A 72,089-nucleotide genomic window follows, 5' to 3' on the forward strand; every position below is an offset into this window, starting at 1 on the left:
TTTAATGTAATCCGATCCCTAGAGATCGCCCAAATGATGTAATCCAATCTTTTGGAAATAAAATTTTATTCTGTCAATTATTATCTCATTATTGATGCATTGGTTATTTTTCGATCTCTGAAGCATTTACCCGATCCGATTCTTAACTGAACAACCCTTAATCGATCTGCCTTAATTCACCGATCTGTAACTAGCCGATCTCTTTTACTATGGGATTTCTGGAATATTCGTGAAACGTGTCAGAAAAGCTGGCGAGTCCCGCTAACCGTCTTGCGCAGGGCTCCGTGAGCATTAAATGCTCGGACGGGTATAAATAGGGGAAGGGTTAGCCAGTTGCTCCCTTATGTCATTTTCAGCCTCTCGCGAACAACTTCAAAATTCTCTCGTTTTCTCAAGTTCTTCCGACACCGATCAAGCTCCGGTAAGGGTTTTGATCCTTCTTTTAGTTTAAATTCTCTATTTCCTTTGGAAATGAGCGGTGCCGAGGGTCAGAGAGCGGCAAGCCCCCCTTCCGTTCAGGTCTCATGGTCATCCGACGAGGTAGAGGTGGTCGGGCCAAGCGAGCGACCTGAACCTCCTAGGATCTCCGTTTCAGTCCGTGGTCAAGCTGCATCCTCGAGGCAACCCCGTTCTTCGGGGAGAGAAAGCCTTCCCATAGATGAGCTTCCGTCCATTCTTCAAGAAACCGACCTACAGTCGTTCAGCCAAGAATACAACATTCATCCTGATTCGTTCGAACTCATTAAGTGTCACGGCGATCTTCGAGCCGATCACTTCTTTGAGGAGAACGATATGATCATGGTATACGAGGAACAATTAAAAGCCGAGCTGCGGTTCCCTCTCGATGACTTCTTCAAAGAAGTCCTAAAATATCACCAAGTGTGCATAGCCCAGGTTCACCCGAACTCCTGGCGGATCCTGGTAGCCTTCAGAGGCCTTTGCCGAGCCAAAGGGATTAGACCTACGGCTAAGGTATTCGCCAAACTACATCGGCTGACTCGTCGAAAGGACGACGAGTATTTGTTCTTCTAGGATGAGTTCTCTGCCAGGTTGGATACTGAAACAGGTGAGGAAAGGGTTGTCAGGGATAAAGACAGTCGAGGAGGGGAGTAATCCCCTTAGGGTGTTTCTTGCACTCAGGTAGTGAAACAGATGACCCCTTGCGAACTTAGCCATTTTTGTGATGGGTTGGTTTGGTGAGCATCCAGGAGGATTGGATATGTTAGGCCAGGTAAGTGGTGGATCCATTTATTAAATAGAATAATTGACTTTTTTTATTAAAATGCTTCATATAAATATATGTGTTTTAAATTAATCCCACATAAATATAATTATTGAACTCTTTTTTTGATAAACATTAAAATAAATAGCTTATTAATACGATTTGCTTGAATATTCTTTTTTTTTTATTATTAAAATATGAGTTAGATTATATTCTATCTAATTAAATTTTTAAATATTAAACTTTAATACTTAAAATTAATTTTAAAATTTTATTTTTAATATGCATAATTTTTTTAATATATTAACTTAATTTTTTTTAATTCGCTGCTATATTTATTCTCATATATATATATATATATAATTTATTTTTGTAAAAAAGAAAAAAGAAAACTAAGCAATAGGAATATTAATTAACATGGATGGTCGCACGCTAAAGCAATACAAAATCGTTACATTGAGCAACACATGGCCCATCACTGTCAACATTCCTACACACACAGCCTCAAACAGGAAATTGAAGAAATATAAAAGTGGACAAGGTGGTACCTATACTATTCTTAAGAATAGTAATATATTATTTGGTTCATTTTTAAAATTATAAAGTTTTAAATTTTAATATTAATTAAAATCTAACAAATAAAAAAAAATTATACGCTATTTATTTGGTTATATTATTTTTGAGACTTTGACATGTTATATAATTAATAACATTATAGTTTATTTATATTCTTGGCAAGGTGTGAATAACTTTTATTAGTTTATATAACTATAATTATTTATTTCAATTATAATCAAATATTTAATTTAATTCTTAAAAGAACAAATTGATCCTTTCTCATTCTGTCGTGGCATTAGAGGACAAGAGCTTATCTTTTGTTTACTATTCTTTTAATCAATTAAGTCCAGGTCTAAGACAGGCGGAAGTTTCTTACTTTTTGAACGACTAATCTAAATAAATAATTATCTATTTATTTATAATATTTTTTATTTATAAATTAAGTTTACAAATTAAAAAAAATTAAATTAGGAGGGATTATTTTAAAATTAATAATTTTTGTTTTGAAAAAATATATATCAATGTAAATTGTATCAGCATTTACATTTATTTTGAATATGTTATTTAAATAAATTAAACATTATATATTTAATGAAAATTATAAATAATTAGTCTAATATAATATGCTTTTTATTATTTTAAACATACTCAATATAATACTTTTTTTATATATATAATTCTTGCAAAAATAAATAATTTATTTTATATCAATTCTTATTTTACTATTGGTGGCACTTTTTGAGAGGAAAGTTACACATAGATATTAGCATGTCCTTTGGGTCTCTGCACAAATAAACAAGTTTACAACCTGATTCTGATATGGAAGTTGGCAAAGAATTATAAGGAATGTGCGTAGCTACTAGTGGGATTTCTTGGTCACGATTGCATATGTTTCTCGCAGCATCAATCTCTAAAAAGGGAACACAATCATGTGGTGCTTTTGTGAGCAATGGGTTTTCGAAATCGCTAAATCTAGAGCGGGTAACAATGGCATAAGCAAGAGCCTTAAGCCAAGTCGTGCCAGATTTGGGACAAGTACAAAGAATAATATCATAAGGTTGAGGCCTAAAGTTTTCTTGAGCAGCCAACAAGCCGATTAGGCAGACTTGGAAGTACCAAAAGCCTTGGTATTGGTAAAGAGGCTGGACAACCCAATCATCCCTTCGGGGAAAGCTTGACATGATCTCTTTGTACCTGTCCTGTTGGGTAAGTGGAGCATCTTTTTCTCCTTCTTCCCTAGCTTCATGGACAAGGGGAAGTGCATTATAGCCTCGTGCTTGTCGCAACGGCAAAATCTTAGAAACCCGTGGAGTTGGACTCCATCGGGAGATCAACATAGGACTCATCACTTTAGTATTCTTTGAAAATTGTGGAGTCTCGACAGACGTGGGAGCTGCATTTAGCATTTTTCCATAAACAAGATCCATTTGGGAAGAGGAAAGAAAGGATGCACGAAAGGGAATGTAGGAAGGAAGCTAGTATGGTGAGCACTTGAGGAGTAATATGCTTCTCTATTTTGTGCTTATGGAGCTGTGGGAGGAAGAGAACCCGAATCATCCTATATTTATAGTAGAAGGCAAGCCTTGTAGGCATAAGAAAATTCTTACGAGGGCAACTTGGGTTTGTTTGTTGCCACCTATAATAATGCATAGGAAAATTCTTAGAAAGCATCTTTAAAAGATCATTAGGAATTTTTGATGTTCAAAAAGCAAGAAACTTCCGCCCGCCTTGATTGGGACTTAATTAATGAAAAGAATAGTAAACAAAAAATAAGCTCTTGTCCTCCAATGCCAAGACAGAATGAGAAAGGTTCTATATGTGCTTGTGAGATAATATTGAAATCCTCTCAATTAATTAAATTAAATAATTAAATTAAATATTTGTTTATAATTGAAATAAATAATTATAGTTATATAAACTTATAAAAGTTATTCACACCTTGCCAAGAATATATATAAACTATAATGTTATTAATTATATAACATGTCAAAGTCTAAAAAATAATATAACCAAATAAATAGCATAAAATGTTTTTTTTATTTATTATATTTTAATTAAAATTAAAATTTAAAATTTTACAATTTTAAAAATGATATCAATGTACCATAAAAAAAATATGGAAAATTCTTTTTTAAACCTAATCTATAATGAATTTAAGACACAATATACAGGATCAACGTATTTAATTAATGGATCCAATTATATATGTAAGTTAAAAAGAATTTAAAAAATGTTTTCTTCTTAAACCATTTAATAAAATATATGTGTTATGTAGGAAATTATATATATTTGTGTCCCATGAGTAAAAGAAAGTAAAAAGGTAATTTTATTCTTTTTAATATGTAAACCTATTGCAAGTGAGAAATTTTTTCTATAATAAAACTAAAATTAAAGAATTTTATTTTAATAAATTAAAATTAAATAACTAAATTGAAATAATTATATAAATTGAACAACGATTGGTGTAATTTACTCAAAGATTACAATAGATTAAATTTTCTCTCTATGTATATATATATATATATTAATGTTCCATAAATTTAATTTAGCATTAATTAGAGTTAGTTAAGGATCTAAAAATAACAAGGTTATAGTTTTTAGGTCAAAGTCTACTTTGTGTTTTTTGGTTTCATACTGACTCGATATGTCGAAATTTGTGGTAGAGGAACATTCAATTTTCTTGAAAATTTAGATTCCAGGCAATTGAATGGTAGAAGTCCAAGTCATCCTTTTGCGAAGACTTGAGATTTTTTTTTTTTTTTATTCCATTGTGTAGAGAATTAAAAAAAGCATCAACTCGAATTTAGATTTATTATATGAGTGATATTAAAAATATTTAAATATTAATTGAAAATAATATTTTATTACTTATAAAAAAATATTTTTTTAATATCTTTATATTTTTTTTAAAGTGTTATTTCCTTTTTAAATTTTATAAAGTGTAATTGTTTTTTTTATTAATATGATATATTTTTTTTAAAATAACTAATTTACAAAAAATGTGTATTCCTAAATTATGAGATAAAATACATCAATTTCATAAAGTTTAAATATGTCAAAGGCAAGCATTTTCATTGAATTATATACCTTCAACTAAACTACAGCAAACAAGTGGACTACTAACTTAACAAGTGGGTAAAGATAGACGAAATCACTTGCCTTTAAGGTCACCATTATATATATATATATATATATATATATATATATAAACAACTGACATTTTTTTAATTTAATAATGGACTGAATACCGTAAACTTGTTTGGTATTGCTGTTAAAAATATTATTAAAAAAATTATTTTTTAAACTATACTAGTTAGATAATATTAAAATATAATTTAAAATTAAATTTAATAAATTTTAATGATAAGAATATTAAAATAATAAAATAATTTTTTTCAAATTATTTTTTAATAATATTAAAATAATACTTTTATTAAAAAAATAATTTTGACCATTTAAATATAATATCAAATAGGCACTATATGTTCTCACAAAGGTATTTTTAATTAAATATAAAATACATAATATATAAGAAAAATACATTATAAAAAAAAAAATTACTGCAAACATTTAACTTGAAAAGTTTAAAAAATAGACCTATTGATAGAGAGGAAAGCAAAACGTTTTTGTAAATTATAAAATTATTAAAATTTTAATTTACAATTTTATAATTAGCTTTGAAACAGTGCCGTATTTATTGTTCAATTAAATTAAAAATAATAAAAAAAAACCCTAAAAAAATAGAAGGTTGGGAGAGATAGGGTGCATGGTTAATCGTGAATGAGAGGATTTATACTCTTGTGATAAAGAGTAAATAATTTTAAAAAATATTATAAAAAAAATTAAAAAGCCAAAAGGATTAAAAGAGTTAATAAATTTTAAGAAATTTATAAAAATAGAAAAATAAAAAAAAAATCTTGGCTAAATGATAAAAAAAAAATTAAAACTTTTATAAACTTTTTAATTTTAACCAAATTTTTTAATTTTATCAATTTAATCTCAAACTTTTATATTAATTTTAATTTCAGTTATTAATTTCACCAGATTATTTAATTAATAAAAGTAATTTAAATATTTATTTACGTTATTAATATTAACCAATCCTTTTATTTTTTATATCAATTTTAAAAATTATTCTTAAAATGATAAATATATTATTTTTAATTAATTTTTCTATCATTTTAAAAATTATAATTATATTTATTTTGATTTTATTATTTGTATATTTATATTTTTTTCCTTAAATTTGGAAAAAAAATAATGAAAACAGTTGGATTAAAAATATAAGTAAAAGGATAGAGAAAAAATTAAAAATTAAATTAAAGATATATTATTCATTTATTATATTTTTTTATTAATATGAAATTTATTAAAAAATTATCAAATAAATTAATAAAATTAAAAAGAGCAGCTAAAGTTGACAAGGGATACAAAAATTGAATTAACTTTTATCAATTGTGAGTTCAGTTGTTTTTAATTAAATTTATTGTTCAAATTGAAAACAATGAAAATGTTTATGATTAAATTAATAAATTAAAATTTTTTATTAAAATTACTAATTTATATAAAGATTTTAACTTTTTTTATTTAATAAAAAATATTTTATAAATTCTGTAATAAAATTATACTTTGTAATGAGCATTGCTCAATAATTTGTCAGGTTGGGTCAAATTTTACATCTTTTAAGTCTTTTATATAACATTTGTCAATAAATTGAGTTAATTAAGAGTTAATTGCTCGGAAATAAAATGAATATTTTACTCGAGATTTGTCACCAATAGTAAAATAAGAATTGATATAAAATAAATTATTTATTTTTGCAAGAATTATATATAAAAAAAAGTATTATATTGAGTATGTTTAAAATAATAAAAAGCATATTATATTAGACTAATTATTTATAATTTTCATTAAATATATAATGTTTAATTTATTTAAATAACATATTCAAAATAAATGTAAATGCTGATACAATTTACATTGATATATATTTTTTCAAAACAAAAATTATTAATTTTAAAATAATCCCTCCTAATTTAATTTTTTTTTAATTTATAAGTTTAATTTTATAAATAAAAAATATTATAAATAAATAGATAATTATTTATTTAGATTAGCCATCCCTTAGAAAGTATCGTTAAAAGATATTTTGACGTTCAAAAAGCAAGAAACTTCCGCCTGCCTTAGACCTGAACTTAATTGATTAAAAGAATAGTAAACAAAAGATAAGCTCTTGTCCTCTAATGCCACGACAGAATGAGAAAGGGTCAATTTGTGCTTTTAAGAATTAAATTAAATATTTGATTATAATTGAAATAAATAATTATAGTTATATAAACTAATAAAAGTTATTCACACCTTGCAAAGAATATAAATAAACTATAATGTTATTAATTATATAACATGTCAAAGTCTCAAAAATAATATAACCATAAAATATTTTTTTTTATTTATTATATTTTAATTAAAATTAAAATATAAAACTTTATAATTTTAAAAATAATATCTATAAATTTTAGAAAAAATTAGGGTTTAGTGGGTGAAAAACTATGAAATGTTGAGAAATATTCATGAATGTACTTCAAGTGACGGTGTGAACAGAAAAATTCTGAAAATAGTATTGAGATTTTGAGATTGAGTTATAATAGAGTTCTGGATTTGAAAATTATATTGGAAGTGTCTTTTAAACAGGTTCAGGCCGGATTTTCTATAAAAATTGTGAAAATTTTTAGATTTATCAAAAATTATAAATAAATGAATTAAAATTGATAAATTATAATGGAAATATGAATTGGTACTTCGACACACTAAGTGGCATATCTTGCTCGGTTACACTGTAGATGGATAAGGGATGTCACAATTTTTTCATAAACAAGATCCATTTGGGAAGAGGAAATAAAGGATGCATGAAAGGGAATGGAGGAAGGAAGCTAGTATGGTGAGCACTCAAGCGACTAATATGTTTCTCTGTTTTATGCTTATGGAGCTGTGAGGGGAAGGGGACTAGAATCATCCTACATCTATAGAAGAAGGTAAGCCTTGCAGGGATTTTTACCAAGAGGGTGTAATAAAAAAAATATATTAAAAAATGGTGAATTTGAGTTTAATTATAAAAAATGGGTGAATTATATTATAAAAGCGTTTTGAGGGTTCGAACGCTATTTATGATAGTATACACCGTTTAAACAAAATAAGATAATTAAAAATTTTAAATAAAAGTTGAACGTTATTTATAACAGTATCCAACTTTTCTCTAAACTTTTTAATTATTTTATTTTATATTTTAAATAAAATATAAATATTATTTTAATAAATAAAGTTCTAATAATTAATATTATATATTATAATATTTTTATTATAAAAAATTATTATTTTTATTTAAAATTAAATTAAAATTTGATAAAATAAAAAATTAAAATAATTAAAAAATTTTAATAAAAATTGGACACTAACTATACACTACTAAGCAGGGTTCAACTTTTTTTTAAATTTTGTAATTATTTTATTTTATATTTTAAATAAAATATAAATATTATTTTAATAAATAAAATTATAATAATTAATATTATATATCATAATATTTTAATTATTTTATTATAAAAAATATTTTTTATTAAAAATTAATTAAATAAAAATTAAATTTTAAATTTTTATTTAATATAATTTTAATTTATTGTTTAATTAAATTTTAAATTTTAATTATTTTAAGTTTTATAATAAAAATATCATTTTAATAAATAATATTATAATAAATTAGCGTCCAACTTTAATAAAATAATATAATAAATAATATTAATTATTATAACTTTATTTATTAAAATAATATTTATATTTTATTTAAAATATAAAATAAAATAATTAAAAATTTTAAAGAAAAGTTAGATGCTGCTTATAGTAATGTTCAATTTTTTTTAAATTTTTTATTATTTTATTTTTTAATTTTAATTTAATTTTAAATAAAAAATAATTTTTTATAATAAAAATATTATAATATTTAATATTAATTATTATAATTTTATTTATTAAAATAGTATTTATATTTTATTTAAAATATAAAATAAAATATTAAAAATTTTAAAAGGAAAGCTGGACGCTACTATAGAAACTTCTAGCTTTCTTTTTAAATTTTTTAATTATTTTATTTTGTTTAAATGGTACATGCTATTATAAATAGCGTTCGGACATTTAAAACGCTATTATAAATAGCGTTCGGATAAATAGCATTCGGACATTTAAAACGCTATTATAATTAGCGTCCCGCCCTCAGCCCATCCACCTCGGCATGATTCACCCATTTTTGATAATTAAACTTAAATCCATCCTTTTTTTATATAATTTTTTTTTTTACACCTTTTGGTAAAAATCCGGCCTTGCAGGCATAAGAAAATTCTTATGAGGGCAACTTGGGTTTGTTTGTCGCCACCTATAGTAATGCAATTTATTAGTTTTATGATATAAAAGAGATAGAGGTCTATTTATTGTGCAATTTATCATTTTTATAATAAAAAAATATTTTTTTTTATTTTATGTCATGCTAATTATTATTAAACTATTAAATTTTCATTGAATAAAAAAACTAATCCATCAACATAATGAATTAAAAAAAAAAAAATTAATATCAATAGAGCTGTTTTCAAAACTATCGTGTAAATTTCTAATATTGACAATGTTTTTTCAAAGCCAGACTTTGTTGTTCAATATTTTAGACTACTCATCCCTAGCCATCCTTTAGAAAGTATTGTTAAAAGATAATTTGGAATTTTGACGTTCAAAAAGCAAGAATTATAGGTTTACAATGAATTAAAGGCATAACATATGGAATCAATTTGTCCACGTGAGTTAAAAAGAATTCTAAAAATGTTTTCTTTTTAAGACATTTAACGAAGCATATGTGTCGTGTAAATTTTTTTTTTCTATAATAAAACTAAAATTAAATAATTTAATTAAAATAATCATATAAATCGAGTGTCATTACTCAAAAATTACGGTAGATTAAATTATATATATCAGTGTTTCATAAGTTTAATTTAGCATTAGAGTTGATTAAGAATCTAAAAATAACAAGGTCATAGTTTTAAGTCAAAGTCTACTTAATGTTACTTCATCCTAGCCCGTCAATTGGGATTGGCTCGATATGTCTAAACATGACTTGTGGTAGAATCTTGGCAATTTAGATTCCAGACAATTGCAGAGTAATGCTTTAATATCATCATTAAGGTACAAGTCTTAGTCATTCTAGATAAAATTCGTATTGAGAGTATTAGAGAAAAGTTAGGAGTGGTGTAATTGAAGATAAGTTGAGAGAAGGGAGATTGAGAAGGTTTGGTCATGTGAAGCGTAGACATACGGAGGCTCCAGTTAAACAAGTAGAGCACATTAGGTTAGAGGATAGAAAGAAAAAAAGGGGTAGACTTAAATTGACTTTGAGGAAAGTAGTACAACATAACCTAGAAGCATTACACATTTCTAAGGATTTAACCCAAAATCTTTAGAGTGAAGAAAGCGAATCCAAATCTTTGGGACAAAGGTTTAGTTGAGTTGAGTTAAGTTTTAGGGAATTAGAAGTGTATGGAATCGAATTTGGACTTGTGATATTAAAAATATTTAAATATTAATTAAAAATGATATTTTATTACTTATAAAAAATATATTTTTAATATCTTTATATTTTTTTAAAGTGTTATTTCCTTTTTAAATTTTATAAAGTGTAATTGTTTTTTTTATTAATATGATATTTTTTTTTAAAATAACTAATTTACAAAAAATGTGTATCGCTAAATTATGAGATAAAATACATCAATTTCATAAAGTTTAAATATGTCAAAGGCAAGAATTTTCATTGAATTATATACCTTTAACTAAACTACAGCAAACAAGTAGATTACCAACTTAACAAGCAGGTAAAGATAGACAAAATCACTTGACTTTGAAGTCAACCATTATATATATAAATATATATATATATATATATATATATATATATATATATATATATATATATATATATATATATATATATATATAACTGACATTTTTTTAATTTAATAATGAGCTGAATAGTATAGATCAGGACTATTAAAATTACAGTTGAGAAAATTATTTTTTAAATATATGAGTTAGAAAATGTTAAAAAATAATTTAAAATTAAATTTGATAAATTAACTTTGAAACAGTGCCGTATTTATTGTTTAATTAAATTAAAAATAATTAAAAAAAAAACCCTAAAAGAAATAGAAGGTTGGGAGAGATAGGGTGCATGTTTAATCGAGAATGAGAGGATTTACACTCTTGCGACAAAGAAATTGATAAAAATAGAAAAATAAAAAAATCATGGCTAAATGATAAAAAAAACAAAATCTTTATAAACTTTTTTAATCTTAGTTAAATTTTTAAATTTTATCAATTTAATCTTAAACTTTCATATTAGTTTTAATTTTAACAATTGATTTAATTAAATTATAATTAAATGTTTGATTATAATTGAAATAAATAATTATAGTTATATAAACTAATAAAAGTTATTCACAACTTGCCGAGAATATAAATAAACTGTAATGTTATTAATTATATGACATGTCAAATTTTCAAAAATAATATAACTAAATAAATAGCATAAATTTTTTTTTTCATTTATTAGATTTTAATTAAAATTAAAATATAAAACTTTATAATTTTCAAAATAATATCAATAAATTATAGAAAAAATTATAAAAAAATTTTATCTAAATTTAGTTTGCAATAAATTTAAGGCGCAACACATGAAATCAACGTATTTAATTAATAAATTTTATCATATATCATATATTTTGAATTTATAATAAATTAAATTTAAAAAATAAAAATTTAAGAATTACAATGTGGAAAGACTTATAAATATAAAATCAACTCTTGGAATTCTAGTATTCCACAGTCGTCGAAATTGTGAAAATGAGTGCACCAAAATGAAAATCAATTCCTAGAATTCTAGTCTTTCATTTGTAATGGTGGAAAATGGGTGTATTTGTATGACATAAGCAAAATCAATGAATCCAAGAATAATAATAGTAGTATTAAATAATCACATATGAGTTAAAAAGAATTTCAAAAATATTTTCTTCCTGGTCTATTTAACAAAGCATATGTGTTGTGTACGGATATTATAATGGATTAAATTATATATATTTGTGTTTCTAAGTAAAAGAAAGCAAAAAAGTAATTTTATTCTTTTTAATATATGCGAACTTATTATTACGTATAATGAATTTTGTTTATAATTAAATTAAAATTTAGAAAAAAAATATTTTAATAAATTAAATAATTAAATTAAAATAATCATATAAATTGAGCGATAATTAATATAATTTGTTCAAAGATTACAATAGATTAAATTCTATATATTAGTGTTCCAAAAGTTTAATTTAGCATTAGAGCTGGTTAAGGATATGAAAATAACATGGTTATAGTTTTATATTAAAATCTATTTAGTGTTACTTTACTTCATCCCAGCCCGTTAATTGAGACCGACTCGATATGTCTAAAATTGTGGAAGGGGAATATTCAATTTTCTTGAAAATTTAGATTCCAAGCAATTGAATAGTGATGCATTTGGATCATCATCAACTATATAAGTCAAAGTCATCCTATTGCCAAGACTCAGACTTTTCTTTTATTCCCTTTATGTAGAGAATTAGCAGGGCATGTACTCTAATTTGGACATGTCAATTAAAAATAATATTTTATTACTTATAAAAAAATGTGTTTTTAATATCTTTATATTTTTGTAAAGTGTTATTTCTTTTTTAAATTTTATAAAGTGTATTTTTTTTTTATTAATATGATATATTTTTTCTAAATAATTACTTTTACAACAAATGTGTATCGTTATTATTATTATTATTATTATTATTATTTTTACATCAATTTCATAAAAGTTTAAATATATTAAACTCGTTAAGGCAAGAATTTTCATTGAATTATATACCTTCGACTAAACTACGGTAAACAGGTGGACTACTAGCTTAGCGAGTGGGTAAAGATAGACTAAATCCCTTGACTTAGCAGTCAACCATTATTTATATATATATATATATATATATATATATATATATATAAACTTTTCATATTAGCTTTAATTTTAACTATTAATTCAACTGGATTATATAATTGATAAAAATAATTTAAATATTTACTCATATATATATATAAATTTTAAACAAATCTTTTAATTTTATTAATTTAATTTTAAACTTTTTCATATTAGCTTTAATTTTAACTATTAATTCAACTGGATTATATAATTGATAAAAATAATTTAAATATTTACATATATTATTAATATTAATTAATTTATTTATTTTCATATTATTTTAAATAATTATTCTTAAATTAATAAAAATATTATTTTAATTAATTTTTCTATCGTTTTAAAAGTTATAATCACATTTATTTTGATTATATTATTTATATATATTTTTTTATGTTTAAATATTTATTTTTTTTAGCTTAAATTTAAAAAAAAATAATGATGAGAATGATGTGATTAAAAATATAAGCAAAAAGAGAGAGAAAACATTCAAAATTAAGTTAATTATTTGATATATTATTTATTTATTATATTTTTTATTAATATAAAATTTGTTAAAATTATTAAAAATAGAACAATTATTAAATAAATTAGTAAAATTAATAGAATAACTAAAATTGATATGAATGAAATTTTGTATTATTTTTTATCAATTAAAGAGTTCAATTTTTTTAATTGAATTTATTGCTAAAATTAAAAATAAAATTAAAAGTTTTGATTTAATTGATAATTGGCATAAAGATTTTAATTTATTCAATATATTATAATAAGTAAATAATAAATATTATATTATTAATATATATATTTTAAATATTTAGGGTGTCTACCACTGCCCATTATTAAATTAAAAGGGAAGGTATATGAAAAGTGCAATTGTACCTTGACTTTTTTTTTTTTCTTTTGCTTATTTTATTTCACTCTTTTCTCGTTTTCAATTTTTCATATAATTAAATTTATTCAATATTTGCATAAATAAATATTATCTAAATATTTTCATGTAATTTAAATAAATTTAATTAAATTATAAATTAAATAGTAAAAATGTTATCGTACTCTTTAGCCTTTTATTTTGCTTTTTTTTTTATTTATTTCTTTTTAAATAATAATGAAAGTGTCATTATGCTCTTATTATAAATGCAAGTCTATCTTCTAAATCTAGCAAGTCTCATAAGTGAATAACTATATTATTAATGTTATAATAAATATAACTAATTACATGATAAAAAATTCACAATACAAGATAAATTACAAGTTTTCAAAAATTATTATAATTCAATTAAATAAACTAAATGATTTTAATAATTATATAAAATATAAATATAATATGTAAATTATTATAAAATAAAATTAAATATAATTTTAATATAAATATTTTTTTATTTATTAATCATATTAATATAATAAATAAAAATATCGCAGCACAGTACGAGCTTTAAAGCTTGTATTAACTAAATAATTTTAATAATTATTCATAGATAAATTTTTCATACTTTTATTTATAAGATATAAGTATAGTATTTTATATTATTATAAAATAGAATTAAATATATTAAATATTCATTATTTATTAATTTTATTAAGATGCATGATAGATATAAAAAAAATTTATACTTGCGACGTCGCACGGTTCTTTGAAGCTGGTTATACCATGTACTAAAAGAGGATTGAACAGTAAGATGTAGCACTGTGTTTTCTTTTCCTCTTAGGCCTTAGCTGGTGGAGCATAAATTTAGTTTGTCTAAGAAATTTGGGCGGCAATTGTCAAAGCTCAGTTTAAAGCCCGACCCAAAAATATACTCCTGCAATTCCAGGGACTTCAAACCATGATTAAACAAACCATCATTGGATGTACTTCACAGCTTCCCTCCAGCTCTTCCTTCTGATTCAAATACTGTGACCTTCGAGTCATGTGTAAAAGAAAAATTTACAAAATCGAAAGAGAAAAAAATTTCAGAAAACCAATCAACGCCCCTACAACGGCTACTCTTTTAGCAGAACCTGGGATGGAAAGAAAAAAAATAGACCATTATCGTTCTGCGTCAAAGACTGTCAATTAATCTGAAATGTTTGGACGAAAAGAGAGTAACTCACTTGTGTTTCTATCTTCTTTGAGAGCTGAAGCCATTTTCTGGTAATCGGAACAGTGGGTTTCGCCTAGTCTATATATGTGTTGACATCCTGAAATATCAAGAAGTTCAGTTGGATATATGATTTACTGGAAGATCTTTCCAGTAGTCCTGGAATTTATGGAGTGAAAATTGAACAACCACACAGCATTTCATCTCAAAACTTCAGTAGAGAAATTCCATCACAGAAATGCCAGGATTTCCATAAAAAACTTCAGTAGTCAAATTCAAAGATTTCAAAGTTCGTACTCTGCAGATAACACCTTCAAGTTGTTCCAAGACTCCCCAGCAAAGATCAAGAGATCCATGCTATGAGAGAAGAATCCAATGAGGTATTAAGACATTTCAACTCAACTCAACTCAATTAAGCTTTTATTTCAAAAATTTGAGGTCGGCTATATGGATTCGCTTTCTCCACTCTAAACGATTTTGAGTAAATCCTCAGAAATGTGTAATGCTTATACGTCATGTTGTACTATTCCCCTCCAAGTCAATTTAGGTCTACCCCTTTTTTTCTTTCTATCCTCTAACCTAACGTGCTCTACTTGTCTAACTGGAGCCTCCGTATTTCTACGCTTCACATGACCAAACCACCTCAATCTCCCTTCTCTCAACTTATATTCAATTGGCACCACTCCTACCTTTTCTCTAATACTCTCATTACGGACTTTATCTAGTCTAGTATGGCCACTCATCCACCTTAACGTTCTCATCTCTGCAACTCTTATCTTAGACATATACGACTCTTTCAGTGCCCAATACTCACTACCATATAACATAGCTGGTCGTATGGCTGTACAGTAAAATTTTCCTTTCAACTTATTGGGAATTTTACGATCACATAAAACTCCCGTGGCATGTCTCCATTTCAACCATCCGGCTTTAATCCTATGACTAACATCCTCCTCACATCCCCCATCTACTTGAAGGACTGAGCCTAGATATTTAAAGTGATTACTTTGGGATAGTACCACTCCATTCAAACTAACTCCTTCCCTATCACCAGTTTGGCCTTCACTGAACTTGCAATGCAAGTATTCTGTCTTCGTTCTACTTAACTTAAAACTCTTTGACTCTAGAGCACTTCTCCAAAACTCTAGCTTTCTATTGACTCCTTCTCGTGTCTCATCTATTAGAACAATATCATCCGCAAACATCATGCACCAAGGAATACTCTCTTGTATATGTTTCGTCAATTCATCTAAAACTAATGTAAAAAGGTAAGGGCTTATGGCTGATCCTTGGTGTAATCCAATTGAAATCGGAAAATCTCTTGTGTCCCCTCCCACCGTACGGACAATAGTAGTTGCTCCTTCATACATATCTTTCAACACTTGTATGTACCTAATAGATACCCTCTTTTGTTCTAACACATTCCATAAGACATTTCTTGGAACACTATCATAAGCCTTCTCCAAATCAATAAAAACCATGTGTAGATCTTTCTTCACATCTCTATATTTCTCCATAAAGCTTCTAATGAGAAAAATTGCTTCCATAGTTGAACGACCGGGCATGAAACCAAATTGATTGAGAGAGATAGAAGTATCATGACGTAGTCGATGTTCCACAACTCTCTCCCACAACTTCATAGTATGGCTCATGAGTTTAATTTCCCTATAGTTTGAGCAACTCTGTATGTCTCCCTTATTTTTAAAAATGGGTACTAAGATACTCCTCTTCCATTCATCAGGCATTTTCTTTGAGTTTAGAATCTTATTAAATAATTTAGTTAACCATGCCACTCCCATATCTCCCAAACACTTCCACACTTCAATTGGTATTTCATCGGGTCCACAGGCTTTACCCACTTTCATTCTCTTAAGTGCTTCCTTTACTTCTAAAGATCTAATCCTTCTAGTGTAATTCACATTCTTTTCTATTATTCTATAATCTATATTCACGCTATTACCATTTTGACTATTATTAAAGAGATCATTAAAATAATTTCTCCATCTTTCTTTAATGTCCTCATCTTTCACCAACACTTTTCCTTCTTTATCCTTAATGCACCTAACTTGATTGAGATCTTGACATTTCCTTTCTCTCCTCCTTGCTAATCTATAAATATCTTTCTTCCCTTCTTTAGTTCCAAATTTCTCATATAACTTTTCAAAGGCCTGTGCTCTTGCTTGACTAACTGCCTTTTTTGCCTCTTTCTTTGCTATCTTGTACTGTTCATATGCCTCATTATTATCACATTTAGGTAATTTCTTGTACCATTCTCTTTTTCTCTTCACTGCCTTTTGTACTTCCTCATTCCACCACCATCTCTCTTTTGAGGGTGGTCCATGTCCTTTAGACTCTCCAAGTACTTTTCTAGCTACTTCTCTAATCTTTGATGCCATCTGTATCCACATATCATTGGCCTCCATATCCAGCTTCCATACTTCGGACTCGAGAAGCTCATTTTTGAACTTCACTTGCTTTACTCCTCTGAACTCCCACCACTTTGTTCGAGCTACACTATTTCTTCTGACCTTACTTGACTTGTTCCTAAACTTGACATCCAAGACTACCAACCGATGTTGACTTATTAAAGCCTCTCCTGGAATGACCTTGCAATCCTTGCATAGAGCTCTATTTGTCTTTCTGGTTAAGAGGAAGTCGATTTGGCTTCTATGTTCCCACTTTTGAAAGTCACTAAATGTGACTCTCTTTTTATAAAGTAGGTATTTGCTAGTATTAGGTCGTATGCCATAGCAAAATCCAGGATGCTTTTTCCCTCCTCATTTCGACTTCCAAAACCAAAACCTCCATGAACATTCTCATAATCTTGTCTATCTTTTCTTACATATCCATTCAAATCTCCACCAATGAAAACATTCTCTTCATTTGGTATGCTTTGCATTAAATCATCCATATCTTCCCAAAACATTTGTTTACTCTCACTGTCTAGTCCTATTTGTGGGGCATAAGTACTAACTATATTTATTGTTTCTCCTTCTAGTACTAGCTTTACTAGTATAATTCTATCTCCTACTCTTTTCATAGCTATTACTGCGTCTTTTAATGTCTTGTCTATGATTACGCCCATTCCGTTCTTATTTCTCTCTTTTTCGGTAAACCACAGTTTGTACCCTGAATTACCCACTTCCTTACTTTTCTCTCCTACCCATTTAGTCTCCTGAATGCAAGCAATATTCACCCTTCTCCTTTCCAAGATATCCACAAGCTCCATTAATTTTCCTGTAAGTGATCCAACATTCCAAGTACCAACCCTGATCCTCCTCCTAACCTGCTCCTTCCTAATTGGTCTCTTTCTATGATATCTTCTATTGTTTTCTATGTCTATCTTGTATTATGTTCCACTGTCTGTTCTACTATCTGTCCTATGGACTAACTTCTTTACCCACACCCGTCCATGATGTGGGAACCCTTGCTCACTTAACACCACACCCGGGGCTGGCATGTCGCGTCGCTTTCGGTGAACGCCCTACACCCTTGCATAGTTCTCACTACACTCGGGCTCCGATGTAGCGCGTAGTTAGTAGAGGATGCCCCAACGTTTATATCATTTGAATCCATATCATAAGGTGTGACGAAATTTTTACGCTGGTTGTCACCTACCGCAATCCTTCTCCTTTATCCGGGCTTGGGACCGGCTAAGCGCAAACTACTTAAGCGGAGTTGGTTTTAAGACATTTCAATAGAGTAATAAGGTGGTATGTTCTCTAGAGTTGTTAACTTTGCTTGCTTCTTCAGGTAGTTCATCCTTTTGAATAATGATTCTGCTTCCAAGTTATAAACTTCGTAAAGCATGATTGCCACGTGTATCTATACCTTGCTGCTTCCTGGGATGGAGCTGCTACTGGTAAAGAAATAACAATTCCATTTGTTCTTTTGGGCCATTTACTTAATATCTTGAATTAGGGAAAGAGCTAGAAAATCAAACCACTATAAAATGAAAATTAAATGATGTCAGGGGAAGAGAGGGGAAAAAAAGTTTAAGGAGTCCATATATACTAATTATTTTTTCCTATAATAATCCTTAAATATCAATATAACGCAGATTGATCTTAAGAAATTGAATTGAATTTTAACATGCTCTTCTGAAATGGCTAGGCCTGCAGTTGACAGAAATACAAATAATAAACCTGACAAGTCATTTGGGCAGGGTAGAGATGAGTATGCAAAAGATGCCTGAATAGAACAAGGCAACAAGTCTTGGCCCAGGCCACTTGTTTCGCACTATTTTCTCTTTGAATATGGTCCCCATTCTCCTATCATTGTCCTTTGATTTTGTGTCTCTAGTTCTCATCCTTTGCACTTTGTGCTTCTTTCATTTGATTTTTCCCTATAAATGTTGTCTCTTTAAGCAGAGTAGATGAACAGCATTTTCACTGAAACTAAGTAATCAATAGTTTACCTGAAAGTAAGATTCTTCTTTCATCATTGTCCTTGTCTTCCATGGAATCGAATCCAAGTTGCTTTTTGCTCTGCTCATTAACTAATTATTATAATTGCCATTAACTGTTCCTATGATTTGCTAATAAATATGCTAATCAAGCCAAAAACTTTATGCATCAAAATCTAATATTATGCAGGTAATTAATTAATTAATTCCTGCTAAACAAGCACAACAGAACACAGCATACAAGGACAAAAATTGTTTCCACTTATTTCATTTGAGATTTTCTAAATATATATATTAAGGTTAAAAATACACAATTTATATTTGAATTAATTTAATAATGTAAAATTTTTAGATCTGCTATTGATTATTCTGATATAAAGAATTATAGTAATTAAATGGCTGGTAAGAAATTAAATAACAAAAAAACTAATGTTATTTATCTTATCATTGTCATCATGAGTATTACCAAACCAATGAATTAATAACCTGCATATCTCCTGTTCCTGTTAAAATATTTCAAAGCATATGCATAAAAAATAGTTATATGATGTTACCTGCACAAAATCAAGTTAAATGGTCTAGCATTTGGTCGAAAATTTTAATATAGCAATTAAAGTGTCATCGCTACGTCAAAAAATCAGAGCAAAAAAGAAGTCATTGTCAGATTGAACATCATATGTCTCAGGTTAACTGCATCGAGCAAGTAAGGTTCGAACTATCCAAATGAGTAAAAGAAGGTTTGATTAACCCAGACCAAGTAAAAAAAATACTTGAACTAGTGAGGCTGAATGAACGATGATAAAACAAGTAGAAACGCTTGTTCGAACAAACTGAGTATCAACCATACCGAATATCATCTATACCAATCAATGATCAGGTTGGATTTTTAAGAGAAAATCTCGGGAGATTAGCTAAATATTCAAGATTTTGCAGATAGCTATAACGACTACTTAACTTTTAGTATATAAATATAAAAAAACAACTATTAATCAAGTATATTTATTTTTTCAAATTGATTATAGAACTATCTATTATTCACTCTATAAATTCTCTATTAGCATTTCTAGCATGAGCATTGGAGTGGTTAGTTAATAAGTTACCTACCTCTTTATTTTTTTTACTTGATAGGCTGATTTAACATATTGGAATAATAATCAGAGACTCCAAACATCATTATACCAAAAGCCATAAACATATATATAAAATTTATAATAGAGTTAAATCAATATAAAAGAAATGTCCAAAAGATATGGTATTTTAACCAAATTTGGTAATTTTGCTCTAAACTTTTGTATAAGAAATTCCATCTTAGGCATGAGCATGACAATCTTAAACTGACATTTTTCCTAGAAATCAAAATTGCTAGTCCCAAAAGTAAATACAGATTTGGCATCATTCACCCTTTACAAAATTTAGTGACAACCTTATCAAAATTAGTGGGTCCAATATATCTAATCATATACAGAATCCAAAGCTGGTTCATCTTTACACGAAACATATGCAAATAGGGATCGAGTGACTGAGTGAGTCAGATGCCAAATCCCAAATATAAAAGAAGATTTTCAATATCCAGGATGCATTGGACAACCAACAAACATGCTTACTTGTCTAGACAAAGACAAAAAGAAACATGCAATTCTTGGTTTAATCTTTATGGCCATGGGGATCCAATTTATTAGTATTTTTAGCTTGGAACTCTCATGGGATTCTAATTTTAAGGCAATCCTTCTCTTTAAGAACGTGCTTTTGCATTCAAACACAGGCTGTCTTGTGGGTAATGGGTCCGCTTTCAAGAGCTTTTTTAGCCTAAAGCCAAGTTCCAATCAGTACTTGAGCACACTGAATATATAATGGATTAAATTATTTTTAACAAAATCTCCTTTAAGAAAATATTGGCTGTGAAAATAAAATGTTCCAAGGGAATTTTAGGAATTGAAGAAGAAAAAATCCAGGGTTACATTAATCAAACCCAATCAATTCAAATAAAGAGGGAAACCAACCGTCCCATGTGATGGCAAATGCAGCCAATGCCACAAGAATCCCGATGAAAACCCAAAAAAACCAAACAAAACCTGCATTTTTGTTAAAGAGTGACAGAACAATGACAAAACAAACTTGACAAAATCCTCCGTTCTCCACTTTCTCTCTGCTTCTAGCGCCTCTGCACAAAAGCCCTCAGTCGCACTCGTCTTTTCTTCTTCTTTCTCCTTAAAAGTCAGACTCCATTAACGCCTCACTTGGTGTAGCAGCAAATGCTTCTCTGATCAGTGTCTGTTTGTACTGTCATTTCTTCAACTACCTCCTCCATTATGTACGCCACTTCCATTTGCTAATATCAAGCACACTCATTGTTGGCATTCATAGCAGAAATTCTTAGCCTTAAAATCTCTCGGTCCCCCTTCTTAAGGTTTTATCTTGTCTCTTCCTTTTCTTAATTGCTTCCTCTACTCTTAAGTTTTTTGCTTTCTGGGTTTGTTTGTTCTTTGCTTTTCTGAACAGAATCTTAGCTACATTCTTTGGTTCATTAATTTCACTTGTTTGTTCGTTTTCTGTTGTTCTGTCTCATGTTTCTTGACAAGTTTGCTCAACAGTTTGGCGGTTTTCCTGGAAAAGTGCTCTTTTATATATATATATATATATATATATATATGTCGATAGAACTATTGTTTCTTGTGTTTCCCTTGTCATTTAGCTAAGATTTCAGATTCTTTCCTCAAATTTGGTTTATTAAAAGAGAAGTCAGTAACGGTTTGATGGGTGTTTAGGTACGGCCATAGCATATTTGAAGCCTAAATTTTCCTGAAGTCTCTTCTTGGGCTTGTTTGGATTCAAGGAAAACTTCACTTTTTAGGTGTGGCAGAGTTCTCTTCTAATGGTTCTGCGTCTTTGTCTCTTGCATTCATTTGTCTTCTTGGGGTTTTCTTCACCTCAGTGAAAGTTACGTTCTGGTGCTTGGAATTAGTCCTCATTCCTCAATGTGGCGGTCAAACTGGTTTCTCATACTATATCTTTCATGGTTTTTATGTATCCCTAGCACCCAGGAGTTACAAACCCATCCGCCTCAACTTCTACTACAGCTGAGGAAGCATTTGGAGTACCCTTCACAATTGGATATTTGGGGAAGTTACAACGGAGACATCTGCAACCTGTCTTCAACTTTACATATGAGCGTCGTTTGCGAGGACAATTTCATTATTGAGCTAAAAATTAAGGGAGATAAGGTTGTTACGGTCAGTGAGTTCAATGGGTTTGCAATTCCTAATCAGACTTTATCTGAGAGTTTCTCAATCGATTCTTTTGTTACCACACTGACAAGATTAACCAGCTTGAGGGTTGTTAGCTTAGTGTCTTTGGGGATATGGGGGCCACTTCCTGATAAGATTCATAGGCTATATTCGCTTGAAGTTTTGGACTTGAGCTCAAATTTTATGTTTGGTTCAGTTCCTCCTCAGTTATCAAGAATGGTTAAGCTTAATTCTATAACATTAGATGGGAATTATTTCAATGGATCTCTCCCCGATTGGTTGGATTCGTTGTCTAATCTCACTGTTCTGAGCTTGAGGAATAACCGGTTTAAGAGTCAGTTACCTTCATCAATATGCAGAATCACAACATTGACTGATATTGCCTTGTCTCACAATCAGCTTACTGGTAAATTGCCTGATTTGAGTACCTTAACCAGCCTGCAAATGTTGGATTTAAGAGAGAACAAGCTAGATTCTGACTTACCTGCGATGCCTGAAGGGTTAATTACAATTCTCCTAAGCAATAACTCCTTCTCAGGAAACATTCCTGCTCAATTTGGTCATTTGAGTAAGCTTCAACATCTTGATTTGTCCTTAAATCATCTCAGTGGAACACCTCCATCTTCCTTATTCTCATTGCCAAATATCAGGTATTTGAACTTAGCTTCCAACGTTCTCATTGGATCCATTCCAAACAGTCTTAGTTGTGGTAGCAACCTGGGGTTTGTCGATATCTCTTCAAACAAGTTAATCGGTGGGCTTCCCTCTTGCTTGGACGGTATGTCAAATAAGAGAGCGGTAAAATTTGGTGGGAATTGTTTGTCCGTTGGTTCCCAAAATCAGCTTCAAGAGTCCTACTGTGAGACAGCCAATATAGAGTCAAAGCAATCAAGAGGTAGAATGGTAGGAATATTAGTCGCAGTCGTTACAGGAACAGTTCTTGTTTTGGTGCTTTTGGCGTTAGGGGTTCTGTTGTTGTGCAGAAGAAATCGTTCCGGAAGAACATTTGAACAAAATATTTTTTCCAAGGTTGTGCAAGATAATTCTACTACTGGAGTTTCCTCTGAAGTTCTTGCAAATGCCAGTAAGTTTTACAATGCTTATTTCTTCTTCAGGAATGTTCAAACATTTACGTGTAACCTGTTTCTTTCTTTTCCTTTTAGGATTCATTGCTCAAGCAGCCAAGCTAGGCACACAAGGTGCCCCTGCATGCCGTGTTTTTGCCTTGGAAGAGTTGATGGAAGCCACAAACAACTTTGATTCATTAACATTTATGGGTGAAGGCTCTAATGGAAAGGTACTTCTCAAGAACTCAAACATGGTTGGAAAATTTGGTGGTCAGGTATTTATTATTGCACTTGTTATCATGAGTTGCACATAGCACCTAGTTTTGGACTTTCATCCGGTTCTGAAGTTCAACTTCTTTTTCTCTGCCTTGTAGTTTTGTAAATTAAAATAAATAACGCCTTATGTTACTGCAAGTGTCAATATGCTAGAACTAACATCTCTAAAATAAGTTTTCTTGTCAGGCACCTTTTGCTTTATTCAATTATCAGTTGGAATAATAGTTGAGGCAATTTTTTTATCAACACAAATTTTAGTGTCCATCTCCCATGGCATCCTCATTTCAATCTATTCCTTTTTATGTCAGATGTACAGAGGCAGGTTGGAGAATGGAACCTATGTTGCTATACGGTCTCTGACTTTGTTGAAGAAACACTCCATTCAAAATCTTAAACTTCGTCTGGATTTACTTTCAAAGCTTCATCATCCACACTTGGTTGGTCTGGTGGGTTACTGCATTGACAACAGTGGACAAGATGATTCTGTTGGAATCAAAGTCTTCCTTATCTATGAATATGTGTCTAATGGAAATTATCATGCCTATCTGTCAGGTCAGTTTCTGAGGAGCACAGAATCAAAATATGTTGATAGTTGCAAACATCCTTTGTTGCTATAAATGTGCATGTATTTGTGCGTTTGAGGGAGAGAGATGGTTCTTAAGGATTCACAACCTTTAATTCTGCTCTGATCTGTCTGTCTGTCTCTCTTTTTGATTTGTTGGTTTGGTTGCATGGTCTACATGCAGAAACTTGCCCAGAGAAATTCCTTAAGTGGTCAGACAGACTGGTGATTGTTATTGGTGTTGCCAAGGCAGTGCATTTTCTACATACTGGGGTGATTCCTGGTACTTTTAACAATCGACTGAAGACAAATAACATATTGCTTGATGAGCATCGAATTGGAAAACTGAGTGACTATGGCCTGGCTGTAATCACAGATGAAATTGAAAAAATTGAGGTATTCTGACAGCTAATGATATTAACCATTAAAATTCGCACTAGTGCTTCCAAGTGACTATTCTAATGGCTTTAATATGTGCTGTAGGTAAAGGGAGAGGCCCCAAAATCACGGTATGGATTTTTCTTTGGTTAATTTTTATAGAAGTTTTTAGTAGAATGCACAAAAAAAGTGGTTTTCACATTATTTTTTAAGATTAGAAAGTTTGTTTGCTGGGTCCTTAGAACTAATTGTCATTATTCTACATAAGCCATAGGTAGAAATTCTAAAAAGAGTGAATTACAAGCGGACAGCAAATGGATAAGTTCTGCTCCGTTTGACATTGAGTTTCAAGATCAAAAAAGCCTTTTTAAAAAAAAGCATAATTTTAGATGTTGTTTAGTTATTTTAGTATTGTTATTGTTAAAACATATCAAATTTTATTTTTAATTAATTTTTAATATTCTCTAACTAACATATTTAAGAAATTGCTTTTCTCAACAGTGGTTTTAACGGTAATGCCAAACAGACCACGTCTATAAGCAGAGAAAACAAACGCTTAATGAAATTTCTATGGTTGATAGGCATTCTTAAATTTATCACCATGGCAACAAGTGATTCATTCTAATATTGCCACCATCATTGTTGATGTTGTTGGTTCCCTCACTCCTTCCATTCATCATATCTAGGATTTGTGCCACTGATGCTGTTACCTAGTTCAGTACTTCTGACGACCTCCAAATGACACCATTGGTGCCTTGCCACTGCCAGCAACCTAGTATCATTATCACAATACTCACTCTAGCTGAACTGTTTATTGTTCCACCATTGCTTCCTTTGAATTATTTCTCATAATTCATAGTTGTTATATTCGCTGCTATGTACCCAGTAGGGTAGCTTTATCTTCTCAGAGACAAGAACAACCAGGATAATAGCTAAAGATGATCAAGCTAGCAAAACTTGTAAATGCTTAGGTCAAATAAGAAATAATAATTACAAAGTGTTTTAAGATTCCTTAACTGTTATCATGCTGTTATAACCTGTTTAATAGTTTTTTGCATCCTTTTCTGCTGATATAGGACAAACTTAGAGGATGATGTTTACAACTTTGGGTTTATACTACTCGAATCGCTTGTTGGTCCTATAGTAACAGGGAAAGGAGAAGCATTTCTACTGAATGAAATGGTATGCTAAAAAGCTCTTACACATTTGAATATCCAATTTGTGAACATTGTCAATCTGTGGCATTTCTGGTTCTTAAACTATTTCTCTTATAACTTTTATAATCCAGCTTAGTGTTAAGTTCCAGACTACTCTCTATTTTCCATTTCTCTGAAGTTTCTTACATCCAAAACAGCCCCTTAAACAAATTTCCTGGCCAATTCAGTTTTCTTTCTCATTAAAAATGCACATTGAGATTTTTTTTTTTAAAAAAAAATTTCTCTCTCAAATTCAACTTTATTGTTACAGATATCTCAAATTGGATCATTGTTATCCTCTCTTCCATATTAACTGGGATTCATGAAAATGCTACAAACTCTCTCTAAAATGAATATAAAAGATCACATAACTTGTTTTATTACATATTTATTTAGCTTGGGATAGTATACCTCTGACTCCTGGTGCCATGAATTGCAGGCATCCTTTGGCAGCCAGGATGGTCGAAGACGTATTGTGGACCCAATTGTTTTAACCACATGCTCACAGGAGTCATTATCAATTGTGGTTTCTATCACAAGCAAATGCCTATCTCCGGAGCCTTCAACTCGTCCTTCTTTTGAGGATGTTCTCTGGAACTTACAGTATGCATCTCAAGTCCAGGCTGCAGCTGATTCCGATCAAAAATCAGATTCCACATCATAGTCATAATTTTACAAGCAGATTATAAAACTCCAGCAAAAATCTTGATTAGGAAATTAATCCTGCGTGAGAGGGCATTATAAGCACCTGAGGTAGGCATAAGTTTGGGTAGCTTTATCAGATTGAATTTGACATTATATTAAAATTTGATAAATTTTCATTTGAAATACAAGCCTAGGAAAAAAGAAATGTCAAAAATTTCCATTATGTAATTTGTAAATCATCCTTCAGAACTTGTACACAAGCTCAGCCATACTGTTATGTCATATGGAGTATACAGGTCATCAGAAACAACCAGTTTACTTGTGTCTTAAGTGAAAAGCTTTTGATGTAACCTAGCAGAAGCCTTCATTGTTTCATCATTGGAGGTGAATTGTTCTTGAACTTGCTTTCAGATGCATACAAAGATCTCAAACCTTGGTGGTTTCTGACACGAGATTTCTTTACCTTTCCCTGCAAAGTAATGGGTCGCCATTAGAGAACTGTGTCTCACATGCTTCATTTTGCCCTATCAATTTGCTCTACCTAACCAAAGCCCATCATCCCACTCATTTACTGGGGCCTAAATGAGTGGAAAATGAATGAAATCCTAAATGGGACCTCTCTGTGTTTTAGGAGCAAACAATACATATAAAGCACAGGTGGGCTAGTGGTTGAAACTGAAGTTTAAGGTTCCCCCTTCAAGTACAAGTCTTTCTGGAAGATGGGATCAAGCATGTAGGATTTTAGAAACATTATGTATGATGGCTGTTGTTGATAGGTGTCAGAAAGAAGACCTCTCTGAAGCTTTAAAAATATTAAAGTATAAAATTTTAAAAGTACATTCTTTAAATTGTATAATATTGTTATAAATGCTCGCACATAATAAATAATAATTCAATTTCTTATAATACCTAAATTTATTAATTGTTATAAAAAAATAAATTATTCATAATTATAATAAGAATAAAATTATTATTACATGTAAATTAATTTAATTGAAGATAATCAATTTTGTTTACCATTTTTTTTTCTCATGTAACTTAAATTTTGTTTACCATCTTATTTTGTACATTATATTATGTGAATATTAAAGCAACAAATTTTATTTAATTTCTTATTTTTTTGGTATAGTACTAATATTTTGTGAAAATATAATTTCAAAATTTTATTTTTTTTACGTGTACAAATTAATATAAATTTTTATGTGAGCATATATGGGTGTTGTCTCAGAATGCTAATTAAGCTAACATCCTGCATGCATGACGCTTCCCATTAATTGATATCCAACCCTCTTCCGTAATTTAGTTTATTAGCACCATTTTCTAGTAATTTAAATTGCACAATACCTATGTACGTTTAAAATTTAATACTTTTAAAAATATAGAATTAATATCTTTTTAAAATAATTACAATATAAATTTTCATTAATAAATACGGCTAAAATTTCAAATTTTATTTTTTTTTAATTTATAAAACTAACATATTTTTTAAAAAATTATATTATATATTTTCATTAGCATTTTTATGAGAGTTACCCTACACACCATTTTAATTAGCGTTTTGTTTTAATATACTATTTTGACTTGTATTAATTCACACCATTTTTTGGTAAATTCAATTATACAATACACTTATATGAAAAAAAAATCTCTTGAAACCCTACCTGAAAATAAAAATACATTAAAATATACAGTTACCAAATCTGGAGTTGTCCCAGAATATTAATAAAATTTGCAACCTCTGATCATCTCATGGATGGAGACATTTCAACTCTCTCTTTCTCTATTATTGAAAAACCATCTTTTGGTTTCGATTTCCCATTAACAACGTTATCAAGAACAATGAAAATCATATGTAAGCCCTAAGAATATCTAAAGATGTAAGCGTACTGTATCTTTTCATGGCGGATGGTGCAATTTGGTGACGGGATAAGCCACTCACAACCTCCTCCTCCTCCTTTCTTAGCTGATATGAAACCAATTGATTACAATAAAATCAATTAATTTAACTCTTCAAGAGAATAATAAAAACCTATTAAAAATATTTGAATATATTGTTTGAGCTTTCTGATCTGAGCCCAAATTTTCAGTCCAAATCCTAGACCCAGAAAAAAACGGCTCTTTCTCACCCCGGTCTGTGCTGATGGTGCAGCGTGGGCTCCACTTTCGACCTATAAGGCGATGACAAAGCGAGAGCAAATTGGTGACGCACAGCACAATAGCGTCGACGAATATAGCCAACCGAGCCGGAAAAGGACGCAACAATTGTAAAATCCACGCGCGCTAAAAACAAGTGATGGGGGGTCTGTTCGAGACGAGTTAGGAACTCTACTTAACTCAGCCATAACCCATAAGTGCCCAAACGGTAACCACGTGGGCCCCGAGTTCAACTGGCAGCGAAGCTGTCCCACACCCAGCCATTTTATGATTGGAAGGTGCATTCACGTTCTAAGAATGCGAGTAGTATTTTCACCTCTGACGGATTAAATAATGTTGTTAATTTAAATGATCGTGTGGGGAACCGATTCCGTCGAGGCATGGCTCTTCGTTCTCAAAACAACCACAGAAACGACAAAATTCCTGCCAAAACGAAACCGTATTGTCAGCGAATTTTTTTCCTTGGAAACACGCACTTTTTGACGTAAATCTGCTTTTGCCTTTATTTATTTTATTTTTTCTATTTTTATTATTACAAGACATTCACTCTTGCTTGCTCGCTCACTCACTCACTCACTTACTCACTTACTCACGGGGCTCTTTCTGACGCCCACAGACTTTCTCTGTCTCACAGATACTAAAAATCTCGTTTATTTTCTTCACTGAAAACAGAAAATCCGAAACGGAACATCTCATTTCTTGCATTTCTCCGATTTCTCGGCCTCTAGTTTCGGAGGTAAAAAAACAGAGAAGAATGGTCTCGTTTGATGTTTGCTATGTGAAGTGGAGGTTTTGTATTAATGTGTTGGTTTTTGTTAATTTTTGATGGGCTGCATTATATTATCTCTGCTAGTTCAAGATCCAAGTTTTGCCTTTTATGCATAAAATTTCGTTAGCTTAATCAAGATCTAGTGAAATCCGATTCCAAGTAACTGAGAAACTTGCTGCCGGCACTTCTCTTTTTGGGATGAATTCTACTCAGATTGTTAAGATGAGCTTTGGAAAGACTGTTTCTTTTAGCTATTAGAGCTCTTTTTTCAGTAGATTTTCTGTTCTATTGTTCTTTACATTTGTGTTTAAGGAGCTTAAAGTCATGTACTTGCTTTAGCTCTTTTTCTTTCATGTATTGTTTGAAGAGCTTACGCGGTAGCTATCTTCTTGGTTACTGTGTACTATGCTATGATGTTTGCTGCTTTCTAGAATGTGAAGGCATTTATTACTCTGCTTGCCTTTTCCCTTTTTCGCAACAAAATTCTGCTGTCTAGATTAGTTACTTTTAGGTGTGGATTTTATCTTTAATGAGTCCATAGTGTTGGCTTAACCTCATGTTTCAGCTGTTTGGTTGCTGAGAAATGCAGGGAAAGGGAAGATGAACGAAGTTTCAGTGTTATTTTATTTTTGGGTTTTGAATGAAATAAGGCAAGTAGTTGTGCAGAGCTCAGTTTGAAGTGGGATTTGTCATTTTCTCTGTTATAATTTATTGTCATTTGAAGTTCTGGAGACTTTTCTTTCACATTTTTCAGTAATCAAATGAAGAAACCTATTTTACTTTACACCTTGAAACATTGCGGCGTTTGATTCTGATTTTGCCATCTATTTGTTAGATTTTTAGTTCTGATTCAAGTTTTCTATAGTGAATTTACGTGCATGTGGATTTTGCTTGTGGACTGCAGGAATTTATATGCCTAGTAATTCAGTATCCACACACACGTTGATACGGTTTACTTTTGGTGGAATACAAGTACTACTCCAAAATGGTTCTAGGTGTAAACGCAAAGAACAGGAAAGGTGCCTCAGTTCATGTGGATTATCTAATCCACATCCTGGAGATTAAGCCTTGGCCCCCATCTCAGTCTCTGAGATCCCTTCGTTCAGTCCTGATTCAGTGGGAAAATGGTGATCGCAACTCTGGCTCTACTGACACTGTTGTTCCCTTGCTTGGCTCAATCGTTGGTGAGGGGAAAATTGAATTCAACGAGTCTTTTAGATTACCTGTGACTTTGATAAGGGAAATGTCTAGCAGAGGCAAGGATGCTGATTCATTCCAGAAGAATTGCTTAGAATTCAACTTGTGTGAACCTCGAAGGGATAAGATCCAGTTGCTGGCAACTGCTGTAATAGACTTGGCAGATTATGGTGTTGTCAAGGATACCCTAAGTGTAAATGCTCCAATGAGCAGTAATAGGAGCTTTAGGAACACATCTCAGCCGGTTTTGTATATCAAAATCCAGCCAATTGATAAGGATCACACCAGCTCCTCATCAAAGGACAGCCTATTGAAAGGAGTTTCACCGGACAAGAATGGTGGTAAATCAGTTTCAGCATTTATGAATGGAGAATATGCTGAGGAAGCTGAGGTTGCCTCCTTCACTGATGATGACGTCTCCTCACATTCATCTCTAACCAATGGGGGTTTGCGTCCTCAAAATGAAGAGGTATTTGTTCTCTTGTTTCCTTCTAATCCTCTGTCCAAAGCAATTTTCCACTTTGATTCCACTGTTACTACCAACTTGGTCTTTATCAACTTTCTATTAAAGTGGCTATTGTCTCATTGGATTCATAGTCATCAGAGTGGTGTTGTCTGGAAGATTGCCAGATGAACCACACTAGAATTGCCAGATGAATTATTGGATGATGTCCAGACAAAATCCTATGATATTGCTTTTTTACAATATTTAATGCAATCGAGTCTTTGCCATACGATTTACCTGTCAGAAACAAAATGCGGAACAATCTCTTGCAGACAACCATCCTTATAAATTAGTTTGATTGGTAATAGGTCAGCTAATCCTTACAATTTGAATTGCAGAATGGACTGGACAGACAAACAAGTGGAGGAGGGGTTAACAAGGAGAAGGATATTGCTCCAAAATTGGGCATTGAAAAACATATTGCACCGCAAGAAAATCCAAAGGAGAGTTCATCTTGCTCGTCTTCTGTAGATTTATCTTCTGATTCTGGGAGCCCAGTAAATGCTCATGCTTCTTTGTTGAGCTCTCCTGACTATAGTTTACAGTCAATGCCAGAAACTGAAGTTGTCCATAGTGTTCATTCTTCTTCTTCTTCTTCTTCTTCTTCTTCGTCTTCTTCAGCCTTCAATTATGCAAGTAAAGAGGAAGAGGCCAACATCAACATGACAAGCAATGGCCAGTATGATTTTGTTCAGGAGGTTGATGAAAAGGACCCTAACAGCTCAATAGAAACTAGAGGTGATGCTCATCAGATAAGAATTGGAAAAAATACCCTGGAAAGGACTGTAACCAATGATGAGGTTTATAGTTCTATGGAGGACATGAATGGTCAAGATCTAGAAGAAAAGGGTCATTTCTCAGAAGATGAACTGATTGATACATTTTCACAAAATGGTACTAGAAATGAAGGCTCACTTGGGACTGATACTCCTTCTTCAAGTGGAGATATTGAAATGAAAGGAAATATCCTCAAAATTGAAAGATTAAAGCATGTGAAATCTGTTCGATCATCATCAGACTCATCTGGGAGTAATGGATTAATTAGCAGAAACCAAGACAGTGAAGTGAAGGAAGTCGGTGCCTCAGGAGATCTGCAGAACACTGCAGGATGCTTCAAAGTCGATGAAAGAAAAAATGCTAAGGTTTACCAACAAGATACGAGAACAACCATTTTAAATGCCAAAATCCAGCAATTGGAACAAAAAATGAAAATGCTCGAGGGAGAGCTGAGAGAAGCTGCTGGAATTGAGGCTGCTCTTTATTCAGTTGTTGCTGAGCATGGAAGTTCTATGAGTAAGGTGCATGCTCCAGCACGGCGCCTTTCTAGGCTATATCTTCATGCTTGTAAGGAAAGTTCTCAACAAAGGAGAGCCAGTGCAGCTAGAAGTGCTGTTTCAGGACTAGTTCTGGTTGCAAAGGCATGTGGGAATGATGTCCCTAGGTATACTAAAACACCTGCATTTCTGGACATTTTTCATTATGTTGTTGTCATCCATTTCAATTTGAGTTCAAAGGTATGTGAAATGGAGTTTCTGTACAATGAAAGAATCTGCATTGCAAACACTAAATTTCTTCCTCTTGTGCAACACCACCACACACCCCCAACCCCCACCGCAAACCCCCCCCCCCCCCCCTCTTTCTTTTTCTCCTCTTACAACCTTATACCTTTCTCCTGCCCTTCCAAATAAAATTCAGCACAATTAGATTGATACATTATGCAATTTGAAAATTGTATTGTTTGAAATTGTCTCTGCATTTGTCCAATGGTGCAAAAAATTTGGTCTGTTTGTTAGAACAAATTTTTTTTTTGGTGGATTCATGTTTCTGTAGCTCCACCATCATGAGGTATAACATGTAATTATGTCTTCATTTCCATTTAAGGGTAAAAATTTTCTTGTTAAATCATGTATTTTTCCTTTATAAATAACTACAGGTTGACATTTTGGCTATCAAACTCTGTTGTGTTGAGAGCAATTATAAGCCAGGTAATAGGTGACAGAGAGCTATCACTTTCTGGTAAAAGGAATATAGAGATGAATGACGGTGGAAAGGGGAACAAGATGATGCCATCTTCGCTAAAATGGATGCAGTCATCTTCTGGCAGGAAGGAAAATAAGAGTGTTATTTGTGGAGATTTAGGTGACTTGGAGGATCCACATGAATTTGTATCTGCGCTGGAAAAAGTTGAAGCTTGGATCTTTTCCCGAATTGTTGAGTCTATATGGTGGCAGGTCTCACTTTGATTCTTTTTCTCTAGTTATCTTTTTTGCTGTTTTCTAAGTTACTAAATATGTTAAAATTGAATCACTGTATTGAATATTTTTTAAAATAATTTTTCTTCGTGTTTCTGTTCCAGAGTCTTACCCCACACATGCAATCTGCTGCTACAAAAGCGATTGATAGATACATTTGTTATGGCTCAAAGAAAAACCTTGGAAGAACATCAAGTTCAGGTGATCAAGATCAAGAAAACCTTTCATTAGAACTTTGGAAGAAGGTGTTCAACGATGCCTGTGAGAGACTTTGTCCTCTTAGAGGTGGTGGGCATGAGTGTGGCTGTTTGCCTGGGTTGGCCAGACTGGTAAATCTATAAACTCTTCAAGTTTTCTACCTCCTTTCCAACTCTGTGTAATGATGGGATTGTGATGTTGGAAATTGTGTCATCTCTCTATGTACATATCAATGTGCCTCAGATTTGAAAAAATGATAGCATAGAAATCTGTACTACAAAATTTAAGTCAACACATTGCTTTTGTCTTGTAAGTGCTAGCAGTAGGAAAAATAGTCTTATTTGAAAACCAAGAATGTTCAACTGTCAAACTTGGTGATTTTTCTTTGCATATTGGTGACTGCATTTATTCAGATTGATTGACGTAGTTTAACAATGTTCTGTCTAATTATGTTTGCTTTGCTTTAAACAATATGCCATTATTATTTTTTTTTAATCTAGATAATGGAGCAATGCGTGGCTAGATTAGATGTGGCAATGTTTAATGCCATTCTTCGTGAATCTGCTGATGACATCCCAACTGATCCATTGTCTGACCCTATCAATGATTCAAAGGTTCTTCCTATTCCAGCTGGCAAATCAAGCTTTGGGGCTGGAGCACAATTGAAAAATGCGGTGAGAAATGCAATTCCTATATAACCCAATACCTGTAGTCTATATATATATATATATATATATTTTTTTTTTTTCCTTTTTCCACTTATGGTCAGGACTATACTCAGGCCAGTTTAATTGCACCAAGACAGTTAATGATCATGTGTTACATATGTCAGCTGATGTTTATTTTCCCCTAGATTTAAAGTTCTCTTTTCTTTTAAAGTTCCCCTCGACTTGAAAACCTGCATTTCAGTCTTTTGCGCCTTGCTGGCTTTTATTTTTATGATTGAATGTTCTCTATTTTGTTTATTTGAGGAAAAAAAAGAGGAAATGAGTATGAAATACTACTTGTAAGATTCACAAATGCTATATTGGACTGGACTTGTCTGTTTGGTAACCATTTATCTTTTCAAGTAGTTGTCAATTACATCATTTGGAAGGAGACATTTTCTATTCATGGGAGTTCAATTTATTTGACAGACAGTTTTAAGATTCATTACCTGTATCCTATTATTATTTATATTTTCTGGCATTTCTTAAAAACTCCTAAAAGCAAGCTAGTGAATGTGCTGATATTAAAGTAACAGTGATCGCATTTACTAAATCTAAAAGTAGTTTTCCTTGTGTTTTCATATCAGATTGGCAACTGGTCTAGATGGCTGACTGACTTATTTGGCATGGATGATGACTCACTTGAAGAGGACAATGACAGGGATGAGAATGATGAGAGACAGGACATATCCTTCAAATCTTTCCATCTCCTTAATGCCTTGAGCGATCTCATGATGCTTCCCAAGGACATGCTCTTGAGCAGGTCCATAAGAAAAGAGGTTTGACACTCATTTTGACCCTTCCCAAAAAAAAAAAAAAAAAAAAAAAAAAAAAAAAAGAACTTCGCTCGATTAATACAGCAGGCCTTTCAACGACAATAATGGTAATAACGTAAATATATGTTATATAAAATTCAGTAAACCATATAAAAAATGATAGAAAATGCAAACCTAATTTCCTTGTGATATTATGATAATATATAATACCCACCAATTGAAGTCAAACAGGTATAAAACTATTGTTTTTCAATTGCTTGATCATTGGTCCAGATTAGGAGTACCTTTTATGCCCTAGCTTAGCGTGTTAATTTTCTTTGTGGCCTCAGCGGAAAAGTCATGTATGTGGCATGTGCTGTATCTTTTGTATGGATATACGGTACACCTTTAGCTGAAAAGTTATTTTAATATTTCATTTGTTCTTAGATGTTGTGAATTCATATCTAATATCATGAGGTTACCATTGTAAAAATAATGCAAGTAATGAAATATACATATAAAAAAAAAAAAACCTTTATGAGGGGGGACTAGAACTTTGCAATCCTTATTTACTGAGTGTATTTTTCATTTTTTTGAAGGTATGCCCTACATTTGGAGCTCCATTAATCAAAAGGGTTCTTGACAATTTTGTCACAGATGAGTTTTGCCCCGAACCTATTCCTGACATTGTGCTTGAAGCCCTAGAGTCTGAGGTTGGTGATTTTCTAAATTCATCTGCATTATTTTGCTTCTGTACTTTCTTGTAGTTATCAATTTGGATTTATTCCTGGAGTTAAACAAAAACCATTTAACATGAGCGTGTACTAGGGGTGCTTTTGCATATTCAAATAATACAATTATTTTATATGATTTCATCTTTTACAATCCTAAAATGGGAATAGACCAAAAGCATCTTTTGGTCTCTAGGTTTTGTACGAAATGTCACTTGACACTCTCGCCTTTAGTTAAATTTCATATGATGCTTGAACTTTGTAAAAGTGTAACCTATTAAACTCCTGAACTTTATAAAAGTGTAACGAAAAGTCAAAGCATATGCAATTCATGTTTGTGTATTCACCAATTGCATGGCTTAAATAGTTACACTTTTGTAAAATTCAGATGTCAAATGAGATTCAACTAAAGGTGAGGGTGCCAAGTGAGTTTTTAGTTAAAGGTCAAGGATCAAAAGAGGCTTTCCAACTATAGAAATATCCAACCTTTTTTATGAAGTCTCCATCGGTTAGAGCCTTTATAGCATCTTAAAAGAATTGATGGACCCAATCCTGATCTAAATTCTACTCAGGTTAGGTTGGGTTGGTTCCAATGATGGGTCTGCTTTCAGTCAACTAGCAAAAGGCAAACTGACCTTCAATTGGTTCTGGTTTGAGGGCAGCTTGAACTAACCCAGGTCCAGTTGCACCCTAGATTTTGAATGTCCTTGGTTGAAGAATTAACCCAACATGTGGTTGAAGATCATAACAAAATATGGCTTTTATCTTGGTTTAGGATCCTTACGAGGCTGGGGAGGAGTCTGTCACAACCATACCATACATTGCAGCTCCACCATTTTATTTGCCACCTTCAGCAGCTTCAGTTGCTGACATTATTGGAGAGTCTGGAAGTCGATTGCAGCTGAGACGAAGTGGCTCATTGCTCAGAAAGTCACACACCAGCGATGATGAGCTTGATGAATTGAATTCACCTATGGCTTCAATTTTCCTTGTCGGCTCTGAAACTTCACCTGCTCCAACAAAGCTTGGCTGGAAATCAAAGGAAATGGGAAATCAAAATTCCATTAGATATGAACTTCTTAGGGAAGTATGGATCAACAGTGAACATGTAAATTCCCAAGTACATTACATGTAGATGATGCTTCACCTTGATTTATCATGTTTTGCACATCTACAGTCAAGCTTTGGGATTGTCTTGTTAATGTACAAAAGATATCATTTTCTAGTAGCATAAATGCATAATATATTATTAATATTAATTCTTGCAAAATGTATAAATTCCATAAAAAATTATAATATGATTTGATGTTTTTAAATTTGAGAAATATACTAATTTATTTCCAAATTAGTGAATCAACTAAGCCTCTCTTTTGTACATTTTATATCTAGCCAAGTGGCCCATTGCATCTGGGATGTGTGGTTCTTGTTCTTGGTTTGCCTCGCAACAAAAACCAAACCAAACCAAAATTTCTATATGATTTTGATTTGAATTTTTAATGTTTCAATTTCAATTCGATTTAGTACGTTCTCAATTTGAGTTTCAATTTTTGAAAATATTTTATATAATTATTTTCATTAAAAGTCATTTAAATTACTATTTAAGCCTTAAAGTTAATTATTAATATATAATATAGCATAGACTATATATTTTAGTTATTTTCTAGTTATATAATTTTTAAATACATATGTAATTTAGAATTAAATATATTATATAATATAACATTATAAATATATCATATAACATATTTTTTAATTATATATATATATATATATATATATTAAATTTAATTACATATAAATATATAATTATATTAAGTGTATAATAAATATTTTAAAAAATTATAGAAAATATTTACATAAAATAAAATTTTGATTTGATTTTAATTTGACATGACTTTAATACTATTTCAATTTAATTTTTAGTGAATAACTAAACCAAACCAGAGCAGTTAAATAAGGTCAGTGTTCTTTAGTTTGAATTGAAACCCATAACCATGCCAAGATGTACTGCATCCTAGATAATTATGACTCAAATAATATTGTCAAATAACTCCTTAGACTTTTGAAAATTTGCAAAATAAAAATAAATACTTTAGGTATAATTTTTTAACATGGTGTCTCCGCTCGATGGATTAGCAATGTACTCTGAAGATTTCCACAGGTAAATTAAAGATGGGTGCCTGGCAACCACATTCTCTAAAACTAAACGAATAGTAAAGGATAGACAACATGCAGAGCCTTGTTCAACCAAAATTTTCTCCAGCAGACTTCAGATACTACATGGCCCAAGATGCTGAATGAGAACATCATTAGCTCACTCGAAAATTTAGCAAATAATGAACATGATGCTCTCCAAATCAATTTATAATGAATCAAAATCTCGTTCAAATTCACAAACATAAAATCACCTTGAAGAGTTACAACAAAACAAGCATAAGATGATAAGTCAATCTGATCTCACCAAGCCCTTGACTGGCACTGCTCCAACCATTGCTTAACTACCATATTGCAAACCTAATGCTTAGGCATTTCTTGTGCTGAAAGCTTCCTTCATCAAATCACCTATCACATTTTGTTACCAAGTCCTTGAGATGTCTCAACCTGATATGCCTGGATCAATTCAGGGGAATCCTCCTTAAAATAAGCCAAAAACTTGTTCTCGAACTGTTTCTTAGATATGCTTAATGCCGAAACAACATTTACATTCCTTTTAATCAAGCCCTTGGACATTAGCACTTCCAAAACAGAGCATCTTGGTATGGCAGTTCTCTCCAAACTGATCTTAAATAGTTGTGGGGATCTAACAAGATCTTGAAGCTGCAAACAAGTTTTGGTCAGATAGAACTCCATTAGTTGCTTAATCTTCTTCTCAGAGGCAGTCATGAATAGTGGTTGTGCTCTAAATGCCATAATAATATCTCTTTCTGACCAGCCAAAGCTCATCAAGACCTTTTTCTTCCTTTCCCATTTCAGGTTGCTCATAGCAGACATTGAATAAAAAGCATATATAAAGGATTTTCTCGTTGGTTCAAACCCCATTTCCTTAACTTCCCGAACCACTTCTTCAAAAAAATCAACCCTAAAGCTTATTGAGCGAGGCCACGATAATATTAACCTCCTAATACTGGTTTCTGACACACCATGAGCTCGCAAGGTGCAAACGTTAGACAGCATCACCTCAGTACCACAGGTAAGGATATGGGGGGATCGCTTCAAGGCAAGAGTAACATTCTCATCGGTCTCAAGCAACCCCCTAAGGAAATCAATAGTGGGCAAAATCCGCTTCTTTAAACTAGTCTCTAGAATATTTGTACTTACACATAGAATCTTACGCAGGTCAGGCCCTGCAATACCCAGTGACTCAAAATATTCAATCTTGGGTTGAAGGGTTTTTTCTGGATCAGCTAGAATAAGTTGTGGGTGAATTGAAATTAAGGTTGCAATTTGAGATTTAGTAAACCCATTAGCTCTTAACAGTCGAAGAACCAAGTCTGGTTTATCTGTGCTCTTAATAAGAACATACTTGCAGACCGAAACAGCCCTATGTGGTGACAAACCACATGAGTTGGTGAGGTAAGAGAGCGTTAAAGATTGGGCTGTTGAGCTTGAAGCTGAATTTACAGAAGGTATGGTTTGAATATAACGAACATAACAAGCTTTGGAATCAATGATGCGATGATTAACGAGTAATTTGGATACTAAACGAAACATTTCTTCAAAATAGAAAGAAGGGCTTTAGCAATATAAACTTACAGAATAACAGAACCAGACAATGGCGATGTTTCGAAATAGAACCGTAAACCCTATTGGGAAAATGGCGGAAGAGAGCCCCTTCGCTGTTCACTCGCAGGGATCCTATCTTTCGCAACTCCCAATTCAAAATAAAAGCCCAATCTAAAGCTCTGAAAAAAATCCGGAAATAGAGACGAAACTGGAGAGCAAGAAAAAACGAAAAAATCCGGCCAACTAGTTTCCTATTTGACCCGATTCTAGTATAATTAGGTTTAACTTCGGCAAAAATACTTTTTTAGACCCTTCGTAGTTATTCTTATAGTCAAATAAGCTTTTATTTAATTGATTCATTTAAGCTTATAGAGTTAATTAAGTGTTTTTTTAAATTTAATTGATCCATTTAAATATGTGATAATTACTTTTAAGACCTGTTTGATTTAATTATTTAATACAGTTAATAATTATTAGTTGATAATTATTATCGTTAGCTGAAAATTAATTTATATTAAGTGTTTAGTAAAATTATATTTAGCTATTATTATTATTGACATGTAAAATGACTAATAAGAGTGATATATAATTTATTTTATTTTTGAAATAATAATAAAATTATACATTTACTATATTATATTATTTATTTTATTATTAAATTAAATATATAATTATTAATAGAGCTGTGTAATTTTCGGTGTGAATCGAAAAATCAAACTGAATCTAGTCATTTTGGTTCAATCGGTTTGGTTTTTTAGTTTTATTGGTTCAGTTTTGTTTCAAAATTTGAACATATTCGGTTTTCTGTTCAGTTCGGTTTTTTATTAGTTAAAACCGATAAAACCGATTAAATTGAATAGTCAAATGACCCAAATAATTTTTCAGCTCAAGATGCAAAAGCCTCAAGGCCCAAGATACATAACCCAGGCCAAAAAAATAAAAATTCTAATATTTTTGGTTTAATGCAACGGAACCAAACGAATCGATATTTTTCTATTTGGTCCGGTTCGATTCTCCTTAGGTGATCGGTTTGGTTTGATTTATATTTTTAAGGGATTTAGTTTTTCGATTTTTGATATTCGGTTCGGTTCAGAACCGAACCAACCGAATGCTCTTCCCTAATTACTAATTTAATATATTATATCGTTTATTATATTATTAAATAAATATATGATTATTGATTCGTTATATTATATCATATATTTTATTATTGAAATAAGAAAATAATTAAATTCTTTAAAAAAATTATTATATAACTTTAAAAATATAATTATAAAATAATAAAATAATTATTATTGCTGATTAAAAAAACTTATAATTAATTTTAAGTTTTTAGGTGTAAAAAACGTATTTTTTATAATAAATAAATATTTTATATTTTATGTTATTAATAACAAATATTTTAATAAAGTTATAATAAGTTAATTAAGATGTTAAAATTATAAATGAGAAAGATAAAAGTATTAATAAAATTAATTTTCTAGTTAAATAAAAAAGAATAATATGGTCTAAATAAAAAATAAAATCAAATCAGTTATCAGCTGACGAGAAATAGCTTTAAAAATATAGCTGATACAAACTGCAGCTGATAGGTATGTACCAGTTACCTATCAACTATCAATTCTATTTTTTTAAAATTTATCAAACACTTTAGTTCACCTTTTTTAGTGTCTATGAGCTATCAGTTGCACCCAACAGGTGAACCAAACACCCTCTTAGATTTAAATAAGCTCTTACCAATTTAATTGATCCATTTAACCCCCTATGAATAAAAAATTCACTTTTACAAGCTCTTATTTGATGCTGCGTGTGCAAGTAAGGCGAAAGGTGAAATGCGATACTAAGACGACAGAGTACTCTATGGTCTTAGGTGAGAGGCGAGAGCCTTTTTGAAGCAAGGTGTCATAACCTTGATTGCCTAAATTATATATATACGTGTACTTATAATCAAATTAATAATAATTAATAATTTCTATATAAAATAAACAACTAATTAACAAGACAAAAAGCAAAACTAATTAAATTAACAAGAATAACAATTAAAAAGCAAACTAATTACAAACAAATTAACAATACCCATATTAATTAAACAATTAATTAACAAGGACAAAAAGTAAAATAATCAAATTAACAATATAATAATAATTACTATATAAAATAAACAACTAATGAGAACTAATGTCTAATTAACAAAACAAAAAGCAAAATTAATCAAATTAACAAGAATAATAAGTAAAAAGTAACTAATTACCATTAAATTAACAATACCCATATTAAATAATCAACCAATCAACAAGTAAAATAATTAATTTAACAATACCCATGTTAAATAATCAACTAATTAACAAGTAAAATAATTAATTTAACAATATCCATAAAATTTAAATAATTAATTAATAAAAATAAAAAGTAAAATAATTAAATTAATAGCAAATAATTAAATAATTAATAAAACCCAACCAGAAAAAAAGGGAGGAAAACTGTTGTACCGAGTGCCGACAGTATAAGAGGGTAAATAGAGGAGGAAGAAGCCAACCAGGGAACTGGGGAGAAGGAGAAGAAGAAGGAGAAGGAAAGGAAAAAAAAAAGAAAAAGAAAAAGAAAAAGGGAAACTACTGCACTGCATGAGTTTTTTCCAAAGAAAAGAGTAGGAGAGGAAGAAATAACAGAGGAGGAAGAAGAAGATGAGAGAGAGAGAGAGAGAGAGAGAGAGACGCACCTAGAGTAAACGCAGCACCTGAAGTAAAAGCAACACCTTATTTTTGTCAGTAGTAGGTGAATTTTGTAGGTTTTTATATTTTTGTCTTAAAAAATGGGTTTTGCTTTGTTGAAAAAGGTGACGCCTCTCGCCTGCCTAGAGCCTCAGCGCCACCTATCGTAGTGCCAAGAGAGGCAACCCAGTAAAGGCGACAGAGGGGTGCCTCGCCTCGCCTGGGCGCCTCTCATGCCTTTGATAACACTGGTGTGCTCTGTTAAACATGACTTCAGCATGCACAGTGCCACTGGGTCATGCAGCACCTGAAGCTCCTTTTCTGTATCTAGCACATGGCATGATGAAAAGTACTAAACTCAACACTAGGTATGTTGAATGACAATAATAGTGTATAGCACCCATATTTCCAATTATTTGTCTTCTATTGATGGAATTAAGTCACACACACACACACACACACACACACACACACACACACACACAGAGTTTACCTCTTAGGTTATGTAATAAAAATTGATATTAACTAAATGTCCGTCTATCATGTGTAAGTCACATTGATAGCGATTATACCTTTTTAACCCAAATTTTGCTTTTACAATCCTCCACTTGACACAGTGTGTGCTCCATTAAATGTGAGTTTAGCATTACTTAGTGTCACTAGGTCATACAGCGCCTGAAGCTCCTTTTCTGCATCTAGCATGGGGCATGCTAAAAAGTACTGAATTTAGTACTGAACATGCTGAATGGAAAAAACAATGCATAACATCCATACTTTTAATTATTTATCTTCTATTGATAAAAATAAGTCATAGAGAGAGAAAGTGAGAGAGTAGTTAAAAGCTAACTTTTAGGTTATGTAACAAAAATACATGTCAATTAAACATTCATCTATCATGTATGAGTCACGTAATAAAGATTAGGTCTCTTTGACCTAAATTTTTAACGTTTTAACTTTAAAAGTAATTGTTAGGGGCTTACATGGATTAACTAAATTAACAATAACTGTCACACCTTACCCTTCTGTAAGGCATAACATGATCCCGTAGAATACCTAATGAACTACCGAACTTCACCTACCGATAACTCATTAAGTACCCTACAAGGGATTTTAAAACAATTTTCTTATCTTTGACAAGTGGTGAGCATTTCAAATAAGTATTTAAAACATTTAGTTGAAATTAAAACTAATTAATATTTTTGGCCATTTTAGTTTTCCGCAAATTTTATAAAAATTTTGACAGAGTTTCCTCTGTATTTTGAGAAAACCGTTCTTCGAATACCTGTAAAAAGCACTTCCAAAAATATTTCACAACTCCCAACCACCAATAATTCTCAAATCAACTCAATCAAGGCACTTCAAATAATTTCACAATACAAATCAAGATTTCTCATCTCCAAGTATTTAATATCTTCATTTACAAAACATAAAGTAGAAAATTTATGTTTACAAATATTAAATTTACAGAAACAAACCCAAAATAATATTATTACAACTTTTATACAAACTTTGTACAAGCTGCTCAAGACCCATGTACATGTCCATACATTTATGTGCAATATATACATCAAAAGAAATATTTACAGTTAGGGTATAAATTATACCCGAAGACTTCAAGCTGATGACTTCACACACCTCAGCAGCTCAGTCTGCTGCTCCTCTAATCTCTGTATCTGCGACAGCAATAAAAGCTATCGCTGAGTACTAAGACTCAGTGGTGCACAATATACTAAAATAATCTTTATGCAAAACTTAAAGCACATTCATTCAAAAATTTGACTAAACATGAAAATTAAATACAATCATGCATTGTAAGATTTTACATGTAAACCAAGTTTATTTCAAAGTATCAAAACACATTTCATAAAACCCACAGTTAGATCACGCCATTCGAAACAAATAGAATCTCAATAGCCAGAGGCTAAAGAGAAATCATATGAATCTCAATAGCCAGAGGCTAAAGAGAAATCATATCACAGGCTAGCTAGCTCAAATATATGGATATCCATTCACATCCTCTTCTACTGGCACACCTCAACACTTCTCCAGAGAAGGAATCAAAATTCGAAACTAATTACCCCCACTAGTCGTGCTAGTGAGGTGTTCAAATATATGGTCATGATACTGTGGTTTCAAAACTTATCTTAATAATTTGCTAAACATTGTCATTTCAAATATACACAATAAATTTCACAATTTGAATCAAAACATCATAAGTAAGGTCACAATACTTTCAACAATTCAAAGCAATAATAAAATACATATTTCATTCATTTAATCAATGAATTTTTTTAGAGCATAGTAATATTGTGCACAAACCTCAAATGAGTCGTCCTTTAGCCTCAACTCGGTTCCTCGGGTTCCTTCCCGATATTCTTTTCAACTGAAACACATAATTTTACAATGTTTCAGTACTAGAACTTAAAATAAATTCAAAATAAACTTAGCTTCACATTTACCTAACTCTAACGTGTTAAATTCGACGTTCTCAAAATTTTGTGTTTCGGGTTACTATTCACTGCACTATTCAAGTCAAATTATTGACTTTCTAAGGCTTAATAGGTATGGGAACTCCAACTTCACCCACATACCACATTTTGGTCACCAAACTTGTTGGTTTTGGTCATTTGTTTAAAGCTTAGGTCATTTTGGCAAAATTGCCAATTTTCGGTTTTGGTTTTCCGAAGTTGCACTATTCCATTGGTCGATCTACTGTTGGAATTTGACAAAACTTCCTTCATAGAAAATGTTCCTTATTGTCTTAAGTGTATTCTCATTTTTGGATCACCTCAATCGGAGTTTTGTAGCTCAAGTTATGGCCAAAAGAAGTTTACTGTTCACGTGCACTGTTCATACTACAATTTAGGTGCTGTCAGATTTTTGGTTCAACTTTGGTCAATTGTTTGATCAAGTTAAGTTCATAATTTGGTCTCACTTTCTTCATATGAAATGTTGTACTATGTCTTAGGTTTCCATCGGTTCAAGAATCGCCTAAATCCGAGTTTTCTAGAGAGAGTTATAGCTATCCAAACATTGCTGCTCAACTAAAAATCTGCAGAATTTCAGTACAGAAATTTTAACTTTGCTCAATGATTTGAATGAGTTAATGGCATAATTTGGGTTGGTGTTCTTCATGAAAGTTTTAGGTCTATATCATATCTAATTGCTGGTAAAATTTCAGGTCAATTTGACCTACCTAGCTCAAGTTATGACCAAATGAACAGTTACTGTTCATTTGGTCAGTTTAGTGCAGTGGCAGCCTGCTATCAACTCACTTTGGTCAATTGTTTCACCAAGTTTTGGTCAGTTTTTGGCAATGGTTCCTTAATGAAAATTGTGCTCTTTTATGTCTATTTTCATCTCCAATTGGTGGCATATCAATTGGACTTGTAAAATTTGAGTTTTGGTCCTTCAGTGGGTTTGGTCATGCTGCCAGCAGCATGACCATTGGACCTCGAATTTAACTTAGTTTCCTATCATTCCCACACAAGTTATTTGGTCATAATTGACCATTATTTCATGTAACAATAGGTTAAACTTTCCATTTATGCATTTCTCCAATTTCTGGTCCATAAAACCTAGGATTGTAACCTTAATCTCACTAACTCTTACATTTAACTACTTCTAATAATTTTAATGTTAATCATTTCACTAAGTAAAGCTTCTAAACTCACTCAATTGCATCATATTCATGCAAACTACACTCCTCTCAAGCTGCCCAAAATTTCAATTTAATTCTTTCCCCATATTTGTTTCATTTAAATCAAGTTATTAGCTCACTTAATTACCTAAACATGCATTTGAATGGAAAAGTAACAATTTAACATACTAACCTTTTGTTAAAGCTTCAAAACCCTATCTTTTGTTCTTCTTTCTTTCTTGCTCAAACTTCCTTTCAAGTGAAATCAACAAGGTTTAAGGTTGGTAAATAAAATTTCTAGGTTGGGATTTAGGGTTCTTCAAGCTCAAAATGAGCTTTAATGGTGATTTAAGGTGAGAGAGATTTGGGAGAGGGAAGGGAGGCGGCAAATGAAGAAGAAGAAGAAGTGATTTTTGTTTTTCTTTCCTTTTACACGTTTTTGCTTATGAAAGACCACTAAATCCAAATTAATTAATTCAATTTATTAATTTAGTTATGACATCATGCATGATGTCATAACTTTTGACTTTTCCAACCTCTTTCCTTTTTTTTTTTTTCTATTTATTTATTTTTTTTTCTATTATTTCTTTAATTTAATTCTCGATTCTGAAATTTTCTTTTCTCCGATTTTATTTGACAGTTAGGTCAGGAGTCAGCTCTCGGGGTCAATTGACCAAATTGCCCCTCACGGCTCATCCGGTTTGTAAATAATCCAATATTTCTTCCGCTCACGACCTAATTATTTGGTAGCTTATGATTCTTTTCGTGGTTTTCTCTTTTCCACTTTGTGTTCATGAGGTCCTAAGGACCGCATGACGTTACTACGGTTGAAATTTGAGTTTAAAGCGACTTGTGATGCGTTCCCGAGGAGGTCACTCATCACTGTGACTCTCGGCTCGTTTAACCTCTTATGTTCTGTTTTTCTTATTTATAGTTAACTAATTAAACATTACTAGTTATTTGTGTTTATGGCTTCTCAAATTGTCTTAGGTATGGCTCTAATCCCAATAATTGTCCGGACTGACACCGGTCACCGGAACAGTGAAATATACCAGGCTATGCAAACGGGGGTGTTACAATTCTCCCCCCCTTAAATAAATTTCGTCTCGAAATTTTACCTGGTATCAATGTCTGAATAGCTGTGGGTGCTGTCTCCTCATGTCCTCCTCTCGTTCCCAAGTAGCCTCCTGGCCCGAATGATGGTTCCACAGCACTTTTACCAACGGTATCTGCTTGTTCCGTAGCTGCTTCACCTCATATGCCAGAATCTCTATGGGTTCTTCTTCATATGTGAGGTCTGGATTCACTTCAATTTCCTCTACTGGTAGTACATGAGATGGGTCTGATCGATACCTCCTCAACATAGACACATGGAAGACATTATGTATCTTCTCCAACTCTGGAGGTAGTGCCAAACGATAAGCCAAAGGACCCACTCTCTCCAGAACCTCATATGGCCCAATGAAACGAGGACTCAGTTTCCCCTTTCTACCGAATCTCATAATTCTCTTCCAAGGAGAAACCTTGAGGAAAACTTTCTCACCCACTGCATACTCAATATCCCTTCTTTTCAAATCAACATAGGACTTTTGACGGTCTGATGCAGCTTTAAGTCGATCTCTGATCACCTTGATTTTCTCTTCAGTCTGTTGAACAATTTCGGGTCCGATCATCTTTCTTTCACCCACGTCATCCCAACACAACGGGGTTCTACATTTTCTGCCATACAAAGCTTCATATGGAGGCATCCCAATGCTTGATTGGTAGCTCATGTTGTAAGCAAACTCAATCAAAGGCAAGTGTGTATCCCAACTGCCCTCAAACTCAATCACACAAGCCCGTAGCATATCCTCCAAGATCTGAATTACCCTCTCAGACTGGCCATCTGTCTGTGGATGGAATGCAGTACTGAAGTTCAATCTAGTTCCTAGGGCTCTCTGAAGACTACCCCAGAATCTAGAAGTGAACCTAGGATCTGTCGACACGATGGATCGGCACTCCATGTAGTCTCACAATCTCATCAATGTACAACCTAGCCAATCTTTCTAAAGCGTAGTCCATCCGGATTTGTGAGAAAATGAGCAGATTTAGTCAATCATCAACAATGACCCATCTTGCATCATGACTCTTACGTGTCCTCAGAGTCCCATCACAAAATCCATCGTTATTCTCTCCCATTTCCACTGCATGCGGTAGTGGATGTAACAACCAGTGGTACTTGATGCTCTGCCTTCACTTGCGACAAGTTAGGCATTTGGATACAAATTCGCCACATCTCTCTTCATACCCATCCACCGATGTGCTCCTTTAGCCCTCTATACATTTTTGTACCACCAGGGTGCATGGTAAAAGGAGACTCATGTGCTTCCTTTAAAATGATCCTCCTCAATTCAACATTATTAGGAACACACATTCTGCCCTGGTGTAGCAATAGACCATCATCTCTGAGTGAGAATTCTGGTTTCTTGCCCTGTCGGACTTCCTCCATCAACTTCTGATACTTTTGATCATTCTGAGCAGCCATTCTAATCTGATCAATCAACACTGGCTGTACATGCCATGCAACCGCTGTCTGCCCATCATCGTTAATCTCTAAGCTGGCATGCAATGATCTCAACTCATGTACCAAAGACAAAGGAGTAACCCGTAGACTTGCCATAGTCTTGCGACTTAAGGCATCAGCCACAACATTAGCCTTCCCTGGCTGATAGTCTATCAGACAATCATAGTCTTTTATCAACTCTAACCATCTCCTCTGTCTCAAATTCAGCTCTTTTTGGGTGCCCAAATACTTTAAACTCTTATGATCTGTGTAGATGTAGCACTTCTCCCCATACAAATAATGTCTCCAGATCTTAAGAGCAAACACAATGGCTGCAAGCTCCAAATCATGTGTCGGATAATTCCTCTCATGCGGTTTTAGCTGGCGTGATGCATAGGCAATAACATTTCGATCTTGCATCAACACACAACCTAACCCATTGTGAGAAGCATCGCTATAAACTGTGTACTCTTTACCCGGAGTAGGTAAAGTTAGGACTGGAGCTTCAGTCAAACATCTCTTCAATTCATAAAAACTCTGCTGGCATTTATCCGTCCACTGAAATTTTACATCTTTTCTAAGCAGCTTGGTCAATGGAGATGCCAACATGGAAAATCCCTTCACAAATCGACGGTAGTATCCAGCTAAACCCAGAAAACTACGAATCTGTGACATTTACGGGTGGCCTCCAATTAAGCGACTTCAATCTTACTTGGATCTACCTTAATGCCCTCTTCTGATACTACATGCCCCAAGAAAGATATTTCCTTCAGCCAAAATTCACATTTCGACAATTTGGCATATAGCTGTTTCTCTCTCAAAGTCTGCGATACAATCCGCAGATGTCTATCATGCTCTTCTGCATTCCTCGAATAGACCAATATATCATCTATGAATACCACAAAGAAGCGATCGAGGTATGGTCTAAAAATAGTGTTCATCATATCCATAAAAGCAGCCGGAGCATTAGTTAACCCGAATGGCATGACAAAGAACTCATAATGGCCATAGCGGGTTACGGCGATTTAGAAATACTTTGCTCTTGTACTTTCGGTGATAATAACTCGATCTCGAGTCAATTTTGGAGAACACCGCACCCCTCAACCGATCAAACAAGTCATCAATGCGGGTAATGGATATCTATTCTTTATTGTCACCTTATTCAAGCCGATAATCAATGCATAACCGAGAGTGCCATCCTTCTTCTTTACAAACAACACCGGCGCTCCCCAAGGTGACACACTAGGGCGGATAAAGCCCTTGTCAAGCAATTCTTGCAACTGCACTTTCAATTCTTTCAATTCTGCAGGTGCCATTCTATATGGCGTTATGAAGATTTGGTCCACACCAGGCATAACATTAATCTCAAATTGCACTTCTCTTTCTGGAGGTAATCCTGGTAGTTCATCAGGAAATACATCCGGAAAGTCACATACCGTAGGGATGTCCTTTAGTACTGGACTCCCCACTTGGGTGTCTATCACATGTGCCAAGTATGCTTCACACCCCTTTCTGATCATTCTTCTGGCTAATGCAGCCGAAATGATGTTTGATGGCAATAAATGCCTCTCCCCATGTATTACCACATCATCGTACAAAGGGAGACCAAAAGTGACTGTCTTCAGTCTACAGTCAATCATGGCGTGATGCCTGGCTAACCAATCCATGCCCAAAATGATATCATACTCTCTGAAGGGCATTTCAATTAAGTCTGACAGGAAAATATGTCCTTGGATCACCAAAGGACAGTCTCTATAGATTCTGTTGACCCGGACTTCTTGTCCTAACGGACTAGTTACTAGCACTTCAAAACCCATTTGCACACATGGAACAGCAAGTGAACAAACTATGCTAGCACTAACATATGAATGGGTTGAACCCGGATCAAACAATACAAATACTTCTTGATCAGAGATAGAGAATGTACCAGCTACCACATCGAGGTCTCGGCCTCTTCTCATTTGTTTCATTGCGTAGATTCAGTTGAAGCACTTCCTTGTCTGGCCGACCAATTGTGCCACTCGATCGCTGAGCGGTGCCTCTACCTCTGCCTCTTCCTGCCTTGGCCCATGTGAACCTGCAGGAGCGGGACTGCGAATAGATCCTCGGCGTAGTAGGAGCTGGACCATATCTCGGAGCACTAGTGCAGTCTCTTGCTAAATGACCCTTGCCTCCAGCTAAAATAGGCTCAGTGGCCCAATAACACTCCCCATGAATCTTGCCACAAGTCTCACGGCGGGTAGGCTGTGAACCCACTGATCTGGCGGACCTAGGGGTCTCTGTTGGAAAATCTGCCTCTACTAAATCTTCCACCCCGACCCTGCTGGGTCCACTAAACTTCTTTCTCTTTCCAGGTAGCACTGAACTCTGTTCACCGATTTTCCCCCTTGTCTTTTTCTGATTTCTCTTGTGAACCCTTCCTCACTGCCCCTTCTGATTCTATCCTTTCTAATTCCAAGGCTTGTGAGATCAATTCAGAAAAATCCTGATGTCTGAAACCCACAACTTGCATTCTCAGACTCTGTCTTAGCCGGACTCAAACCTCTTGCATCTGCTCTGGGTGGAGACTAAGCTTCCAGCATAGTGGCTTAGCCTTGAGAAATCTCTTTCATACTCTGCTACAGTTCGGTTCCCTTGTTTCAAACTCAAAAATTCTTGCAGTTTCTGATCAACATATGCATCTGGGATGTATTTACATGCGAACTCTCGATGAAGTCATCCTGTGTCAAGATCGTGGTTCAACCAAGTGTGGGGATGGTCTTCCACCAATCATACGCATCCCCTTGCGATGGCGACCACGAGAATATTCCAACTTCAGCTCATCTTGGCGATGATTTCTTAAACACTCTGTCCATTCTTTCAAGCCATTGCTCGCCTCTAAAGGGTCCACTGTACCCTTAAATTCTGACCCATACTTTAGCAATTTATCAAAGTATGCAGTGGAGGCGGTGGTTGTGCCACAGTGGTTGGGGTGGAGCTTGAGCGAGCATACCCCACCATTTGTTGAAACATTGCCGCTATCTGTATGCGATCGTGCGAGGAATTTGCGGCATTTGTGGGTCTTCTTGTGACCCACGACATTCGGTAAAGTGGGGCTTCCCCTTGTGCCTCGGCTTCAACAGATCGCTCAACTGGCGATCCCCTTCTTCCATTTTGATCGAAGTTAGGGTATCTCTGAACAAATAACACAAGGAGATTTCCCTCCGTTAGGTCATATTCATGATGTAATGCCTTTGTATGTAACAATTATGGACATTGAGCAGTTGTACTTAACAAAGAAAAACACAAATTCACAATTTAAAACATAATTCAAAAACTTGCTCTGATACCACTAAAACATGTCACACCTTACCCCTCTGTAAGGCATAACATGATCCGTAGAATACCTAATGAACTACCGAACTTCACCTCCCGATAACTCATTAAGTACCCTACTAGGGATTTTAAAACAATTTTCTTATCTTTGACAAGTGGTGAGCATTTCAAAGAAGTATTTAAAACATTTAGTTGAAATTAAAACTAATTAATATTTTTGGCCATTTTAGTTTTCCATAAATTTTATAAAAATTTTGTGAGTTTCCTCTGTATTTTGAGAAAACCGTTCTTGAATACCTGTAAAAGCACTTCCAAAAATATTTCACAACTCCCAACCACCAATAATTCTCAAATCAACTCAATCAAGGCACTTCAAATAATTTCACAATACAAATCAAGATTTCTCATCTCCAAGTATTTAATATCTTCATTTACAAAACATAAAGTAGAAAATTTATGTTTACAAATATTAAAGAAACAAACCCAAAATAATATTATTACAACTTTTATACAAACTTTGTACAAGCTGCTCAAGACCCATGTACATGTCCATACATTTATGTGCAATATATACATCAAAAGAAATATTTACTGATTAGGGTATAAATTATACCGAAGACTTCAAGTGATGACTTCACACACCTCGTGACTCGATCTGCTCCTCTAATCTCTGTATCTGCGGCAATAAAGCTATCGTGAGTACTAAGACTCGATGGTGCACAATATACTAAAATAATCTTTATGCAAAACTTAAAGCACATTCATTCAAAAATTTGACTAAACATGAAATTTAAATACAATCATGCATTGTAAGATTTTACATGTAAACCAAGTTTATTTCAATGTATCAAAACACATTTCATAAAACCCACGGTTAGATCACGCCATTGAAACAAATAGAATCTCAATAGCCGAGGCTAAAGAGAAATCATATGAATCTCAATAGCCGGAGGCTAAAGAGAAATCATATCACGAGGCTAGCTAGCTCAAATATATGGATATCCATTCACATCCTCTTCTCTTTGGCACACCTCAACACTTCTCGGAGAAGGAATCAAAATTCGAAACTAATTACCCCCACTAGTCGTGCTAGTGAGGTGTTCAAATATATGGTCATGACACTGTGGTTTCAAAACTTATCTTAATAATTTGCTAAACATTGTCATTTCAAATATACACAATAAATTTCACAATTTGAATCAAAACATCATAAGTAAGGTCACAATACTTTCAACAATTCAAAGCAACAATAAAATGCATATTTCATTCATTTAATCAATGAATTTTTTTAGAGCAGTAATATTGTGCACAAACCTCAAGCGAGTCGTCCTTTAGCCTCGACTCGGTTCCTCGAGTTCCTTCCGATATTCTTTTCAACTGAAACACATAATTTTACAATGTTTCAGTACTAGAACTTAAAATAAATTCAAAATAAACTTAGCTTCACATTTACCTAACTCTAACGTGTTAAATTCGACGTTCTCAAAATTTTGTGTTTCGGGTTACTATTCACTGCACTATTCAAGTCAAATTATTGACTTTCTAAGGCTTAATAGGTATGGAAACTCCAACTTCACCCACATACCACATTTTGGTCACCAAACTTGTTGGTTTTGGTCATTTGTTTAAAGCTTAGGTCATTTTGGCAAAATTGCCAATTTTCGGTTTTGGTTTTCCGAAGTTGCACTATTCCATTGGTCGATCTACTGTTGGAATTTGACAAAACTTCCTTCATAGAAAATGTTCCTTATTGTCTTAAGTGTATTCCCATTTTTGTATCACCTCAATCGGAGTTTTGTAGCTCAAGTTATGGCCAAAAGAAGTTTACTGTTCACGTGCACTGTTCATACTGCAATTTAGGTGCTGTCAGATTTTTGGTTCAACTTTGGTCAATTGTTTGATCAAGTTAAGTTCATAATTTGGTCTCACTTTCTTCATATGAAATGTTGTACTATGTCTTAGGTTTCCATCGGTTCAAGAATCGCCTAAATCCGAGTTTTCTAGAGAGAGTTATAGCTATCCAAACATTGCTGCTCAACTAAAAATCTGCAGAATTTCAGTACAGAAATTTTAACTTTGCTCAATGATTTGAATGAGTTAATGGCATAATTTGGGTTGGTGTTCTTCATGAAAGTTTTAGGTCTATATCATATCTAATTGCTGGTAAAATTTCAGGTCAATTTGACCTACCTAGCTCAAGTTATGACCAAATGAACAGTTACTGTTCATTTGGTCAGTTTAGTGCAGTGGCAGCCTGCTATCAACTCACTTTGGTCAATTGTTTCACCAAGTTTTGGTCAGTTTTTGGCAATGGTTCCTTAATGAAAATTGTGCTCTTTTATGTCTATTTTCATCTCCAATTGGTGGCATATCAATTGGACTTGTAAAATTTGAGTTTTGGTCCTTCAAAGTGGGTTTGGTCATGCTGCCAGCAGCATGACCATTAGACCTCCGAATTTAACTTAGTTTCCTATCATTCCCACACAAGTTATTTGGTCATAATTGACCATTATTTCATGTCACAATAGGTTAAACATGCCATTTATGCATTTCTCCAAATTCTGGTCCATAAACCCTAGCATTGAAACCTTAATCTCACTAACTCTTACATTTAACTACTTCTAATAATTTTAATGTTAATCATTTCACTAAGTAAAGCTTCTAAACTCACTCAATTGCATCATATTCATGCAAACTACACTCCTCTCAAGCTGCCCAAAATTTCAATTTAATTCTTTCCCCATATTTGTTTCATTTAAATCAAGTTATTAGCTCACTTAATTACCTAAACATGCATTTGAATGGAAAAGTAACAATTTAACATACTAACCTTTTGTTAAAGCTTCAAAACCCTATCTTTTGTTCTTCTTTCTTTCTTGCTCAAACTTCCTTTCAAGTGAAATCAACAAGGTTTAAGGTTGGTAAATAAAATTTCTAGGTTGGGATTTAGGATTCTTCAAGCTCAAAATGAGCTTTAATGGTGATTTAAGGTGAGAGAGATTTGGGAGAGGGAAGGGAGGCGGCAAATGAAGAAGAAGAAGAAGTGATTTTTGTTTTTCTTTCCTTTTACACGTTTTTGCTTATGAAAGACCACTAAATCCAAATTAATTAATTCAATTTATTAATTTAGTTATGACATCATGCATGATGTCATAACTTTTGACTTTTCCAACCTCTTTCCTTTTTTTTTTCTATTTATTTATTTTTTTTCTATTATTTCTTTAATTTAATTCTCGATTCTGAAATTTTCTTTTCTCCGATTTTATTTGACAGTTAGGTCAGGAGTCAGCTCTCGGGGTCAATTGACCAAATTGCCCCTCGCCGGTTCATCCCGGTTTGCAAATAATCCAATATTTCTTCCGGCTCCCTGACCTAATTATTTGACTGGCTTAACAGTTCTTTTTCGTGGTTTTCTCTTTTCCACTGTGTTCATGAGGGTCCTAAGGACCATGGCGTCACTTTTACAGATTCGAAATTTGAGTTTAAAGCGACTTGTGATCATTCCCGAGGAGGTCACTCATCACTGTGACTCTCGGCTCGTTTAACCTCTTATGTTCTGTTTTTCTTATTTATAGTTAACTAATTAAACATTACTAGTTATTTGTGTTTATGGCTTCTCAAATTGTCTTAGGTATGGCTCTAATCCCAATAATTGTCCGGACTGACACCGGTCACCGGAACAGTGAAATATACCAGGCTATGCAAACGGGGGTGTTACAATAACTTATTTGAATATAAGAGTAATTGTTAGGGACTTAAAAAGGGCTTTTTATGTAATTGTCATACCTTACCCTTCCATAAGGCATAACATGATCCCGTAGTATTTCGACTACTAATAACCCATTAAATACACTATAGAGGATTTTAAATAATTTCTTACTTCTTTTTAAAGTAGTGAGCATTTTTGACAGATGTTAAAACTTTTTAATCAAAGTTAAATCACACATTAGGTCTGAAATAGCCACAAATTTTATAAAAATTTTCGCAGAGTACCATTTGTATTTTGTGAAAACAGTTCTTCAAAAACCTGTTAAAAAAAAAACACTTTCAATATATTTGTTTCAATCCCCAACTCTAATAATAGCTAAACTCAAATCAATTTTAACAAAACAAGTCAAACTCAAATTCAACAATTCCAAAAAATAAAGTGCAAAATAACTGAGTATTTCAAAAGCTGAAATAAGAGAATTGTAATACAACATTTTGACAGGTCAAAATAATTTATAACTTTATTTTACAACTGCTCAAGACCAAGTACAATATATACATACAGTTCACATACATTACAATAATATTTACAAGGAAGTAGTATACTCAATATACCCGGTAAAATCCCAAAGCGAAGTCACAAGCAGCCTACTCTGCTGCATTATCTGTCTGTCTACCTGCGACAGCAATGAAAAAGCTATCGCTGAGTAAAATTTACTCAGTAGTGCACAATAAAAATTTAAAATGCGGTATATAAAACATTTATTGATAATTCACAATTTAAATAATTTAAAATTTCATGTCACAATTTTCAAAGCTCATATAACACAAATTTAATTAAACAATTTAATAAACACAATGTTACCAATCAATAATACAACTTAAGTTGTGACAAAAAATTTTCAAATATGCCGTGTTGTATACCATGACAAGGCATATTCACCCCACTAATCGAAATTAATAAGGGAGGTAGCTAGCTAGATAATGAGTACTCATCCAAACTCACTTGAGACTGGCAAGTCAGAGAGGGAGGAATATAGTCATACTCAACTTATAAATGGAGGAGGAACATAGTGATATTGCCATGCCAAGTGTGAATAAAAAATAATTTTAAATCATAATATTTAAATATTTCATACAAACCACAAATCACATTTTATCTCAAAATTTCTATTTACAACATAGGCAACACACAAGTTTTCAAATAAAATTTCCAAGGCCAAAACAATAAAAAATTATTCATAACTCTTATTCAATTAGCTTTTTAGTAAACACAATGAATTTAAAATGTTGTGCACAAACACAATTTAAAACTATAATGTTTAAATGTAATTCAGACAGTAATCAAACAAATCACATTTTAAATCTCCATTTCTAAAATAGGCAATAAATTTTTTAAAGCCATAAATTCACAACTCATTTCTCCAAATAAATTTTCTAGTAAAAGCAGTTAATATAAAAAGTATTGTGCACAGACCTCGGATGAGTCACCTCTTGGCCTTGACTTAGTGGTTCTTTTCCCTTCCCAGTGTCTTTTCTAACTGAAACACACAATTTAAAGTGTTTCAGTACTCAATTAAATTATTTCTAATAATTAAGTTCAATAATTAAATTTTATTGGTACTATTCAGTTTCATTCATTTCATTAGTCAACTTATAATGTTGACCTTTTATACACACTAGGTGAATTAATTTTAATATTACCAATATGTCACATTTTATAGTCCTCAAGTGTTGGTATATGTTACCAATTTCATTTTAAAGCCTATTGCATTTTATTGTAATTTTTCATATTTGGTGCACTACTTTGACCTAGCTAATTGACTTAATTTTCTTTGTTTTTGGGTCCTGGTCAAAAGAGCAATATTGTAGGTTTATGTCTTAGTGACATTTTGGCACTAATTTCATATCATTTGGAGTTTTTTTGGACCAAGTTATGGTCATTTTGCTAATGTTGCTGGACAGGTTGCTTTCTTATTGCAAATTTTAGGTCAAGTCAATTTTGGCAGATTTTGTGACTGAATTTGTGTAAGCAAATTGACTTGGTAAATGGCATTTTTGGGTTCTGTGATCTTCACAAAAGATGTAGCCCTATGTCTAAGCTTTCCAACGGTATAAATTTCATGTCATTTAGACCTGTTTTGAGTGAGTTATGACCAAAAGACTGACTACTGTTCATATGATCAATTTCTGGGTTTACAATATTGCAAAGGATTAGGTCAATTTTACGGGCAGTTTTCAGATAGAATTTTGGTAACATTTCTACATGAAAGTTGGCCTATTTTATGTCTAGTTTTGCCTTCAATTGACCTCATACCAATTGGAGTTACACAATTAGGGTTATAAGCTTAATTACATACTGCCTTTAAACACATTGCTCAAATATCTATCAATTGCACATTCACCTTGCTATAAGTCCACTTCTCTACCCAATTCTGAATTGGTACCAACCCATAACCACTCAACACATCACATTTTGGTCAACTTGGGTAGAATATAATAATTTACAATACACCAATTACAACTCAGAATTATAGGTTCAATTTCAACAAGATATACACATGAATATACCTCATTAACACATCTAAGTCCCTACAACATTTATATGCACATTCTGGCATCTTTGGTACCATAATTCACCAAAAAATTTTCATGAAATTAAACACTTTTCAATGCACCATAAGGCTGCGGAATTGGTCAATTTATAAAGCCCTCACAAATCCTTCCAAAAACCCCACAATTTTAATTGTTCACATACACAATTCAAACACCTACATGCTAATTACACTCTTATACATTTAAATACTCTAATCAACCTTTTAATTCACCATTTACATGACAAATTACATCATACTCCCATGGACATGAAGCTGCCGAAATTGGGATAGCACCATATCTCATCAAATCCCATAATTTCTTCCATAATCTAACTCACCACAACCTCACTTACAACTTTAATGAAGCAAGAATTGAAAACAAGCACTTACCTCTTTTGGAGCTTGACCAAACTTCACCAAAACTTCTTGAAATTACTACTAACTTCTTCCTTGCAAGGTGAGGACTAACTTTAATGAAGACAAATTGGGGAAAACATGGCTTTATCATGGTGCTTAGGCTTGAAAAGTGAGGCAGCCATGGGAGAGGTTTTGAGAGCTTTCATTCGGCCAAATAAGTGTTTCAAGTGGAAAAGATGAATTGTAGAATGTTAGTGGAAATTTTTGTCCACTTATGATTTTATATGATGCATAATGGTCCACTAACATAGTTTAATAATAAATTAATGTTAAACTTTTTATTATTCAAAATCTTACCCCATAAGTTTCCTTATTTATTTTTCATTTCAATTTCATTTTTTTTCATGAAATTTCCAAACTTTAACACTACTTAATTTTCATGGACATTTAGGTCAAAAGTCAGCTCTAGGTGTCAATTAACCAAAATGCCCCTCTTCGGGTTGCATTTTCGATTTTTCTTTAACACTGATTTTTATCGAGTTCTTAATTTTTTTTATTTTTCTTTATACTAACTCATTAATTTTCTTTGTTATTTTCAATGTCAATTATATCTCTCTATATGTTTATTTAAGTCCCAAAAATATTTCTCTGGGTTCCCCGAGGTCCAGAGCTAGTCAACGGTCTTCGCCGAAACTTCCCGGTGCGGTCACCCATCGCTAGGGTTTTTAGCTCGATTAACCTAATTACATTTTATTACTCTTATTTTTTTTTCTTGTATTGTATTTCATGATTTTATGTCTCATCACTAACATTTAAGTATAATTCCCAATATTCTAACTGTCCGGACAGACACCTGTCATCGGAACAGTAGAATGCACCACTGAATATAGGGGTGTTACAATTCTTCCCCCTTTAAAATAAATTTTGTCTCAAAATTTTACCTGGTATCAATCTCTGAATAGCTGTGGGTGCTATCTCCTCATACCCTCTTCACGCTTCCAAGTAGCTTCATAATCTGAATAATGATCCATAACACCTTAACCAAATGTATATATTTATTTCTCAGCTACTTCACCTCATGTGCTATGATCTTTATGAGTTTCTCCATCATAGGTTGAATTTAAATTCATTTCACTTTTTAGAGGTAAGCAATTCTGTGTGCTAACGAATCCACTCTTTCTAAGATATTGTGTGGTTCTATGGAATGAGAACTTAGTTTTTCTCTTTTCTATACAATCATATAATCTTCTTTCCTTTAAGTTTATGTAAGACTTTTAACAATCTAATATAACATTTAATTTGTTTATATAACACTAATCTTTTCTTACTATCGTTTTGTCTAATATTTCGATTCATATTTCCATATTGAATGACCATTGAGGTTATGTTAGAATTATTTATCTAATCATTGGTCCTCTGACCATTCTAGTCAATAATCTTACTCATATTCGTAACATTTATTTATTACATCTGAACCAACTGTTCAAATTTTTACTTCCACAACTCTTTTGTCTATCGATTTTTAATAATTTATCGTATTCTAGGAGATGGCCTTCATTAGCAAACTCTTTCAAAACTAAGGCCAAAAAGACTAGTCATTACCATATCAAATTTTATCTTTATACAAGAGACAACAGGAAGGCAAGCAATGCTGGCACTAACATAAAAGTGTGCGGACCCTGGGTCAACAATACATATATATATCTTAGTTAAAAATTGAGAAAGTACCAACAACAATGTCAGAAGTCTCATCCTCTTCCCTCTGCCGCATAGTGTATACTCTAGCTGGAGCATCACCTTGTTCTGGCTTATTCACAATACTCTACGTTCCAGGTGTACTACCTCTACCTCTGCCTCTGCTTCTACTAAATAATGGTGAACTCTTCGGGATAGAAACTTGGGTTGATCCTTCTGATGTAGTAAATGATCCAGAACGGCGTGGATTTATACAATCCTTAGCAAAATGACCAGTCCCTCCATAATTAAAACATGCTCCTATGACTCTATAACATATCCCACTGTGTGGTTTACCATAAGTTTCACAAAGTCAATCCGACAGTGCATTTCTGAGTTTCTGCTGAGTTTGCTAATCGAATCGGGGTGGTTTTTGTCCAGAAGATCTACCTTTACCCGATTCGCGTGAACTAGATCCTCCAAAATGTTTTCTCTTTCCTGAACCACTCTCAGTAGCTTGGCTTGTAGCCTTTTCAGTCTTCTCTTTCTCTTGAGTACCCTTCTTAACGGCCCCTTCTAGTTCTATCCTTTCCAGCTCCAGGGCCTGTGAGATCAACTCAGAGAAATTCTGATGTCGGAAGCCCACAACTTGCATTCTCAGATTAGGCCTTAACCCAGCCTCAAACCGCTTACACTGATCTCTAGGGGTGGAAACTAGGCTTCCAGCATAGTGGCTCAGTCGAGAGAAATCTCTCTCATACTCTGCTATGGTTCTGCCCCCTTATTTCAAACTCAGGAACTCTTGTAACTTCATATCTGCATAAGCATCAAGAACCCACTTCTATCGAAACTCCCTCAGAAAATCTGACCAGGTAAGAACTGGAGGCTCTACCAGACTGTAGGGGACGGTCTTCCATCATTCATAGGCATCCCCTTGTAGAAGCGATACAGAGTATTCAAATTTTAGCTCTTCTGCACACTGTAGCTTCTTGAACACCCATTCCATCCTTTCTAACCACTGTTCTACTTCCAGTGGATCCATAGTTTCCTTAAATTCAGTAGTCCCATACTTTATTAGTTTCTCATGCTATCTGACTGGAGGCTGTGATTGTGCTGCAGGGGCTTGTGTCTGGGCTGGTGTTGGTAGGTTTCCAGCCATTTGTTGAAACAAGGCAGCCATCTACTGTGTAAACTGAGCAAGAAATTGTGGTACATGAGGAGCTGGAGTGGCTGACCCACTCACATTTTGAAGGGTTAGGGCTTCCCTTTGTACCTCAGCCTTTACTGATTGATTGACTGAACGATCCCCTTTTTCCATAGTCAATTAGAGGTTAGTGTATCCCCTGAACCAATAACATAAGGAGATTGCCCTCCGTTAGTTCATATTTATAATGTAATGTACTGTATGTATCAAACCATGACATTGAGCAGTTGTACTATGAAGGAAAAATATTCAAATTATAGGTCAAAACAGAATTTAAAAACTTGCTCTAATACCACTAAAACATGTCACACCTTACCCTTCCAAAAGGTATAACATGATCCCGTAGTATACATAATGAATTACCAAACTTCGCCTATTGATAATTTCTTAAATACACTACAAGAGATTTTAAACAATTTCTTACTTCTTTTTAAAGTGGTGAGTACTTTTGACAGGTGTTAAAACTTTTTAATCGAAGTTAAATCACACATTAGGTCTAAAATAATCACAAATTTTATAAAAATTTTGGCAGAGTACCATCTGTATTTTGTGAAAACAGTTCTTCAAAAACCTATAAAAAAGCACTTTCAATATATTTGTTTCAATCCCCAACTCCAATAATAGCTTAACTCAAATAAATTTTCACAACACAAGTCAAACTCAAATTCAGCAATTCCAAAAAATAAAGTGCAAAATAACTGAGTATTTCAAAAGCTGAAATAAGAGAATTGTAATACAACATTTTGACAGGCCAAAATAATTTACAACTTTATTTTACAACTACTCAAGACCAAGTACAATATATACATACAGTTCACATACATTACAATAATATTTACAAGGAAGTGGTATACTCAACATACCTGGCAAAATCCCAAAGCGAAGTCACAAGCAGCTTACTATGCTGCTTTATCTGTCTGTCTACCTGCGACAGCAATGAAAAAGCTATCGCTGAGTAAAATTTACTCAGTGATGCATAATAAAAATTTAAAATATGGTATATAAAATATTTATTGACAATTTATAATTCAAATAATTCACAATTTCATATCACAATTTTCAAAGCTCATATAACATAAATTTGATCAAATAATTTAATAAACACAGTATTGCCAATCAATAACACAACTTAGGTCATAACACAAAATTTTCAAACATACCGTGTTGTATACCACGACAAGGCATACTCACCCCACTAATCGAAATCAATGAGGGAAGTGACTCGCTAGATAATGAGTACTTATCCAAACTCACCTCAGACTGGCAAGTCAGAGAGGGAAGAATATAGTCATACTCACCCCATAAATGAATGAGGAACATAGTGATATTGCCATGCCAAGTGTGAATAAAAAAAATTTCAAATCACAATATTTAAATATTTTATACAAACCACAAATCATATTTTATTTCAAAATTTCTATTTACAACATAGGCAACACACAAGTTTTCAAATAAAATTCCTAAGGCCAAAACAATAAAAAATTATTCATAACTCTTATTCAATTAGTTTTTTAGTAAAAACAATGAATTTAAAATGTTGAGCACAAACACAATTTAAAACTATAATGTTCAAATGTAATTCAGGCAGCAATAAAAAAAACCTCATTTCAAATCTCCATTTCTATAATAGGCAATAAACTTTTCTCAAATAAATTTTTTAAAGCCATAAATTCAAAACTCATTTCTCCAAATAAAATTTCTAGTAAAAGTAGTGAATATAAAAAGTATTGTACACAGACCTCGGATGAGACACCTCTTGGCCTTAACACAATGGTTCTTTTCCCTTCCCAGTGTCTTTTGTAACTAAAACACATAATTTAAAGTGTTTCAGTACTCAATTAAATTGTTTTTAATAATAAAGTTCAATAATTAAATTTTATTGGTACTATTTAGTTCCATTCATTTCATTAGTCAACTTATAATGTTGACCGTTTATACACACTAGGTGAATTAATTTTAATGTTATCAATATGTCACATTTTATAGTCCTCCAGTGTTGGTGTATGTTACCAATTTCATTTTAAAGCTTATTGCATTTTATTATAATTTTTCAGATTTAGTGCATTACTTTGACCTAGCTAATTGACTTATTTCCCTTTGTTTCTGGGTCCTTGTTGTAACACCCATAAGTTCGGTAGTGCGTTCTACTGTTCCGATGACCAGTGTTGTCCGGACAGCTAGAATGCCTAGAACTACACTTCGATATGAGTGAGGAGACATTAAATAATAAAATACAAGAAAAGAAAATACAAGAAAAATAAAGGAAAAATAATAGTAAGGAAATGCAACTAAGTTAAGCGAGCCGAGAATCCTAGCGATGGGTGACCGCACCGGGAAGTCACGGCGTGGACCGTTGACTAGCCCTGGACTGCGAGGAACCCTGAAAAATATTTTTAGGAGTTAAAGAGACATCAATTGAAGTAGAAATATCATTAGAAATATCAAAGAAAAATTGAATAATTAGTACAAAGAAAAGCGAGAAATCGAAAAACGGACAAAACCCGGTGTTACCGAACAATCGGGAATGCAACCCGAACAGGGGCATTGTGGTCATTTGACACCCCGAGTTGTCTTTTGACCTAAATGTCCATTAAAAATAAATAATATTACACTTGGAAAATGTCATGAAAAATTAAATTGGTGGTACCTAATGTAAATAGCAAAAATTGGGAGTTAAATGTGGAAAAATGAAACCTTAGAATAAACAATGATTTAATTCTTACATAGTGGTCCACTAACTCATTTAAGTGGACCACTAAAGCTTCATTTGGGCAGAATATACATCTTCATCTTCAAGCTTAGAACCAGCAGAAAATTTGCTCCCAAAAAACTCCATTGACGCATGGTTGAAGCTCTATGCATATGAGATTCAAGCTTCTTTCCTTCTACCTTCCTTCATCAAAGTTAGTCTACACCACTTGGGCAGTAGATTGGCAGCAAGAAGACCAAGTTTTGGTGAAGATTTAAGAAGTCTCATCCAAGGTAAGTTTGAGTTTTTTATTGTTGCTTTGTTAAAGTTTGTAATGGTGTTATGGGTGTTTGATTTATAGAGAAATTTTTGAGTTTTGATGTTGAATGGGAATGTGCACTTTTGGCAGCCATGGAAACACCTTGAAGGCAGTTTAATTGTGCTTGTAAATGGTGAATTAAATGATTGATTAAATGTATATTGTGTAGGAAATTGTTTGGGTAATGTATACTTAGTATATGTAAATGTAAAATGAGATTTAAAGCTTAGAAAGTAATGGAATGTAAGTGTACCATTGTGGCAGTTTGTTAACTCTTGAAGAATGCTGAAATTCATGCTTGGTTTATGGAATAATGATGTTAAAATGTGTTGGTTGTTATGACAGTTTGAATGTATGTATAGTGGTGTGAAGGTTGGACATGTGAATGAGCTTGGTTATGGAGTTAAATTGTTGTAAATTGAGTTGGGCAAATTCTGCACTTGTTGGTGCACATTGAATGTAATTGTAAGTTGCCAAAATGACCTATAATGTGTTGTGAATTATGTTTAGGTCATGGTACAACCAGAATTAGTTTGAATGTTAAGTTTGGTGAGTGTTAAAAGTGATGTTTGATATGTATGCAAGAATTGCAATAAGGCAGTTTGTATTTTAGGCCTATAACTTTAAGTGTGTGGCTCCAATTGGTATGAGACCAATTGAAGGTGAAACTAGGCACAAAATGTGCCAACTTTCATGAAGGAAGCTTGCCAAAATTCTGCTTGCAAGGTAGCTTGAAAAATGACCAAATCCAGATTAAGTGCAAATGAGGCCTGAAAATTGACCATTTGGGCAGCAGTTAGTGTTTAGGCCATAACTCACTCAAAACAGGTCCAATTGACCTGAAATTTTAACCATGAATAGTTAAGACCCATATCTACAAGTCTTATGAAGACACCAAAGCCCAGAAATGACCATAAGTAAGTCAAACAGCTTGTACAAGTTCGGGTCCAAAAATTGCCCGAACCTAAAATGACCTAAAGTGACCTAAAATGATCAATTTTGGTGCAATTTGACCAGCAATAGTAAAATGACCATAACTTGGCCTACATAACTCAGAATGACCTGAAATTTTTTCCTGCGTTCCATAAGACATAGATCTACAAGTTTGTAGTTTTGACCGAAACCCGAAAACCGAGGGAACTAGGTCGTCCGGCTAGGTCAAACTAGTATCCCGGAATCCAGCAAATCGCAAGAAAATGCAGTATACACGGAAATGAATTTCGTAACATGTACCAATCCTAAAAGACTATCGAATGTGACATATTAATGACATTAAAACCTAAATTACCTAGAATGTACCAAGGGTCGACATAGTAGGTTGACTAAGCGAATAAATGAATTCAGTGAATTAATTATCAAGCATTATCGTTAGAGACAGTTTAAATGAGTACTGAAACACTTCAAATTGTGTTTCTCAGTTAGCAAAGACTCAGGGAGGGGAAGAAAACACTGAGTTAGAGCCAAGAGACAGTTATCAGAGGTTTGTGCACAATAATTAATTCTTTTGAATTTTTCAATTGGAATAAATTATGATTATTTGTATTGTTTTAAATTGTGTTTGTGCACCATAGTTATTTCTTTTGAAATTTTCAATTGAAGTAAATTATAATTATTTATATGTTATTGTTTTAAGCTGTGTCCGTGCACAATACTTTTATATTCACTGCTTTTACTAGCAAATTTATTTGGAGAAATGAATTATGAATAATTTTTTATTGCTTTGGTTTTGGGAATATTATTTGGAAATTATTGTGTTGCCAACTTTACAAATGGAAATTTTGAGATAAAATGTGATTTATGGTTTGTATGAAATATTGTGATTTGAAACTGTTTTGATTCACACTTGGCATGACACTGTTAATATATTCCTCCCTCTTTGACTTATCAGTCTGGGGTGAGTGTGATTATATTCCTCCATCTTTGACTTCCCAGTCTGAGGTGAGTGTGGATGAGTACTCATTATTCAGCTAGCTTCCTCCCTCATTGATTTCGATTATTGGGGTGAGTGTGTCTTGTCGTGGTGTACAACACGGTATGTGTGGAAAAAATTTGTGTCATGGCCTAAATTATGTTATCGATTGGCAACATTGTATTATTCAGTTATTTGATCGAATTGTGTTATTGATTTGCAAAACGGTATTATTCAGTTATTTGATCGAATTGTGTTATTGATTTGCAAAACGGTATTATTCAATTACTTGATCAAATTTGTGTTAGATGAATTTTGTAAATTGTGAAATGGAATTGTGAATCATTTGATTTGTGAACTGTCAATAAAAGATTTATATATCGCATTTCAAATTGTTATTGTGCACCACTGAGTAAATTTTACTCAGCAATAGCTTTTCATTGCTGTCGCAGGTAGACAGACAGACAGGGCAGCAGACTAGGCTGCTAGTACATTCAGCGAGAAATCATCGGGTATATTGAGTATACCATGTTCTGCATTTTATATTGTAATATATGTTCACTGTATGTATATAGTGTTCTTGGTTTTGAGCAGTTGTAAATTCAAATTGTACATTAAAGTTGTAAAATAAATTATGAGTTATTTGGACTTGTAAAAATTATATTATATTTCTTGTATCTCAGTCTTTGAAAAATTATTGTGGATTTGTGTTGAATTATGCTAGAGTTTGAGATTGAGAAAAATATTGAAGTGCTTTTTACAGGTTTTTGAAGAACTGTTTTATCCAAATTACGGAGGGCACTCTGCCAAAATTTTTTTACAGAAATTACTAATAGTCTAAATGTGTTAGTTAATTCACCTCATTTCAAAAAGGTTTTTAACACCTGTAAATAGTGCTCACCACTGTAAAAGAAGTAAGAAAAGTTTTTGAAAATCCCTTGTAGTGTATTTAATGGGTTATCAGTAGGCGAAGTTGGTAATTCATTAGGTATACTACGGGATCATGTTATGCCTTACAGAGGGGTAGGGTGTGACACTTGTCAAAAGAGAAATATTGTACGTTTATGTCTTAGTGACATTTTGGCACTGATTTCATGTGATTTGGAGTTTTTTGGATCAAGTTATGGTTATTTTGCTAATGCTGGACAGGTTGCTTTCTTATTACAAATTTTAGGACAAGTCAATTCTGGCAGATTTTGTGACTGAACTTGTGCAAGCAAATTGACTTGGTAAATGGCATTTATGGGTTCTGTTATCTCCACAAAAGATGTAGCCCTATGTCTAAGCTTTTCAATAGTATAAATTTCAGGTCATTTGGACCTGTTTTGAGTGAGTTATGGTCAATTTCTGGGTTTACAATGTTGCAATTTCGGATTAGGTCAATTTTACGGGCAGTTTTCGGACAGAATTTTGGCAACATTTCTATATGAAAGTTGGCCTATTTTATGTCTAGTTTTGCCTTCAATTGGCCTCATACCAATTGGGGTCACACAATTAGGGTTATAAACTTAATTACATACTGCCCTTAAACACATTGCTCAAACATCTATCAATTGCACATTCACCTTGCTATAAGTCCACTTCTCTACCTAATTCTGAATTGGTACCAACCCATAACTACTAAACACATCACATTTTGGTCAACTTGGGCAGAATATAATAATTTACAATACACCAATTACAACTCAGAATTATAAGTTCAATTTCAATAAGATATACACATGAATATACCTCATTAACACATCTAAGTCACAATAACATTTACATGCACATTTTGCCATCTTTGATACCATAATTCACCAACCAATTTTTATGAAATTAAGCACTTTTCAATGCACCACAAGGCTGTTGAATTGGTCAATTTACAAAGCCCTCACAAATCCTTCTAAAAACCCCACAATTTCAATTGTTCACATACACAATTCAAACACCTACATGCTAATTACACTCTTATACATTTAAACAATCTAATCAACCTCTTAATTCACCATTTAATGACAAATTACATCATACTCCCATGGACATGAAGCTGCCAAAATTGGGACAGCACCATAACTCATCAAATCCCACAATTTCTTCCATAATCTAACTCACCACAACTTCACTTACAACTTTAATGAAGTGAGAATTGAAAACAAGCACTTACCTCTTTTGGAGCTTAACCAAACTTCACTAAAACTTCTTGAAATTACTACTAACTTCTTCCTTGCAAGGTGAGGACTAATTTTAATGAAGACAAATTGGGAAAAATATGGCTTGATCATGGTGCTTAGGCTTGAAAAGTGAGGCGGCCATGGGAGAGGTTTTGAGAGCTTTCATTCAGCCAAATGAGTGTTTCAAGTGGAAAAGATGAATTGCAGAATGTTAGTGGAAATTTTTGTCCACTTATGATTTTATATGATGCATAATGGTCCACTAACATAGTTTAATAATAAATTAATATTAAACTTTTCATTATTCAAAATCTTACCCCATAAGTTTTCTTATTTATTTTTCATTTCAATTTTTTTTTTCATGAAATTTCCAAACTTTAACACTACTTAATTTCCATGGACTTTTAGTTCAAAAGTCAGCTCTAGGTGTCAATTAACTAAAATGCCCCTCTTCGGGTTGCATTTCCGATTTTTCGGTAACACTGATTTTTATCGAGTTCTTAATTTTTTTCATTTTTCTTTATACTAACTCATTAATTTTCTTTGATATTTTCAATGTCAATTATACCTCGATAGATGTTTATTTAAGTTCCAAAAATATTTCTCAGGGTTCCCCGCGTTCCAGGGCTAGTCAAAGGTCTTCGCCGAAACTTCTCAGTGCAGTCACCCATCGCTAGGGTTTTTGGCTCTTTTAGCCTAATTACATTTTATTACTCTTATTTTTTCTTTATTTTTCTTGTATTGTGTTTCATCATTTTATGTCTCATCACTAACATTTAAGTATAATTCTCGGCATTCTAACTATTCGGACACACACCGGTCACCGAACTGTTCGAACAGACACCGGTCACCAAACTGTAGAATGCACCACTGAATATAGGGGTGTTACAGTAACACTCCTCACCCGTCTACAGTGTAGCCGAGCAAGGTGTGCCACATGGTGTGCTGGAACACCTAGTCTATGATTATCTTATTTTTTAAATACTCAATTTGATTTAGGAAACTGTTGTGTGAAATTTATATCATGATTGTTTATTATTTTATGTTTTGATAAAACTGAGTGTTGCAAAATTTTAATACAAATCCGGCAAAGTGTCATCTGTATTTTGGACAAACAGTCCTTCTACACCTTTTAAAAACAATTCAATATAATATTCTCAAATCCCAAATTTGCACATAATCTCAAGGTCTCAGTAAAGTCAATAGACTTTCATAGTTATTAAACAATTCCATAATACAGTCCATAATAATTTAAATACATCCAGAAAATCTCCATGTTATTTAATATGTACAAATTATTACAAACTTTAAAGTTTTCATAATATTATAAAATATAGGGCCAAATTTCAAAATACAACAGAATGACAAAACACAAGAATCCCTAAGTCCTACCATGTATGTAATGCAGTGCAGATGACTCTGGACTCCTGTGCAGATCTGATCTCTCATCCGGTCGTAGGTCGGCTGGGCTCCACAGTAGTGTCTCCAATACCTACACATAGCAAAAGCAACGCATTAAACAATTCTGCTTAGTGGTACCAATCATAAAAGAAATACACTAAAATAGAATAATTTAATCATTTATGAATTTATGGTGTCAATATTCTTTGCAGTCTAATAATTCAATAATCTTTACTAAGATTTTTCTTTTATTGCCGTTTATACTTTTATTTGCTAATATTTTATTTTTACTTAATTTAGTTGTATTGTATGTCACTACACTTAATTTAGCTGGTTGAATTTAATAATACTTAAATTAACTGCCCGTGTAGCCTATACACTAACCAGACTGGATAAACGGTTAAAATAGCACTCGGTACCTAGTACCTCTGGCCGTCACACCATCGATCACAAAGTATCTCCTGATATGCAAACAGTGTGGCTAAGAAGCCATATAATCAATCAGGCAATAAGCCGAGTATAATAACACAATCTGTATAACCATAGGCTATTAAAATCCGTATAGCCGTAGGCTATTAAAATCACAGTGTGGCATAATAAGCCATAAAACACAATATGGCGTGAAGCCATTTACAGTACAGCTGTTAGAACCCTATTGACATGCCAACCTATTCAAACTAGTCAACTAGGCAATACTAGGACATTTACAAGCTTAAATATTTAATTCTTTATTCTTAGGGTTTATAAGTCATTATGCCTTTTACTGGTCAACAAAAATGTTGACCCTTTTTATACATCATGGATAGGTTGATTCTAATATCAACATGTCACAATTTATATTTCAATATGATGCCAATATAGTACAATTTACAATTCTCACAAGTTGACATTTATTGCCAATTTATTTCTAGGCATTATTGTATAGTATTGTCAATTTTCAGTTTTGATATATTAGATTGATCTACCTAAATGTCCTATTTTCATTGGTTTTTAGCTTCTGGTCAAAGAAGCAAATTTGTAGCTCTATGTCTTATTGAACTTTTGGCACTGATTTCAGGTTATTCTGAGTTGTATAGACCAAGATATGGTCAATTAACTAAAACTGGACAGATTGCATTTTTTATGCAAAGTTAGGTCATTTTTAGGTCAAATTCAATTCTGGCATATTTAGTACCCTAATTTGGGCAAGCAATTTGACTTGGTTCTGGTCATTTGTGGGCTTTGTGTCTTCATAAGAGTTATAGCTCTATGTCTAAGCTTTCCATTGATATAAATTTCAGGTCATTTGGACCAGTTTTGAGTGAGTTATAGCCAATTGAATGACTACTATTTATATGGTCAAATTCTAGGTTTGCAAAGTTGCAATTTCGGATTAGGTCAATTTTATGGTCAGTTTTCGGACAAAATTTTAGAAATATTTCTACATAAAAGTTGGCCTATTTTATGTCTAGTTTTACCTTCAATTGGCCTCATACCAATTGGGATCACAAATTTGCATTTATGGCTCAAATTAGCTACTGCCATCAATAAACACAACCTACACATAAAAGTGCACTTCCAATTGGCAACTCTCCTCCTCCCAATACTACAATACTGCATTCATGACACTTCTATATCATTCATAACAACTAAATTATGTCAATTTGGGCAGAATACACAAGTGCTCATTGGACATTATACAACCCTAATTCACAATGTTAAATTCAACATAACAAATACACATGAATCACTTAATTTTTTGCATACAATTCCACTATCACTTCACATACACTGCCCTTAAATCATCAATGCCATAATTCATCAATTAAATTCAATAAATTAAGCACTAATCCATACTACTCAAGGCTTCCAAAAATGGCAGTTTGCCAAAGCTTTCACAATTGCTTTCCAAATCCCTAAATTCAATTGTTCAATCACCATACATGGGAATTAAGTTGTTAACACTTCAATTTAACTCAATCAACCCTAATTCCCACCAATTATATGTAAGAAAAACTCAAGTAACTTGAGCTTCCATGGCTGCCGAAGATAGCACAACTCAATAACTCATCAATTCCATAACTTTTTTATCACCAATCAACTCACTTCAACCTAATATTCAAGTTTACTAAAGAATGGGAGGAAAATTGGACACTTACTCTTGAGAGCTTTCCCCAAACCTCACTAAATCCTTCCTTTCTTACTC

The 72,089-nt window shown here is 32.5% G+C and overlaps 4 protein-coding genes across 5 annotated transcripts; 2 read left to right on the top strand and 2 right to left on the bottom strand.

The window, feature by feature from the left end:
• Positions 1 to 2,502: 2,502 nt before the first annotated feature.
• LOC131175870 (cytosolic sulfotransferase 18-like) lies at positions 2,503 to 3,418 on the bottom strand. The gene has a single exon (XM_058140549.1). It carries the CDS (start codon positions 3,205 to 3,207, stop codon positions 2,503 to 2,505), a length of 705 nt encoding a protein of 234 aa, XP_057996532.1. The 5' UTR covers positions 3,208 to 3,418.
• A 17,987-nt stretch (positions 3,419 to 21,405) lies between these two features.
• LOC131176036 (probable inactive leucine-rich repeat receptor-like protein kinase At3g03770) lies at positions 21,406 to 27,024 on the top strand. The gene is made up of 7 exons (XM_058141103.1): positions 21,406 to 23,654; positions 23,734 to 23,867; positions 24,222 to 24,465; positions 24,660 to 24,871; positions 24,959 to 24,984; positions 25,930 to 26,035; positions 26,489 to 27,024. Exons 1-7 carry the CDS (start codon positions 22,301 to 22,303, stop codon positions 26,711 to 26,713), a joined length of 2,301 nt encoding a protein of 766 aa, XP_057997086.1. The 5' UTR covers positions 21,406 to 22,300; the 3' UTR covers positions 26,714 to 27,024.
• A 2,365-nt stretch (positions 27,025 to 29,389) lies between these two features.
• LOC110658495 (uncharacterized) lies at positions 29,390 to 37,221 on the top strand. 2 transcript variants are annotated; one of them, XM_058140782.1, is made up of 9 exons: positions 29,390 to 29,584; positions 30,522 to 31,283; positions 31,658 to 32,760; positions 33,253 to 33,550; positions 33,676 to 33,900; positions 34,270 to 34,443; positions 35,064 to 35,255; positions 35,831 to 35,944; positions 36,738 to 37,221. In XM_058140782.1, exons 2-9 carry the CDS (start codon positions 30,603 to 30,605, stop codon positions 37,095 to 37,097), a joined length of 3,147 nt encoding a protein of 1,048 aa, XP_057996765.1. In that variant the 5' UTR covers positions 29,390 to 29,584; positions 30,522 to 30,602; the 3' UTR covers positions 37,098 to 37,221. The 2 variants fall into 2 exon arrangements, with proteins under 2 accessions (XP_057996765.1, XP_057996766.1); XM_058140783.1 differs by having other exon boundaries at positions 34,384 to 34,443.
• Positions 37,222 to 38,527: 1,306 nt separating this feature from the next.
• On the bottom strand, positions 38,528 to 39,673 carry LOC110658496 (uncharacterized). Its single transcript, XM_021816136.2, has one exon. The coding sequence runs from the start codon at positions 39,671 to 39,673 to the stop codon at positions 38,528 to 38,530; it is 1,146 nt and encodes a 381-aa protein (XP_021671828.1).
• Positions 39,674 to 72,089: the final 32,416 nt, after the last annotated feature.

Source organism: Hevea brasiliensis, chromosome 18 (genome assembly GCF_030052815.1).
Source record: "Hevea brasiliensis isolate MT/VB/25A 57/8 chromosome 18, ASM3005281v1, whole genome shotgun sequence".
NCBI lineage: Eukaryota > Viridiplantae > Streptophyta > Magnoliopsida > Malpighiales > Euphorbiaceae > Hevea > Hevea brasiliensis.

What these genes read in the sequence shown, in the direction of transcription:
- LOC131176036 (XM_058141103.1), top strand. Translation starts at nt 22,301, where the DNA reads ATGTGGCGGTCAAACTGGTTTCTCATACTATATCTTTCATGGTTTTTA. An exon ending in ATGAAATTGAAAAAATTGAG is followed by an intron (nt 24,872 to 24,958) that starts GTATTCTGACAG and finishes TATGTGCTGTAG; the next exon opens with GTAAAGGGAGAGGCCCCAAA. An exon ending in GGAGAGGCCCCAAAATCACG is followed by an intron (nt 24,985 to 25,929) that starts GTATGGATTTTT and finishes CTGCTGATATAG; the next exon opens with GACAAACTTAGAGGATGATG.
- LOC110658495 (XM_058140782.1), top strand. Translation starts at nt 30,603, where the DNA reads ATGGTTCTAGGTGTAAACGCAAAGAACAGGAAAGGTGCCTCAGTTCAT. An exon ending in TTGAGTCTATATGGTGGCAG is followed by an intron (nt 33,551 to 33,675) that starts GTCTCACTTTGA and finishes TTTCTGTTCCAG; the next exon opens with AGTCTTACCCCACACATGCA. An exon ending in TGCCTGGGTTGGCCAGACTG is followed by an intron (nt 33,901 to 34,269) that starts GTAAATCTATAA and finishes TTTTTAATCTAG; the next exon opens with ATAATGGAGCAATGCGTGGC.
- LOC110658496 (XM_021816136.2), bottom strand. Translation starts at nt 39,673, where the DNA reads ATGTTTCGTTTAGTATCCAAATTACTCGTTAATCATCGCATCATTGAT.
- LOC131175870 (XM_058140549.1), bottom strand. Translation starts at nt 3,207, where the DNA reads ATGGATCTTGTTTATGGAAAAATGCTAAATGCAGCTCCCACGTCTGTC.